Source organism: Scyliorhinus canicula, chromosome 18, assembly GCF_902713615.1.
Source record: "Scyliorhinus canicula chromosome 18, sScyCan1.1, whole genome shotgun sequence".
Taxonomy (NCBI): domain Eukaryota; kingdom Metazoa; phylum Chordata; class Chondrichthyes; order Carcharhiniformes; family Scyliorhinidae; genus Scyliorhinus; species Scyliorhinus canicula.
The window spans coordinates 114330671-114402759 of NC_052163.1; the positions used below are offsets into that span (position 1 = coordinate 114330671).

General features: G+C 46.2%; 1 protein-coding gene and 1 long non-coding RNA gene across 2 annotated transcripts; both read left to right on the top strand.

Annotated features, from left to right (window-relative positions):
• The first annotated feature begins 7110 nt into the window (after window positions 1-7110).
• Window positions 7111-59717, top strand: pgpep1 (pyroglutamyl-peptidase I). The gene is made up of 5 exons (XM_038776912.1): window positions 7111-7311; window positions 28409-28461; window positions 50718-50834; window positions 52874-53106; window positions 56684-59717. Exons 1-5 carry the CDS (start codon window positions 7275-7277, stop codon window positions 56874-56876), a joined length of 633 nt encoding a protein of 210 aa, XP_038632840.1. The 5' UTR covers window positions 7111-7274; the 3' UTR covers window positions 56877-59717.
• A 3921-nt stretch (window positions 59718-63638) lies between these two features.
• Window positions 63639-65496, top strand: LOC119953581. The gene is made up of 2 exons (XR_005458050.1): window positions 63639-64896; window positions 64931-65496. It is a non-coding gene; the product is annotated as an uncharacterized LOC119953581 (long non-coding RNA).
• The last annotated feature ends 6593 nt before the right edge of the window (window positions 65497-72089 follow it).

A 72089-nucleotide genomic window follows, 5' to 3' on the forward strand; every position in this document is an offset into this window, starting at 1 on the left:
AATAGATTTCCCAGAGTAGCCCACGAGACACAAGAAAGCCCTCAACACCATCACTGTTTTTGGCGTGAGGGCTTGTTTGGTCACTCACACCTTCTAGACTGGGTGTAGGCCATCCCAATCAACACGATACCCCAGGGTCGTGACTTCCTTGGTGCAGGAAACACACGTTCCCCTCTGGAGCTGGACACCTGTCTCAGAAAACTGGCAGAGGACTTCCTCCAGGTTACGGGCGTAACCAAGTAGACTGTCACCCACGGTACCCCTATGAGGATGTTCTCCATGACACGCTGGAAAATTGTACAATGACACTCCGAATGACAACATTGTACATTCATAGAGGCCCGTGTCGCCATTAATGGTCACATAACATCGGGAATCAGCGCCCAGCTCCAGCTGGAGATTAACATGACTCATACCAAACTTAGAAGAAGAATGTCCCCCTGTTAACTTTGCGTAAGGTCTTCTATTTGCAGCATTGGATACCTGTCCAGACGGGAGGCATTGTTTACTATCAACTGATAGTCCCCACACAGGCAGAAGACATTGTCTGGTTTCAGCGACAGGACTACAGGCGATGCCCAATCAGTTAACTGCACTGGCCTGATGATACTGAGGCTCTCCAATTGGCCTAGCTTGTCCTCTACCTTCATTAATAACGTAGAGGGAACTTGATGGGCCCTGAAGTACTTAGTTTGAGCCTCAGGGTCAAGAAGTACCTTGGCCACGGCCTCCTTTATTTTGCCCAAACCCTCTTGAAGAACCTCCGGGTACTTCCCAAGAACTCTTTATCGCTCACCAGTGCCCACCTGGAAGATCCGCTGCCAATCCAGCCGCAGTCTCTGTAGCTAATCCCAGCCCAACAGACTTGGGCTGGAGCCTCGTACTACTATCAGAGGTTCTCCCATATTTATTAACAGTCTTGCTTTGAAATGCCTGCTATCGCTCGGGGTTCTCCCATATAAGTTAACAGTCTTACTTTGGTGTTCCGCAAAGTCAATTGCTACATTCCAGTCCTGATTTTTTCAAAAGTCTGCCTCCCAATAACCAAGACCATGGTCCCCGTGTCTAGCTCTATGTTCACCTGGACAGTAATTTTGATCAGGGTAGCCTGTGGCGCGGCAATGCAATTTAATTGCATGCACAGTCTTCGTCAGGCTGTTCAAAGTGGAGGGTTCTGGCCCTGGGCTGACATCTCCCTCGGGTAGGGCGTGGGTCTGCTGGCTGCGGTTTCACCGGCCACAAGTGCTGTACCACCATGGTCTTTCCTCCACTGAGTCTGGTTGCGGTGGCCTTTGGCCAACTGGCCTGGTCCCGATGGTGTTCGGGCCAGGGTGGGGTTCCAGATGTCTCACTCCTGGGGGATGTTGTTCATCTGAATTGGGGGTGGGGAGGTGGGGGGGGGGTGGGGGGATGGGGGGGTGGGGGGGGGGGGTGGGGGGCATTCTACGCTACTTACCTCCACCCCGACATCCCCTGGAGCACCTAGATTCCCTTCTCTGCACTCTCCCACGAGAGGGAGTCTCAAACGTAGAGCTTCTGGCTCAGAGGTAGAGACGCGACCCACTTCATTACCAGACCTAGAGGGAACTTTACTCTGTATCTAAACGGTGCTGGATCTGCCCTGGGAGTGTTTGATATTAGTACCTTCCAGATCAGGAGTGGGAAACATGTGGCTCAGGAGCCACATGCGGCCTTTTGGGCGCAGCCCACAGGACATTTTGTTGACTGTTGCCCATGCACAGGGTTGCCACATTCTGCTGATTTCCATCTGTGTAGCTTTTTTTCTGAACAGTCTGACTGAAGTAATACTCACATCAAGCGAGGGACTGTGAGAGCCGTGCGTTCCCTCTGCGTCCAAAGTCTAAATATTTGTTTTGTTTTTACCATTTGAAGTTGATGATAGATCCATTAATATATAAATCATTGGGGCGGCATGTGGCGCAGTGGATAGCACTGTGACTGCGGCGCAGAGGACCTGGGTACGAATCCCGGCCTTGGGTCACTGTCCGTGTGGAGTTTGCACGCTCTCCCCATGTCTGCGTGGGTTTCACCCCCACAACCCAAGATATGCAGGTTAGGTGGATTGGCCACGCTAAATTGCTCCTTAATTGGAAAAAAATAAATAATTGGGTACTCTAAATTTATTTAAAAAAAGAAAAAGAATATATAAATCATTAAGCATTTTCTGTAACTTTGTTTCAATTATTCGGAAAGTATTAAATGTATTTGAAATTAAATGAAATGAAATTTCAATCTTTCAATCTTGATATTTAATCTTATTCATGATCTTATGGCCCGTTCAGATGGGGAGGGCTATTCATGCTGCCCACTCACTACCCTCGGTTGCCCATTGTGTTCTTTTTGCAACAATTTAGAGTACCTAATTCTTTTTTTTCAATCAAGAGGCAATTTAGCGTGGCCAATTCACCTACCCTGCACATCTTTTTGGGTTGTGGGGATGAAACCCACAGAAACATGGGGAGAATGTGCAAACTCCAAACTAATGATGACCCGGGGCCGGGATTGAACCCGGATCCTCAGCCCCATGAGGCAGCAGTGCTGACCACTGTGCCACCGTGCACCCTTGCCCATCATGTTCTATGATGTGGAGATGCCGCGTTGGACGGGGGGTGAGCACAGTGAGAAGTCTTACAACACCAGGTTAAAGTCCAACAGGTTTGTTTCAAATCACCAGCTTTCGGAGCACTGCTCCTTCCTCAGTGAATTAAGAGATAGGTTCCAGAAACATACATATAGACAACGTCAAAGATGCAAGACAATACTTTGAATACATGCATTTGCAGGTAATTAAGCCTTTACAGATCCAGAGAGAGGGGTAATCCCAGGTTAAAGAGGTGTGAATTGTCTGTCCTCACCCCAGTCCAACGCTGGCATCTCCACATCATGAGAAAGTATAGGTGCTGCTGTACCTTTCATAGAATAGAATTTACAGTGCAGAAGGAGGCCATTTGGCCCATCGAGTCTGCACCGGCTCTTGGAAAGAGCACCCTACCCAAGGTCAACACCTCCACCCTATCCCCATAACCCAGTAACCCCACCCAACACTAAGGGCAATTTTGGACACTAAGGGCAATTTATCATGGCCAATCCACCTAACCTGCACATCTTTGGACTGTGGGAGGAAACCGGAGCACGCGGAGGAAACCCACGCACACACGGGGAGGATGTGCAGACTCCGCACAGACAGTGACCCAAGCCGGAATCGAACCTGGGACCCTGGAGCTGTGAAGCAATTGAGCTATCCACCATGCTACCGTGCTTTCTTGGTCGTAGATCTGTAAAGACTTAATCTCAATGTGAATGGACACCCCGCAGAGTTTAAAACTAGACACAGGAGCAGGGGTTTCTGTTTTATCAGGTGAAGTCAAATGGCTAAAACAGATTGAATTGCAACCCTCATCTATCAAATTACAAGGTCCTGGTGGGGCAACTTCAAAAAGTCAAGCCAACACATGGCAAAGCATAAATTAAAGATGGAGACATTTAAACTTCTGTGTTTTTCAAAATCAAGAACTCTCTCTACTAAGTAGAAAGGCATGCCTAAAACTGAAATTAATGTATCAAATGGATGAAGTTGCTGTCCAGCAGTACATTTCAAGATGATTTTCCAAAATTGTTTTCAGGCTGAGGGTAGTTAATGGTCGAGTTTCATATCACAAACTGATGCTAAACCAATTTGCCACTTCACAGTTTAGAATGTCTCTGACCCACTGATGGACAAAGGCAAGGGGAAATTGAACAGGTGAAGTAGCAAGGGGTTATCTCACCCGTCACCATGCCAATAAAATGGTTACAGGAATGGTTGCGGTCCCAAAATCAAATGGCTCTCTAAGAATCTGCATGGATATAACTATCTGAACAAAGTGGCCATGGGATCTGCCTGATGGCCTCAGTAGATGAGGTCTCAGTGTCTAAACATGCCAAGAGTTCTTTATTTCTTTTTATTTAAAAATAAATAAATTTAGAGTACCCAATTATATGCATATTTTTAATTAAGGGCAATTTAGCGTTGCCAATCCACCTAACCAGCACATCTTTGGGTTGTGGGGATGAAACGCAAGCAGACATGGGGAGAATGTGCAAACTCCACACAGACAGTGATCCAGGGCCGGGATTCGAACCCGGGTCTTCAGCACTGTAGTCTCAGTGCCAACCACTGCACCATGTGCCGCCTGAGTGCTTAATTTATTAAATTGAAACAATGGATTTTGCCAGTTGCCTCTTTGAGACAAAGAATCCAGATTGCTGAGCACATTCACAATGCCATTCAGTGTTGTTTCATAGAAACATAGAAAATAGGAGCAGGAGGATGCCATTCAGCCCCTCAAGCATGGTCCGCCATTCATTATGATCATGGCTGATCATCCAACTCAATAGCCTGCTCCTGCCTTCCCCCCATATCCATTGACCGCTTTCGCCCCAAGTGCTATTGTAAGGGTCCTTCCGGTTCCTTCTTGTTTATTCCCTGTCTATTCCCTGTCTATTTTTTTCTCCTTTCTTTTATTGTTGCCATTACATTTTAATTCAATGAAAAGTAAGTGGTAATTGGTCACTGGATAGACACATGGATGAAAATGGAATAGTGTAGGTCAGATAGGCTTCAGATGGTTTCACAGGTCGGCGCAACATCGATGGCCGAAGGGCCCGTACTGCGCTGTAATGTTCTATGTTCTAAAAGGAAGCCATGGCCTGTTCCTTTAACAGCATGATTCAGAAGGGTGTGCTGTTTTACATGGTGTTTGGAGATTGGCTGGCTTCAGTGATGACTCAGTTTGATTGATGTGACTGGTGGCCAATGAATTGGCCCAAAAGGCTGTGCTCTGCCCGGTAACAGGCAGTGATTGGATCTGATCCCACTGGAATGTCTCAGAGCTTCAAGGGTTGAGTTTAGAACAAAAATTGAAACCTAATCTCACCATGAACGACCATGGGAGGGCAAAACAGCGTGAAGAAGAACGGAGAAGATTGGAACCTTACGCATAGGCCTATAGCCTTTGAGTTATCAATGCTGAGGCAGGGGAGTGAGTACAGGTCTGAGATCAACAGAAGGAAGGCACAATCATTGAAAAGATCTCCAGAACCAAAATTGTGCAGGATTGAGACAGACCATGGTATCATCAGGAGTAACTGCAGTGCCTTATTATCTTGGAGAGAAAATTACACTTACTTCTCAGATCCTGATGATGAAGAAGAAAGACTTCCTACCAGCTCTCCAGCTACCCCGGAGAATATCACTCAAACCGACATAAGGGAGAGTACAGAATATCCTTGATCTCAAAAGGAGATCATAATGAGATCAGGGAGATTGGCCAAGACACCTCAGGGACTAACCCTGTGAAGCCTGAGACTTCGGGGGGAGATGTAGGGGGGTGTAAATATGACAGGGATAAATACTTGGAAGGAGATTTAACTGGTTAACATCAGAAGCAAACATGATGTTAGTACTCATGACAGAGAAGTAAGAGAGATCTGGAAGAAGGGGTTGTTTCAACCTCGCGTACAGGTCCAAATGTGAAAATAGTTGCTGTAAGTAGAAAGCAAAGATTTTAAGAAACTATCAAATCAGGCAGCATACTTTTGATGAGCAGGAAATCCCCAACCCCCCCCCCCCAATCTGGATCCCAACCACATAACAGAGCAGGAATACGTGATATCTGCAGGTACACTTGACACATTCCGCAACTAATGGGCACCAGAGTTACTGAAGTGACTTGTCCACATGGAAACAAAGTGTTTAAACTTATATGACTTTCATAACATTTTATGTAACTTTCGTAACATATGCGGTTTTCATTGGTGGTACAGTGGCAGAATTCTCGCCTGCCACGCGGGAGGCCCTAGTTCGATTCCCAGCCAACGCAAGGCAATTTCTTTTTAGGGTGGCACAGTGATGCACTGGTCAGCACTGCTGCCCCACATTGCCGAGGACCCGGGTTCAATCCCAGCCTTGGGTCACTGTCCATGTGAGTTTGCATATTCTCCCCGTGCCTGCATGGGTCTCACCCCCACAACTCAAAGGTGCACAGGTAGATGAATTGGCCATGCTTAGAAGTTGCCTTAAAGGGCGGCACAATGGTTAGCATTGCTGCATCACAGTGCCAGGGATCCGGGTTTTCGATTCTGACCTTGGGTGACCATGTAGAGTTTGCACGTTCTCCCCGTGTCTGCGTGGGTTTCCTCCGGATGCTCCGGTTTCCTCCCACAGTCCAAAGATGTACAGGTCAGGTGGTAAATTGCCCCTAGTTTGGATTAGCATAGAATTTACAGTGCAGGAGGCCATTTGGCCCATCGAATCTGCATCTTGGAAAGAGCAGCCTACTTAAGCCCACGCTTCCACCCTACCCCCATAACCCAGTAACCCCATCTAACCTTTCGGACAATAATAATGGGGGTTGTTGGGTTACTGGTATAGGGTGGATACGTGGGCTTGAGTAGGGTGATCATTGCTCGTCACAACATCGAGGGCCGAAGGGCCTGTTCTGTGCTGTACTGTTCTAATTCTAATAATAATCTCTTATTGTCACAAGTAGACTTCAAGGAAGTTACTGTGAAAAGCCCCTTGTCACCACATTCCGGCGCCTGTTCGGGGACGCCGGTGCGGGAATTGATCCTGCGCTGCTGGCATTGTTCTGCATTGGAAGCCAGCTGTTTAGCCCACTGTGCTAAACCAGCTCCTAAGGGGGCAATTAAAAAAAAACATTTTGTTGCTAATTAGTGGCGTGAACCATCCTAAATTGTGACCAAGGCCAATCACTAAACAATGTTTTTTTTGCGGAAAGCTGTGGGATCAGCGGGGCGCTGGGCCTGGGCACATGGCCTTCTGCTTTTCCCGCGCTCATTTGGAGGGGAGGAGGAGGAGGAGGAGGGGGAGGGGGCAGGGGGAGAAGGAGAGGCCAGGGGGAGAGGGAGAGGGAGAAGGAGAGGCCAGGGGGAGGGGGAGAGGGAGAGGGAGAGGCCAGGGGGAGAGGGGGAAGCCAGGGGGAGAGGGAGAGGCCAAGGGGCGTGGCCCGGCCCGGCCGCGCGCGCAACGTCCGACGTCCTCCAGCCGGCGCGCTGACGTCAGACACGTAGGTGACGAGGGGACGCAAAGGTGGGTCCGTTTAGTTGGGCAAGAGAGTCTGGAAGAGAGAGAGAGAGAGAGAGAAAGAAAGTGAGTGAAGAAGAGAAGAGAGGAAAAGGCAGGAGGAGGAGGAGGAGGAGGAGGAGGAGAGGGAAGAGGAGAGGAGAGGAGAGGCTGCACGCAGCTGAGGGAGATGGAGAGGAACAGCAACAGGACGGTGGTGGTCACAGGTAAGCTGAGATGTTGCTGATTTGTATCCACTGCACTTTGTTACAGTAACTCGGCGCTGGCTACACTGGAGGCAGCGACACTCTTGTGAATCAGCCTGAGGGAACTCCCAGCTGCAGTGCCTTACATTGCAATAACTTTACCGAGACAGAGGAGGAGGGTGATCCCCCCCTCACTCTCCTTTGTGTACTTGCTGTTTGTTGCACTTCCAACAATCTTTGGCTTGTCTTCATGTTTCTCTGCAAACTTCAGAATGCTTCTTTTTTTTTCAAATGTTGCTGCGTGTGCAAACTTTTTTCATTCAGCACGACTTTTAAATTCTAGCACGTTGAACTCTAAACACCTGTTGATAATTAAGCAAGTTGGAGAAAATGGTGTTAAGTTACAAAATAAACATGTAGCAGTTTTTGTCAACAGTAGCAAAGTTTGAAAGTGATACATTGCTCCGATGGCTCTTACTGTTACTATAGATTCCTGCACAAGGTAGAATTGGACTAATGTGAAAGGGACCCAGATAGTTTGTTTTATATTAAAAGAAAGACTTGAGGCAAGCCAGAGAGGGGACTGTTTTTTTTTGCAGTGTTGGGCACAGTAGGGGAGCCATTATGTTAACTCTGCTGTGCTGCATGTGATACAGAGCTGCACTAGACAAAGAAAGGGACAAGGGAGTTGGTCAGACAGGAGCAGAGACTGGGCCAGACAGTAAAATTAGGCAGAGGAGACCAAGCATGAAAGGCTTGGGATTGTTGAGTGTCTGCCGGAGAAGTGACATGACTTGGGAGTGTTGTGACGACTTGCCTGACTGTGAATAGTTGAGGCCTTTCAACTAGTTGAAGAAAATGGAATGAGGCTGGAAGGAAGGTAGGAATCAGACAGACAAACAAAGTAGAGATTAATGTTTTTATTAAGTCTAAATTTCGAGATCATAAGTAGCTTCAAGAATTATAAAAAAAACATTTCTGCACAAATGGCAGGCATTTTCAAGTTCAGGACTTTGTACCTGAAGTGAAATCTTTGAGGCTGTGATGTTTGAGGAATACAGATTTCTCAGTTTCAGCTCCTGTTTTGCTTGATTTAGCAAAGTTCTGGACTATTTTGAGGAAAGGCAAGCAATGGGAGACAGTGGAAGGGGGAAATCCAAGTGATGAAAAGCGAAAGGGCAATTGTCGTTTTTATAATTTGACTTCTATTGCCTCTTTGTGGGAATAATGGCATTGATGTGGCATTATCTTTATACAGCCTGCTAACCGTAATAAAGACTAGATAGATTTGCACAGCGCCTTTCATGACCTCTGAATGACCCAAAATGCTTTGCAGCCGGTGAAGTTTTTTTTGGGAAGTGATGTCACATGTTACCATGTAGAAAATATGGCAGCCAACTTATACAGCAATATGATAATCCGATCAATTTTTATAGTTTAATCAGTTGTGTTGGTGTTCAGTGTTTGGAGTTATGCTATGAACCCATGAATTAGGTGGAGGGAAATCAGTCAGGCATGTTGCACATGATTGCTAGCCACCTGAGAGCATTTACCTGTGTGAATTACAGGGATCTGCTCAACTAATGTTCAGGAACCTCATCACTGTTTTAGGAGAAAGAGAGGGTCAGTCAGCCTCTTGGCGCTGTTCTACTACTCCGTTTGATTGCAACTGATTTGTATCTAGACTTCTATGGACCCACATAACTCTTAATATCCTTGCATCTTGCCCAAAGGATGTTTGTAGAGGGCAGCACAGTGGGTTAGCACTGCAGCCTCATGGCGCCAAGGTCCCAGGTTTGATCCCGGCTCTGGGTCACTGTCCGTGTGGAGTTGCACATCTTCCCGTGTTTGCGTGGGTTTCACCCCCACACCCCAAAGATGTGCAGGCTGGGTGGATTGGCCGCAGTTGCCCCTTAATTGGAAAAACAAATTGGGTACACTAAATTTAAAGAAAAAAGAACATTTGTAGAGGTGGATTCCAGTTTGTGCGGACAGCAGGGGAGACAAAACGCCTCCCAACTGTCCTTGGTATGTCCCTGGTTAATAACTGATGGGTGTTGTTGAGTGATGGAGCAATAGAACATAGAACAGCACAGAACAGGCCCTTCGGCCCTCGATGTTGTGCCGAGCCATGATCACCCCACTCAAACCCACGTATCCACCCTATACCCGTAACCCAACAACCCCCCCCCAACCTTACTTTTTAGGATGCTACGGGCAATTTAGCATGGCCAATCCACCTAGCCCGCTTTGGACTGTGGGAGGAAACCGGAGAACCCGGAGGAAACCCACACACACACGGGGAGGACGTGTAGACTCCGCACAGACAGTGACCCAGCCGGGAATCGAACCTGGGACCATGGAGCTGTGAAGCATTTATGCTAACCACCATGCTACCGTGCTGCTGGTTTTCACACAGCACCCCCTCCCCCTGAAATTTTGATTTGTACATTCTTTAGGTGAAAGTTTTAACACCACTTCCACTTGCAGCGCCTTCAATGCAGCAGTATGTCCTGGAGCTTTTGACAGGATTATTAGCAAGTAAAATTTGACAAGTAAGTAAAATTTGACAAGTAATGAGAGATATGGGCAGATGTCTAAAAATTTGGTCCAAGTGGCAGGTTTTAAGGGGTACCTGAAGGGAAGGGGGATGGGGGGGGGGGGGAAGGGGAGGTGAGGTACAGAAGCAAAGATTTATGGAGGGAATAGCAGAGCTTGGGGCTCGGGAACTGATGGTGCGGTGATTTAAATGGAGGATGTGCAGGAGGCCAGAGTTGGAGGGGTGCAGAGATCTCGGGCAGTGGGATGCAGAATTGGAGGGGTGGTGCAATGGAACTATTTGAAAACAAGGCTGAAAACTGTAATCCAAACACTGATGCTCTGGAGCTAATGTAGGTCAGTGGGCACAGCAGTGATGGGTGAGAGGAACTTGGTGCGAGTAATGATGTGACAGGAAGGGAAATTTACCAATTTGTGCTGCATCTGACCTGGGAGCACTCCAGGCTGAATTTGGTTGTCTGAACTGAACAGTGTTCTATTCCTCATCACCTTGAGCAAAAGAAACCCACAATATTTAATTAACAACATCTTGTTTAATATAAGTTATTAACGGACATCAGTTCATCTGATTTGTATCTAACCTGTATGTTACTTCACATAATTTAAGATAAAATCTACAATTGGTGATGAGAAGGGAAGAGTGTGAAATTAAATTGTAACTAGTGCGTGTAACCAAATCTTTTTCACATGCTTCAAATAAATACTTGATGAGTAACTTAGTTGCAAAATTCCGTTTCTAATTGATTCTGTGGATTTGATGTAGTCTGGAGTTCCAGCAGAAACCTTTTCTTTTCCTGTGTAAACTGTCTGAACTTCAAGATTCAAACTCTCCGCACATGAAGCTGGGTCATTTTGAGTGAAGCATGGAGTGATTGTTCCCCGATATCACTGTGCCCTTTGTGATCGTAGAACGGTACAGCACAGAAGGGGCCTGTTGGCCCTTCGGAAGGAATATGGGCACTTTGTTTGGAGGACACCGATCCCGCCATGCACTAGATGTCGTATCTCTCTTTTTTTCCTTACAGCTTGGGTACACTTGTTTCTTAATGTAGTATGGCCACGAGCATGATATATTTTACTCAAAAATTTGAAATGGTGGCTAGCACGGTGGTGAAATGGATAGCATTGCTGCCTCACGGCGCGGAGGTCCCAGGTTCGATCCCGGCTCTGGGCCACTGTCCGTGTGGAGTTTGCACATTCTCCCCGTGACTGCGTGGGTTTTGCTCCCACAACCCAAAACATGTGCAGGGTAGGTGGATTGGTCACGCAAAATTGCCCTTTTATTGGAAAAAATGAACTGAGTACGCTAAATTAAAAAAAAAAAATTGAAATGGTACCAGGGCTAAAAGAAAAAGCATAGAATACAAGAGCAGTGAGATAATGATGGAGCTGTATAAAACGCTCATTAGGCCATAGCTAGAGTACTATGTGCAGTTCTGATCGCCACACTATAGGAAGGATCTGATTGCACTAGAAAGGGTGCAGAGGAGACGCACCAGAATGTTTCCTGGGCTGGGGCGCTTCAGCTATGGAGAGAGGTTGGGTAAGCTAGTGTTCTCCTTCGAGTAGAGAATGGTGCGGTTGGTGAGGGGGTGGGGGAAAGAGAGACTTGATTGAGGCCTACAAAATTATAAAGGACATGTGTAGGGTAGATGGGAAGAAACTCTTCCCCTTAGTAGAGAGGAATATAGATTCACGGTAATGGGCAGGGCGTTTAGAGGAACATTGAGGAAATTGAATTTGTCCACCGAAGAGTACAGTCGAATCCTCGGCTTAATGCCTCATTGAAAGTGGTCCCTTCAGCAGAGTGCAGCAGTCCTCAGTGCTGCACTGGAAGTGTCAGCTTGGATTATGTGCTCAAATTTCTGGATTGAGACTTGACCCTGTGCCTGAAGTCTGAAGTGAGTGTTCTACCCATTGCACCACAGTGAAGGGTTCTCAAGAGGAGGAGTGATGACATAAGAACTAGGAGCAGGAGTAGGCCATCTGGCCCCTCGAGCCTGCTCCGCCATTCAATGAGATCATGGCTGATCTTTTGTGGACTCAGCTCCACTTTCCGGCCCAAACACCATAACCCTTAATCCCTTTATTCTTCAAAAAACTATCTATCTTTACCTTAAAAACGTTTAATGAAGGAGCCTCAACTGCTTCACTGGGCAAGGAATTCCATAGATTCACAACCCTTTGGGTGAAGAAGTTCTTCCTAAACTCAGTCCTAAATCTACTTTCCCTTATTTTGAGGCTATTTCCCCTATTTCTGCTTTCACCCGCCAGTGGAAACAACCTGCCCGCATCTATCCTAACTATTCCCTTCATAATTTTAAATGTTTCTATAGGATACCCCCTTATCCTTCTAAATTCCAACGAGTACAGTCCCAGTCTACTCAACCTCTCCTCATAATCCAACCCCTTCAGCTCTGGGATTAACCTAGTGAATCTCCTCTGCACACCCTCCAGCGCCAGTACGTCCTTTCTCAAGTAAGGAGACCAAACCTGAACACAATACTCCAGGTGTGGCCTCACTAACACCTTATACAATTGCAACATAACCTCCCTAGTCTTAAACGCCATCCCTCTAGCAATGAAGGAGAAAATTCCATTTGCCGCCTTAATCACCTGTTGCACCTGTAAACCAACTTTCTGTGACTCATGCACTAGCACACCCAGGTCTCTCTGCACAGCAGCATGCTTTAATATTTTATCGTTTAAATAATAATCCCGTTTGCTGTTATTCCTACCAAAATTGATAACCTCACATTTGTCAACATTGTATTCCATCTGCCAGACCCTAGCCCATTCACTTAACCTATCCAAATCCCTCTGCAGACTTCCAATACGGATCCCTGAGGGACACCACTAGCTACTGATGCCAACCAGAGAAACGCCCATTAATCCCCACTCTTTGCTTTCTATTAAGTAACCAATCCTCTTTCCATGCTACTACTTTACCCTTAATGCCATGCATCTTTATCTTATGCAGCAACCTTTTGTGTGGCACCTTGTCAAAGGCTTTCTGGAAATCCAGATATACCACATCCATCGGCTCCCCGTTATCTACTGCACTGGTAATGTCCTCAAAAAATTCCACTAAATTAGTTAGGCACAACCTGCCCTTTATGAACCCATGCTGCGTCTGCCCAATGGGACAATTTCTATCCAGATGCCTCGCTATTTCTTCCTTGATGATAGATTCCAGCATCTTCCCTGCTACCGAAGTTAAGCTCACTGGCCTATAATTTCCTGCTCTCTGCCTACCTCCTTTTTAAAAAATAAATTTAGTGTACCCAATCATTTTTCCAATTAAGGGGCAATTTAGAGTGGCCAATACTCCTAGCTTGCACATTTTTGGGTTGTGGGGGCGAAACTCACGTAGACACGGGGAGAATGTGCAAACTCCGCATGGACAGTGACCCAGAGCCGGGATCGAACCTGGGACCTCAGCGCCATGATACCTCCTTTTTTAAACAGCGGTGTCACGATTGCTAATTTCCAATCCACCGGGACCACCCCAGAGTCTAGTGAATTTTGGTAAATCATCACTAGTGCATCTGCAATTTCCCTAGCCATCTCTTTTAGCACTCTGGAATGCATTCCATCAGGGCCAGGAGACTTGTCTACCTTTAGCCCCATTAGCTTGCCCATCACTACCTCCTTAGTGATAACAATCCTCTCAAGATCCTCACCTGTTGTAGCCTCATTTCTATCAGTCACTGGCATGTTATTTGTGTCTTCCACTGTGAAGACCGACCCAAAAATCCTGTTCAGTTCCTCAGCCATTTCCTCATCTCCCATTATTAAAACTCCCTTCTCATCCTCTAAAGGACTAATATTTACCGTAGCCACTCTTTTTTTTGTTTTATATATTTGTAAAAACTTTTACTGTCTGTTTTTATATTCTGAGCAAGTTTACTCTCATAATCTATCTTACTCTTTATAACTTTTTTAGTAGCTTTCTGTTGCCCCCTAAAGATTTCCCAGTCCTCTAGTCTCCCACCAATCTTTGCCACTTTGTATGCTTTTTCCTTCAATTTGATACTCTCCCTTATTTCCTTAGATATCCATGGTCGATTTTCCCTCTTTCTACCGGCCTTCCTTTTTGTTGGTATAAACCTTTGCTGAGCACTGTGAAAAATTGCTTGGAAGGTTCTCCACTGTTCCTCAACTGTTCCACCATAAAGTCTTTGCTCCCAGTCAACCTTAGCTAGTTCTTCCTTCATCCCATTGTAATCTTCTTTGTTTAAACACAAAACACTAGTATTTTATTTTACCTTCTCACTCTTTTTTTTAAAATTTAGATTACCCAATTATTTTTTCCAATTAAGGGGCAATTTAGCATGGTCAATCCACCTACTCTGCACATTTTTGGGTTGTGGGGGCGAAACCCACGCAGACACGGGGAGAATGTGCAAACTCCACACGGACAGTGACCCAGAGCCGGGATCGAACCTGGGACCTCGGCGCCGTGAGGCGGTTCTGCTAACCACTAGGCCACCGTGCTGCCCTTACCTTCTCACTCTCAATCTTTATTTTAAATTCCACCATATTGTGATCGCTCTTTCCGAGAGGATCCCTAACTATGAGATCATGAATCAATCCTGTCTCATTACACAGGACAAGATCTACGACCGCTTGTTCCCTCGTAGGTTCCGTTACATACTGTTCTAGGAAACTATCGCGGATACATTCTATAAACTCCTCCTCAAGGTTGTCTTGACTGACCAAGTTAAACCAATCGACATGTAGATTAAAATCCCCCATGATAACTGCTGTACCATTTCTACATGCATCAGTTATTTCTTTGTTTATTGCCTGCCCCACCACAACGTTACTATTTGGTGGCCTGTAGATTACTCCTATCAGTGACTTTTTCGCCTTACTAGTCCTGATTTCCACCCAAATGGATTCAACCTCATCCTCCATAGCACCGATGTCATCCCTTGTTATTGGCCGGATGTCATCCTTAAATAACAGAGCTACACCACCTCCCTTACCATCCACTCTGTCCTTCCGAATAGTTTGATACCCTCGGATATTTAACTCCCAGTCGTGACCATCCTTTAACCATGTTTCAGTAATGGCCACTAAATCATAGTCATTCACGATGATTTGCGCCATCAACTCATTTACTTTATTCCGAATACTACGAGCATTCAGGTAAAGTACACTTATGTTGGTTTTTTTACCTCTGTTTTGAATCTTAACATCTCCAGTTTTATTCCTTTTAGTATTACTGGTCCTATTCACTGAGCTCCCCTCAGTCACTGTACCTTGTACTGTCGCCCTTTTTGAATTTTCGCTATGTCTTCTCTACCTTGCACTTTCCCCCTTACTTCCTTTTTGCTTCTGTCCCTGTTTTACTACCTTCCAACTTCCTGCATCGGTTCCCATCCCCCTGCCACATTAGTTTAAACCCGCCCCAACAGCTCTAGCAAACCACCCCCCCCCCCCATGGACATCAGTTCCAATCCTGCCTAGGTGCAGACCGTCCAGTTTGTACTGGTAACACCTCCCCCAGAACCGGTCCCAATGCCCCAGGAATTTGAATCCCTCCCTCTTGCACCAAGTCTCGAGCCACGCATTCATCCTATCTATCCTGACATTCCTACTCTGACTAGCTCGTGGCACTGGCAGCAATCCTGAGATTACTACCTTTGAGGTCCTACTTTTAAGTTTAACTCCTAACTCCCTGAATTCAGCTTGTCGGACCTCATCCCGTTTTTTACCTATATCGTTGGTGCCTATGTGCACCACGACAGCTGGCTGTTCACCCTCCCCCCCCCAAATGTCCTGCAGCCGCTCCGAGACATCCTTGACCCTTGCACCAGGGAGGCAACATACCATCCTGGAGTCTCGATTGCGTCCACAGAACCACCTGTCTATTCCCCTTACGATCAAGTCCCCTATCACTATAGCCCTACCATTTTTCTTCCTGCCCTGCTGTGCAGCAGAGCCAGCCACGGTGCCATGAACCTGGCTGCTGCTGCCTTCCCCTGGTGAGCCATTTCCCCCAACAGTATCCAAAGTGGTATATCTGTTTTGCAGGGAGATGACCGCAGGGGACACCTGCACTGCCTTCCTACTTTTGCTCTGTCTTTTGGTCACCCATTTTCTATCTCCCTCAGTAACTTTCACCTGCGGTGTGACCAACTTGATAAACGTGCTATCCACGACCTCCTCAACATCGCGGATGCTCCAAAGTGAGTCCATCCGCAGCTCCAGAGTCGTCAAGCGGTATAACAGGAGATGCAACTGAACACACTTCCTGCATGTGAAAGAGCCAGGGACAGTGGACGTGTCCCTGAGCTCCCACATCGCACACGAGGAGCATGACGACATGGCTGAAGTCAGTGGGACGTCCTTGAGGGTCTAATTACCCTGCTCCTGTTCCTGTGTTCATTCATTCTCTTTCTAAATAGTTTTTATTTCTTCTCCCGGTTCAGAATGCTTTGTTGTCCGACTACAAGACCCTTCAGTGTCAAGAGTGTGATTGGAGTGCCAATGAACTTTTTTTTAGCTGCCTGTGCAATGGGGAGGATATTATCGCAGAAAACCCAATTTTATTTCCAATCTTTCTGTAGCTTAAGAGGCACAGTTAATTTTATCTGCATCCAAACTGGCTGTGTGAGTTCTACTGTGTATCATTGAAGCAACAGTGGGCTAGTCATAGACTAGTCATGAATAGTTGTGCATTTAACTCCTAAACAGCGGAGGTAGATTATTTGTTGGACCTTAAAATTGCAAAATGAGCATATCTGACATTACTGCACAAATCTGGAGCTACTAACCTGAGATGAAGGCCAGAGAAAGCTCATGTGGGACATAAATGTTAATGTAGATCTGTTGGGTTGAATGGCCGTTTCTATGCTCTACGTTCTACTTAACTTGGACTGCTCTGTCCCTCCCCCACATTTGTGCTAAGTATTATGATCTACGTTCTACTTAACTTGGACTGCTCTGTCCCTCCCTCCATGCAGTGATGATGATCCTTTCCATTGAGGTATTATGGACAGGCTGTCCTGAGAAGGAATCATATCCTCCTGAAATGGGAGTAATATCCTTCTGAACCTAGTGTTTACACTGGACTTGCCCTCGAAAGCAAGTGAAATCAGCAACTGTTCAGCACTATCCCATTGGTAAGTGTTGACAGAATTTTATCATGATTATCTTACACGTGACACTGTTCACACCAATGAAAGAACACTGTGACCACCTACAGTTTGGCCTAGAAATCCCAGGATGGTGCTGAAGTGATTGGCTGGATTGTGCCAGGAACAAATCTCCTTAACAGTGAAGTGTTATTCCATTGGTTGAAGCACCACAGTGCTATAATACTTAGTCATGGATAACCGCAGCTCACAGACCGATATTTTGTCCTCCAGCTCAGTGTATGAGATGTTGCAATAAACCCAACAGTGTTCCCATGATTCTTAGTTTTCCTCAGATCAACATCGCCAAAGCAGACTGTCTAGTCATTTACCACTTTGTTTTTGTGGGATTGACTGCCAGACCTCCCACAACATTAATTTTCAAACCCAGGATCGAGACCTGTGGGTGGGTCGCATGTGGGTTTAGGAGGGTCGCGGGCCCATGCATCATGGCGTTCCCAATCACGGGGCCATCGGCCATGCGTTCCCGATTGCGGGGAGTAGTGCCCTGTGGTACAACTGGATTTTACTAATGTCGGCCGCAACCGGCTTTCAGAATGTCGGCAATTCCGCACCTGTGGGCAAACCCGGAACCCAGCGGGACAGAACGTCTCCTCACATCAGCGCATTGATCCAGGAGCAGATTTTTTTTTTCCGAATCGTTGAATCACTCCTGTCTGGAGTGGCGGCAGAAAGCAGGTCATGCACTCTGTATCCTACCGTCACTTGCTCTGGGAGTGAGAGAGATTACTCCATTTTGTTGCTGTCAGCAGCCCTGGTGAGAACTCCAGGACCTCTGGTGACCAACCCATGAAGAAGCTAAAAACAGGAACAAAGCAGCGTAAAGATGATTACTTGAGGTGTGGATTATTAATTGTTCCACTGCAAATCTGGATTCAAAGTTCATGTGTGTTGTGTGCAGGGAAGTACTGGCAAATGAAAGTTTAAAACCCTCCAAACTTCAAAGGCATTTGAAGACTAAGCATGGCGAGATTGAGGACAAACATCTTTAGTCCATCTTTCAGTGGGTGCAGTGAGAACTTAAATGATCAGCTGAAGTCATTATCAGAAATGTAACATTGAATAACAAAGCAAGTGAGATCGTGAGGACCAAGCAAACTCACTTGTCACATTAAAAGTAAGTGAAAATGGTGACTCGCGAAGGTCAGCTGGCATGGGCCGTGAAGGTTCGCCAGCGTGGGTCACGAAGGTCGCTTAATGTAGGTCCCAAAGCATAGCCGGGTGGTAAAAATGGGCCCCAGGCAAAATTGGAAAACACTGTCCTACAGGACAACAGTGAAAAAAAGCCCAGTTGACAGTGAAGTACTTTGGCAAATCCTGAGGTTGTGAAAGACAATTTTATTTCATAGAACAGGAGGAGGCCATTCGGCCCATCGAGTCTGCACCGACCCACTTAGGCCCTCAATTCCACTCTATCCCTGTAACCCAATAACCCCATCTAACCTTTTTTAGACACTGAGGGCAATTTATCATGGCCAATCCATCTAACCTGCACGTCTTTGGACTGTGGGAGGAAACCGGAGCGCCCGAAGGAAACCCATGCAGACACAGGGAGAATATGCAGACTCTGCACAGACAGTGACCCAGCGGGGAATCGAACCTGGGACCCTGGTGCTGTGAAGCCACAGTGCTATCCACTTGTGCTACCTTGGAATTTTTAAAAGTTGAGTTTAGATTGCCGTCTAACGTTCTCCAGTTTTCTGCTTTTCCCATTGTTGGTGCATGCTGTTCTTTCATGATATGCAGTTTGAGCAAACTTTATTAATTCCCTATCTCTGTAACTTTCTCCATTCTTACAAACACCCCTGAGATCTCGGCACTCCTCCAATTTTGGCTTCCTGCGCATACATTATTTTCATCGCTCTGCCAATGACCGACATGCCTTCAGCTGCCAAGCCCCTAAACTCCAGGATTCTGTACACCCCAAACCCCAGCCTCTCCTGTAATTCACTTCTTAAAGGCTGTCTCTTTGACCTATCTTTTGTTCACCTGTCCTAATATCTCCATGTGTGTCTGTAAAACTTGGTTTTGATTATGCTCCTACGAAATAGTTTGGGCTGTATTACTATGTTAAAAGCACTATATAATTGCGAGTTAACAAGGACAAATGTTTAATTATAATAGTCACAGCTTCTGAAATCAGTCGGCATTAATCATTCTCTACCCTTCAGTTTGTTTTGATGTCTTTCTAGAGCGTGTTTAGCTCAGTTGGCTGGATGGCTGGTTCCTGTTGAGGAGAGAGGTCAACAGCGCAGGTTCAATTCCCGTATCAGCTGAGGTGATTTGTGAAGGCCCCGCTTTCTCAACCTTGCCCCTCGCCTGAAGCGTGGTGACCCTTGGGTTAAATCCTCTGTGACTGTGGCAACATTTTATATAAAATGAGGAGCCACGTGCCTTGAACTGGCAGAGGGAGATATTAGTGGTGAAATGCGGTGCATTAGTGTTGTACTGAATGTTGTTTTCACAAAGATATTAACCTGTTCAAACAACTAGAATGAAGTCTGGTGTTCATCTGTCAGCCTGCAAATACAGACTTAAAACGTTTTGACCTATTAAAAAAGCCAATCATCATAATAATAATAATCTTTATTATTGTCGCAAGTAGGCTTACATTAATACTGCAATAAAGTCACCGTGAAAAGCCCCTAGTCACCACACTCTAGCTCCTAGGACTTGGCTCTCCACTCTGCAACTGGATCCTTGACTTTCTGACTAACAGACCACAATCAGTAAGAATGAACACCAACACCACCTCCACAATAGTCCTCAATACCGGTGCCCCGCAAGGCTGCGTACTTAGCCCCTACTCTACTCCCTGTACACACACGACTGCGTGGCAAAACTTGGTTCCAACTCCATCTACAAGTTTGCTGACGGTACGACCATAGTGGGCTGGATCTCAAATAATGACGAGTCCAAATACAGGAGGGAGATAGAGAACCTAGTGGAGTGGTGTAACGACAACAATCTCTCCCTCAATGCCAGCAAAACTAAAGAGCTGGTCATTGACTTCAGGAAGCAAAGTACTGTACACACCCCTGTCAGCATCAATGAGGTGGAGATGGTTAGCAGTTTCAAATTCCTAGGGGTGCACATCACCAAAAATCTGTCCTGGTCCACTCATGTCGACACTATCACCAAGAAAGCACAACAGTGCCTATACTTCCTCAGGAAACGAAGGAAATTTGGCATGTCCACATTAACCCTTACCAACTTTTACAGATGCACTATAGAAAGCATCCTATCGGGCTGCATCACAGCCTGGTATGGCAACTGCTCGGCCCAGGACCGCAAGGAACTTCAGAGAGTCGTGAATACCACCCAGTCCATCACACGAACCTGCCTCCCATCCATGGACTCCATCTACACCTCCCGCTGCCGGGGAAAGCGGGCAGCATAATCAAGGATCCCTCTCACCCGGCTTACTCACTTTTCCAACTTCTTCCATCGGGCAGGAGATACAGAAGTCTGAGAACACGCACGAACAGACTCAAAAACAGCTTCTTCCCCACTGTCACCAGACTCCTAAATGACCCTCTTATTGACTGACCTCATTAACACTACACCCTGTATGCTTCATCCAATGCCAATGCTTATGTAGTTATATTGTATATCTTGTGTTGCCCTATTATGTATTTTCTTGCATTTTGTTTAATTCCCTTTTCTTCCCATGTACTGAATGATCTGTTGAGCTGCTTGCAGAAAAATACTTTTCACTGTACCTTGGTACACGTGACAATAAACAAATCTAATCCAATCCAATCCTGTTTGGGTGCACTGAGAGAGCATTCAGAATGTCCGATTTACCTAACAGTCTGTCTTTCGGGACTTGTGGGAGCAAACCGGAGCGCCCAAAGGAAGCCCATGCAGACACGGAGAATGTGCAGAGTCTGCACAGACAGGTGACACCTGGGACCCTGGTTCTGTGAAGAACAGTGCTATGACATTTTAGGTTAATGACCTTTCATCTCAACGGCCATACTCAAGATACACATATTGAACATATGGTTGCCTTCATTGTCACTTAGTCAAAATCCTGTAGCTCCTTCCCTACAGCACTGTGGGAGTACCTTCACCACATAGTCTAAAGTAGTCCACAAAGGTGCCCCACCACCTCTAGTACCTAAGGCCAGTGATGCTGGAATCCCAAGGATGGCATTTTACAAAAACCTGCCCTGCCCTCGATTACAGGCCATTCGGCACATCAAATCTGCATCGTCCCTCCTCACGAGCCCACACCACCTCCCTATCCCTGTGTAAGCTAACCTATACATCTATACACTAAGGGGCAATTTAGGGAGAATGTGCAAATTTCACAGTCACCCAAGGTCGGAATTGAACCCAGGTGCTGTGAGGCAGCAGTGCTAACCACTGTGCCGCCTTGCCGCTTTCTTGAGAAACTTGGATAAACAGCTCAGGCAGAGGTTAAAAAATAAATATGGCAATCTTGAAAATGTGAAATACATGCTGGAAGTTCATTGCGAGTCTGATCGCATCTGCTAACCTGTCATTTCAGTTACTGTGCAATCCATGTCTCAAAATATGTGTAACCTGATCCTTCCTTTTGTTGTTGAGCGATGTCAGCTGTCAAGTGAAATTCCTGGCATTGAGCTGTAGTGGTTCTGATATTAGATTAGTTACCCAGAGGTCATCTATTTCCACCCCTGTATGAACACCTGTCCCTGCCTTCGCTCATCTGCTGTTGACGCCCGCAACTATTTCAATCATCCCCTTGTTGACCACAATCTCCAAACTTTAGCTCGCTCAAAGGTCCACATCTTCTATCTTAGCTCTCTCCGACCCATCCCCCACAGCACTGCCCTCTACCTCCCTCATTACCTCAATTTTAAAATTCTGATATTTGTGGTCAAACCCTTGTGTGGCCTTGCCCCTCCCCATCACTGTAACCTTGTCCGACAAACCTCTGAGATCTCTGCGTGCTTTGTCTTGCCCATTGGGCATACGTTCACCTGCCTGGGCTCTTTGAAAACCCAGAAGTATTTTAAAGCCATCTTTTACCAAATTTTCAGTCTGGTGACTGCCTGGTGACATTTGGTGATGCTGCTGTTAAATGTGTTTGGATGTTTGACTAAACTTGTGTTTATATAGTGCATTCAGTAGTGTTGTGGTTTTAAATCCCACCATGGTAAATTGAGGGTATGAATTCAATAAATCTAGTCAATTTTGTGAACAGGAAAAGTGACCAAGAAACCAGATTTATGTAAAACCCATCATTTGACGTGACCGAGCAAGGCTCTCAATTACACAACTAACTGCCGGGAGCGACACAGTGGCGCAATGGTTAGCACTGCTACCTCATGGTGCCGAGGACCCGGGTTCAATCCCAGCCTGGGATCACGATCCGTGTGGAGTTTGCACATTCTCCCTGTGTTTGCATGGGTGTCACCCCCACAACCCAAGATGTGCAGGGCAGGTGGATTGGCCATGCTAAATTGCCCCTTAATTGGGGAAAAAAAAAGAATTGGGTACTTAATTGGTGAAAAAAAAACCACAACCAGCTGCTTCTTGAAAGTGAACCATCTGCATCTTGAGGGAACTGGAGATGGGCGGCAAAGATGCTTCACGTCAGCGTAACCCTTGCATTGTTAAATACTGTGAGACTTGGGCAAATCCACAACTTTCTGATTGAGTAAAGTTTGTTGGAGCAAGCCCCTCAATCTTGTTCCACAATTCAATTAGATCATGGCTCTACCCACTTGCCGTGTTTCTGTAAACTTTGAACCCTATGCTTAATAATCTATCCATGTATGTTTTGCAATTTTCAATTGACCCCCAGCCTCAACAGCTTTGTGAGGAGGATTAATTCCTGAGAGATTCTTAAAATCAGCTGTTTGTTTCAGGGTGGTGTCCCACCAGAATCAATAGTTTCTCTCTCTCTCTCTCTCTCTCTACTCGAATAAACTGCTTTTGAACACCTCAATTCGCTCACATCTTGATCTTCCAAACTCAAGAAATTGCATGCCGAGTCTATGCAACCTGCCCTCATTTTTAACCCTTTCGCCCTGATACTCTTCAGTGAATCTAACCTGGATCCCCTCCCAGTGTCATACTTTCCCTTGGGTACGATGCCCAGAAGTGAGCGAGGCACTGTATATGGAGTCTAACCAGACCTGTAATGTAACTTCCATCTCGGGATAGTCTCTACTATCTAAGCACCTGGATCATAGTTCTGTGATGTCAGTGGAAGTTTGCAGTTGGCAGGAAGTCAATGGGTGACACAAGGTCAGATGTCTTGAGGTGATTGATCTGTTTTTCCCATGAGTCCATATTTTGGCTATGGACTTAATTCCCTGTAGTTGACGTTGAATGGTCAGATTGCAACTGTCTTCCTGCACTGAGTGGCTTAGATTTTGGGTTGGAAGATGTTATGGGTAGTTGGGTTACACAAGGTTCTGGTCTGTTGATGTATCTATCAATGGTTCTGATTGGGCAGCACGGTAGCATTGTGGATAGCACAATTGCATCACAGCTCCAGGGTCCCAGGTTCGATTCCTGGCTTGGGTCACTGTCTGTGCGGAGTCTGCACATCCTCCCCGTGTGTGCATGGGTTTCCTCTGGGTGCTCCGGTTTCCTCCCACAGTCCAAAGATGTGCAGGTTAGGTGGATTGGCCATGATAAATTGCTCTTGGTGTCCAAAATTGCCCTTAGTGTTGGGTGGGGTTACTGGGTTATGGGGATAGGGTGGAGGTGTTGACCTTGGGTAGGGTGCCCTTTCCAAGAGCCGGTGTAGTTTCGATGGACCGAATGGCCTCCTTCTGCACTTTAAATTCTATGATAAACGTTTATGATATAGAGCCAGAATGAAAAATGTCTAAATTTTCAGAACATACTAGAATGAAACAGATAGGAAATGACTTTGAGGAAGAAAAAGTTGAGAAATATTGTTTTGAACATTGTGGGGGAAAAAAGTGGCAGATTGAATTTGTTGTCTGTATTTATATTGTCTGTTAATAGTAGCAATTCTACTTTGAGAAAAGCTGAAGGATGTAAAGGAGCTGTGCCATGACCCCCTTGGAGTTGCAACACAATTGAAATTAACCAATCATTCTTAGAACAATACCTGAAGTTTTTGGCCCTTGGCTGTCCAACAATTACAGTCTCCAGGTTTGTAAATTTGAACACAATTGCTTCTTGTAACAACTGTAATGAAATATGCAGCAAATACAACTGGTTAACTACTCTAATTCCTAACCCCTCACTTTAACTTTTCCCCCACCTTCCCATATTCCTCCGAAATTATATGTCCAATGTAGATTCATTCGAATCTCTGCAGTTTCAGAAATACAGCTACTCGCAGCCTTTCCAGAGAGAGAGGTCCTTCCACTGAGTGTCACGGATTCAAACGGAACTACTTGGGTCTCTGAAAATCATTCCACTCAGGCAGCATCCAATCAACACCTGTTAGCGGTCAGAATACGGCCTTTTGGCCAACTGATTGTCCACTAGCCAATCAATTGAACAGAAGTCTGGATGTTGGATGTTAAAAAACTAGCATAATATGTTGCAAGTTCTTGAATTCCTAATTTTCTTGGCTGCTTGACTTTTTTAAGAAATTAATTTTTATTGGAATTTTTTTCAGAAAATATAAAATATAACAACAAACAATGAAATGCAACAAAATAACCCATAACAACTGTAACACCCCCCAAACCGTATCAACGCATGTATCACATCTCCCCCCCCCCCCCCCCCCCCCCCAACAAGAGAACTTAAAAATAAATTATAAATAAATAAATAAATAAATAAACAAACATAGTCACCGTCCGTTCCCCCCCCGGTTGCTGCTGCTACTTTCCCAGTACCCTATCGTTGAGCCAGAAAGTCGAGGAAAGGTTGCCACCGCCTAAAGAACCCTTGTACCGATCCTCTTGGGGCGAATTTGACCTTCTCTAGCTTTATAAACCCCGCCATTAGCTGCTTGACTTAAAGGTAGATGGCTATTAATCATCCGTGGATCAAAATAGTGACAGCAAAAGTAAAGAAAGGGGAAATAAAAGAATCAACAGGGCAGCATGGTAGCATAGTGGTTAGCACAATTGCTTCGCAGCTCCTGGGTCCCAGGTTCGATTCCCGACTTGGGTCACTGTCTGTGCAGAGTCTGCACGTTCTCCCCGTGTCTGCGTGGGTTTCCTCCGGGTGCTCCGGTTTCTTCCCACAGTCGAAAGATGTGCAGGTTAGGTGGATTGACCATGCTAAATTGCCCTTGGTGTCCAAAATTGCCTTTCGTATTGGCTGGGGTTACTGGGTTATGGGGATAGGGTGGAGGTGTTGACCTTGGGTAGGGTGCTCTTTCCAAGAGCCGGTGCAGACTCGATGGGCTGAACAGCCTCCTTCTGCACTGTAAATTCTAAAAGATTCTTGCAGAATAGAGGTGTTAATTTCAATGTTTAAAATCCACGCCTCAAGATAAAGATGTTTGAGAGTAAAAGATGAAATATTGGACTTCATAGTGATGGATTCTGCTGTCATTTGGAATGGTCAATGTTTAAAAAAAAAAACCAAAATTTACAGTCTAGGTTGACATCAGTATGTATGTCAGTATGTATGTGAAGTCATTGTTGGAGGGATAGATTGAGGCAATGGCTTTGTGCTGTGCTTGCTTGTCCTAGGGGCACTTAATTCTGTTCTCAAATGGGCAGCACGGTGGGTAGCATTGCTGTCTCACGGCGCCAAAGTCCCAAGTTCGATCCCGGTTCTGGGTCACTATCCGTGTGGAATTTGCACATTCTCCCCATGTTGGCATGGGTTTCACCCCCATAACCAAAGATGTGCAGGGTAGGTGAATTGACCACGCTAATTGCCCCTTAATTGGAAACAATGAATTGGGTATTCTAAATTTAAAAAGAGAAACAAAAATGTTGTTCTCAAATGTCAAAATTTCCTGATGACCATGACGTCTTTATGTGGGGCTGTCTGAGGTGGTTTTTCACCCCCCCCCCCCCTCCTGTATTGGCGTCCAGCTTGCAAGTTGAGATGGGCTTTCAACTTGCCCCTTATATCGAAGTTTGAGACATCCTGTGGTACAGATTCCCATGCTGCTGGCTGTTGAGCACTGCAGAAATCCTTCGTTGACCCACATGACTAAGACAATGAAGTTGATATGTGCATAATCTTGATGCAAGCATTGTAACACTTGACCTCTGTTTTTGTAACAAGTGTTAAAGACACTTGAGGGTCTCAAACTGAGAAACAGGCCCACCTGGACTTTGCTGGTGTTTATGCTCCACGTGACCTTCCTCCCATTCTTCTTCATCTCAACCCATCCTTCATCTCAACCCATCCTCCCTGTTGGTTATCCAGCTTCATTAAATACATCTATATTATTCCACTCAAACCACTCCATGTGGTAGGAAGTTCTACATTCTCCCCAATTACTCGCTGAAGAAGCTTCTCCTGAATTCTCTAATTTATTGTTGGCCATCTTATATTAATCGCAAATTCAGGTTCCCCCCCCCCCCCCCCCCCCCCCCCCCCCCAAAACAAATGGGAACATCTTCAAGTCTACCCTAATGAACCCTTTCATAACTTTAAAGTCCTCCCTCGTGTCACCCCTCAGCCTTCTCCTTTGTTGAGGCACGAGCCTCTGCTTATTACACAATGTGTGCGAGCCTTCTTCGTTTTGTTATTCTTGGGATAGAATATAAAAGTGGAGATGTAATGGTGAATCAACACAAGATCTTACAAAGACCCCTGTTAGCGAAGTCCATTCAAATTTTAAAAATAAATTTAGAGTACCCAATTTTTTTTTCCCAATTTAAGGGGCAATTTAGCGTGACTAATCCACCTAACCTGCACATCTTTTGGGTTGGGGTGAAACCGGCGCAGACATGGGGAGAATGTGCAAATTCCTCATAGAGAGTGACCCAGGGCCAGGATTCGAACCCGGGTCCTCAGCCCTGCAGCCCCAGTGCTAACCATTGTGCCACCGTGCTGCCCACTCCATTCAATTGTGGCCTCCACATTATGAGGTGATGTTCCCACAAAAAGTGAGGATCCAGTGGAGACTCGTTGGAATTCTGTCTGGTATGTGGAAATATAAGGAAGAAGAAAAACTGGGGCTGCTTTTTATACAAGGGGGGATATTATAGGACCATATGACGGACGTGTTTAAAAATTTACTGGGACAGAGTAGATAGGAACAAATTGTTTCCAGTGATTAAGGTTCTTGAGCAAGGGGACGTGGATACATGATTGAGTAAGAGATGAGGATAATTTGCAGAGAATATGTTCCTAGAGTTAACAATTGAAGTCGAGATGATGTCAACATTTAAGAATAGATTAGCTGGGTAGGGGAAGGAATAAGGTGAACATAAAGACTGGAGGCACAAAGGCTCGAGGTTAAGACATTTCTATGTAGATGGGACAGCACGGTAACACAGTGGTTTGCACTGTTGCTTCGATTTCCCACTGGGTCACTGTCTGTGCAGAGTATGCACGTTCTCCCCGTGTCTGCGTGGGTTTCCTCCCAGTGCTCCGGTTTCCTCCCACAGTCCAAAGATGCAGGTTAGCTGGATTGGCCATGCTACATTGCCCTTAGTGTCCAAAAAAGCTTCAGTGGGGTTACTGGGTTTGGGGATGGATGGCGGTGTGATGCTCTTTCCAAGGGCCCGATGGGCTGAATGTCCTCCTTCTGCACTGTCAATTCTATGATAAATGTGCATTTCTGAGCAGTGGTTTCTATGTCATTGTGTCTCAATATTTGTCTTCATATTCAATGAATCTTTTACCTAATTAAATCAATGTTTTTCCAGCAAGTTTTGTTTTTGCACTTTGCCTTACCCCGAGTACTTAAACAGATTTGCAAGCTCCTTTTAATCAGTATTAATTTAAATCAAATGTTGTTGAATTTTTATATAATTCACAACCGTAGTATTTGCTGGAGTACTTTTCAGTCAGTGAAGCACTCTTTGAATGGATTCGCTGTTGTAGGTAAACATCACAGACAATGTGCCCACAGTGAGCTCCCTCAAACAGCAATGAGCCAGATAATGTACTTCAGTGATGGTGCTGAGCTGAAAATAATGGTCCAGGATTCGAGGACTCTGCTGCTGTTCTTTGAAATAAGGGTCACGGGATCTTTCAATTCTGCCGGTCGGAGCAGATGCCACGTTCAGGAGATCTGATAGTGCAGCGCTCCCTCAGTACTGCATTGTGAATGTCGGCCTGGGTGATGTATTTGGGACCCCGGAGTGGAACGGGAAGTTCAAATTCTTTGAACCCAAAGTTAACACCCTGAAGCAGGTTAGCGCTCAAAATAATGAGCAAAGGATTTTCGGACATGTCTTGTTTGTTCCAGGTACTTGAAGAGCCTATTTCTAAAGCATCAGGTATTTGAACGAAATTTTGTAATGTTGAAATGCTTTAATTTTTAGGGTTCGGTCCCTTTGGAGAACATACTACCAATGCAAGCTGGGTGGCTGTGCAGGTAAGATGACGTTTTTGATTTTTGGTCATTATAAGTATAAAATGTCAGTGTAGTGGGTCGGTTACTGTGCTTGCCCTCGCCCCCTCGCCCCCCCCCCCCGGATTTCTGCAATCTCCTCCAGCCCCAGACCCTCTGGGATCGCTGCTCTTTAGTTTTGGTCCCTTGAGTATCCCCAATTTTAATTGCTCCATTGGTGATTCAGCTGTCTAACCCTCGAGCTCTGGAATCCTGTCTCTAAACCTTTCCTATCTTTTAACTTCATTTTTCTCTTACATCACGCTCCTGAAAACCTACCTATTTGACTAACCTTTTGGCCATCTGTCCAAAACTGCCGTATCAGTGTCCAAATTTGTAGTTTATACTTTCTTTAAAGTGCCTTGAGGCATTTAATTACATTAAAGGTACTATGTAAATGCAAGTTGTTGTTGGCGAGTAACCCAGAGGCCCAGAATAAAAATAGAGATGGATTTTCAAATCCCACCAGAGGCAGTTGGAGAATTTGAATTCTATTTATAAAATCTGGTGATAGAATACTGTTGTCAGTTTTTGAAAAAAAAAACGTGATCGTGAAGCGCTTGGATTATCAAGAAAACGGGAAAGAAAAACAAATCTCCACAAAGAATAAAAACTACAGGGGTTCACAAAGTCAGCTCATCATTACTTCTCACCCATGAGGATTTTGAGGTACTGGTGGAAAGATGGACTGGATTTATTGTGCACAATTCTGGCCGCCACACTACCAGAAGGATGTGGAGGCTTTGGAGAGGGTGCAGAGGAGGTTTACCAGGATGTTGCCTGGCCTGGAGGGTGTTAGCTATGTGGAGAGGCTGAATAGACTCGGACTGTTTTCATTAGAAAGACGGAGGTTGAGGTGTGACCTGATAAGAGGTCTAGAAGATTGAGGGACATGGATAGAGTGGATGAGCAGGCACTCTTTCCCAGGGTGGAGGGGTCATTCACCAGGGGGCATAGGTTGAAGGTCCATGGGCGAAGTTTAGAGGAGATGTGCAAGGCAGGTTTTGTATGCAGAAGGCCTGGAATGTGTTGCCAGGGGAGGTTGTGGAAGCAGATACATAAATGGCGTTCAAAAGGCATCTTGACAAACACATGGATAGGATGGGTATAGAGGGATATGGCACAAGGAAGTGCTGAGGGTTTTGGCAAAGGTTGGTATGATGACCAGTAGAGGCTTGGAGGGCCGAAGGGCCATTTTCTGTGCTGTATTCTTTGGAGAATTTATTTCTTCTCTTTGCGTAGTGGGATCTTTGACATTTAGCAGCGTCACACAGCTTTAAGTTCCCATCTTGTGAGCAATATGGGCTGACAGATAGTAGACGTATTAGACAGCGTTTACAAAGGAACAGACTATTCACCCACTGTATCTGTTCTGTTCAATTAGAACTTTTTTTAAATACAGGAACTATTGATGTTGTCCAATTACTTGCAGCAACTGGTTCAATGACTCCTGTTAGCCTTTTGACTTTTTAAATAAATGTAGAGTACCTAATTAATTTTTTCCAATTAAGGGGCAATTTAGCGTGGCCAATCCACCTACCCTGCACATCTTTGGGTTGTGGGGGCGAAACCCACGCAAACACGGGGAGAATGTGCAAACTCCACACTGACAGTGACCTAGAGCCGGGATCGAACCTGGGACCTTGGCGCCGTGAGGCAGCAGGGCTAACCCACTGCGCCACTGTGCTGCCCTTCAATTAGAACTTGACTGATCTGTATCTTAACTCCTGTCTACCCAGCCTGGTTCCATCACCTAACCATGTCTATCAAAATATGTCAGTTTCAGCTGAACTCCAGCCTCAACTGGGGTTGGGGCTGGTTTAGTACACTGGGCTAAATCGCTGGCTTTTAAAGCAGACCAAGGCAGGCCAGCAGCATGGTTCAATTCCCATACCAGCCTCCCCGAACAGGCGCCGGAATGTGGCGACTAGGGGCTTTTCACAGTAACTTCATTGAAGCCTACTCGTGACAAGTGGTTTTCATTTCATTTCAACAGCTTTTAAAGGAGACACCGTTCTCTAATTTCACTATCCTTTGTGTGTAGAATTGCTTTCCAGCGTTACCCTCTTAAAATTGGAGCCTGGCCGTTCAGAGACTGGAACCTTTGCTTTTTGGAGTCCGTCCAATACCTAGGTGTACAGAGTAATTTTTAATACCGATACAGAGGTCATGGCTGAGATCACTGGGTGAGGAAAGCCTGTCTTTTTGAGACACTATATGGCAATTAAGCTTTAATCCTGATTTACAGACCAGGTGGAGAGCAAAGCTTTTAAGATTACAGTTCATATCTTTGACAAAACCATGGTTTTTGGTCACGTCCCGGTTGTGATGTTGTTTCATATGTGAGCTTAATGTTGACTTTTAATAGTGTTCCTTTCCTCACCGACCACCCTACCCCCACCCTGCGCCCCCGACATCAACCCTAAACACACACTTGGGGGCTTTGTACTATTAGCACTGATCCAGACAGCAGGCAGTGGGAATGAGCCGACACAAAGGCAAGAGACCAGACGTCTGTTCCCAGGGCAACGGGATCTGCATTTTAATCAGAGAAGCATCAATCAGAAAGTTGCAATGTTAAACATTGGCCTGTCGATTCGGCGATGACTGCAGGCTGCAATTTTTTTGTTTCTTAACTGACTCCCGGGTTTGCACCAGTCAAACTTTTACTTGTTCTAAATTTTGTCTTGAGCTGAACTAGATCATTTTAAAATAAAGAGTTAACTATTTGAAGGATATAAATCTCAAAACGCTTCATGCCAAAAATAGTTAATCAAATTACCATTTGTTAAGGTTGCCAACCCTCCAGAATTTGCCCGGAGTCTCCAGAAATTGAAAAAGGTTAATTGCCTAGATGTGACTGTGAACAATCTGAAAGAAAAATGATGGAAGCATTATATATATTTTTTAAATATTCGAGTACCCAATTATTTTTTTTTCAATTAAGGGGCAATTTAGCATGGCCAATCCACCTACCCTGCACATCTTTGGGTTGTTGGGTGAAGCCCACACAAACCCGGGGAGAATGTGCAAACTCCACACGGACAGTGACCCAGAGCCGGGATCGAACCTGGGACCTCGGCTGCCTATGAGGCAGCAATGCTAAGCATTATATATTTTAATCCCCTCCCCCCCAACAACTTTTTCAGGTGTGGGGGTTGGTCTAAAGCCTCTTTGACCAGCTAGGGCAGTCGGACCAGGAAATCATGTGAGGCAGCCTCCAGGAATATGTCCAACCAGAATTGGCAACCCAATCAGTTTTGTTTTGTTTCTTTTTCCATTTTACATGGCAGTTTTACACTAGAGTATCGGAGCTGACCATTGGCAACCCGGGTCCCTGTTGGATAGTGGGGCTGCACGACGTCAGCCCTGGCTTAGTAGATTCCGCTCTATTTTCTGAGCCAGAAGGCCGTGAGTTCGAGCCCAGCACTAGGCACTTGTGCGTAATCCAGGTTGGCATTCCCAGTGCAGTACAGAAGGAGTACTGAGGAGCTGCCGTTTTTGGGTCACTCGTTAAACGGAGGTTGTCTGCCCGCTCAGATTAATGGATAAGATCCCAGGGTTCACTTTCAAAGAGTAAAAGATTTACCTGCAGTTTGCAAAGAAAAACATTGTTTGTATGATCTTACTGTTCAGAAATTTGTGTTTCCTAAATTACAACAGTGACTACATTCTGAAAATATTTAAATGGCTATGAAGCACTTTCAGACATACTGATGTCATAAAAGATGTTATGTAAATGCAAGGGTGTTTTTATCTTCTAGTGAGTCAAGCACTTTCAAGGCAACACATTCGCTTTGGGCACCCAAGTAACAGCTGAGGACTCCACTGATTAATTTACCTTGTAGCAGTTTGCGATTGTGTGCAAACTGGGTATGTCGAGGCAGCACGGTGGCGCAGTGGATTAGCACTGCAGCCTCACGGCGCCGAGGTCCCAGGTTCGATCCCGGCTCTGGGTCACTGTCCGTGTGGAGTTTGCACATTCTCCCCGTGTTTGCGTGGGTTTCGCCCCCACAACCCAAAAAATGTGCAAGCTAGGTGGATTGGTCACGCTAAATTGCCCCTTAATTGGAAAAAAATGAATTGGGTACTCTAAATTAAAAAAAAAAATTATTTAAAAAAAAAACTGGGTATGTCGATGCACTAAACCTGCAAGCGGCTTGTCTCTAAACTCCCTTCTGATTTGGTGCGGTTTCAAACCTTTTGCCACTGCATATCATGGTATTTTTGGATGATTTAATCCACGAGCAAAGGCATCATTAATAATGGACTTGGAGTCTATGAATGTGAAATTTCCTGTGCACTTGCTGTGTATGCTTGTGCATCGACACAATTAGCAGGCAGTTAAAACCATTTGTATATAAATAATGGAGGATGTGACTTGGAATTTTTCGAGAACTTCTCAATCCTTTTTTTTATCGCTCCTTCTCTCGTGAATCAATAGCATCCAAGAGAAGGTATTGAATCCATTCCAGTGGCATTTATCATCTGCTTTCACCTATACAACCGACTGCTGCTAATCCTGCCCCGAAGGTTTATTCTATAGGTTTCTGTTCCTGATTACTGAAAGGGTTAATGGTAACCCTGAGAGTGACATTGTGGGGGAAAGCAAGGAAATGGAGGCTCCAAGTATGCAATGAAAACCATAGTCTTTGACCTTAACATTTGTTATGGGCCAGGGTTTAGAGAACCCCAAAGTGTATCACAGAGTTCCCCTGACCCACAACTTTTAATAGATTGTGGTATGGGGACCACACGGCCCACTCTGCAGGTGTGGTACAGCAGAAATGGAAAATGTTTTTAAAAACAAAACAATGTTTATTCTATGAACTCAAGTTAACCTTCTTAAAACATACAGTGAACATCTTAGCAACCATTAATTCATATACAACCCCCAAAGACTGCAACACTAAGTAGACCTTTAAGCTTTCATTTTTAACATCCATACGACTTAAAAACAAAACCTTTATCAGAAGCACATCAGGTTGAAGTCACTACTGAAAACATTTATAATTCTGAATTCACCAAATGATCGAGAGATAGTCTTTTGATGGCAGAGAGAGCAGCAGTGCATCTTCTTGGTCTGGCTTCCGCTCCAACACCGAAACCGAAATTAGAACACACCTTACAGCAAACAGCCTAAAATGAAAGTAAAAAGCTGACAGGCAGCCCAGCTTCACCCACACTCTGACATTACTGCAGTAGTAAACACCCATTTCTTAAAGGTACTCTCACTACAGATATTTATATACACACCCATTTCTTAAAGGTACACACATGAAACAATGAAAGGGCGGGGAGTGCTAATTCTGGGCTATCCAGTTTGTTCTGCTACTTCCTTAATTGATTCAAGGGAGCTTGTCTGCCCGTTGCACAATCCTAGATGCTGAAGATCAGAGTCCAGCACCATGTGTGTTTGTGTCTGTGTCTATATGAGAGTGCATGTGCCTGATTGATCCTGTGCGCGAATGGACCCTTGGTGTTCTCAGCACAAGAAAGAGACCCTGGAGATTCAGTAAAGTGACGATTGTGAACTTTGAAATATAAACGGAAAATGTAAGTCAGGCCCATCATCCTCTGAACAGAGAACGGGTGGTAAATGTTTTTGGTGGTGGCACTTTATCAGAACAGTGATCTAACTGAACTATGATTACATCTTTACATGATTACAACTGGGATAGTAGAATTTTGATACTGCATCCAATGGAAGTGTGTAAGACATCCAATACTATTCAAATGTTCCATACCCAAGCTGTCTTTGGACAGAAGCTTGACAATAGGGCACAGTACTGGTGGGAACAGGTCTGTCACTGTATTTCACTGGGGTACAGTACTGGAGGGCACAGGCCTGTCACTATATAACACTGGGGTACAGTACTAGTGGGGATGGGTCTGTCACTGTATAACACTGGGGTACAGTACTGGTGGGGACAGGTCTGTCCCTGTATAACACTGGGGTACAGTACTGGTGGGGATGGGTCTGTCACTGTATAACATTGGGGTACAGTACTGGTGGGGACGGGTCTGTCACTGTATAACACTGGGGTACAGTACTGGTGGGGACAGGTCTGTCACTGTATAACACTGTGGTACAGTACTGGTGGGGGCGGGTCTGTCACTGTATAACACTGGGGTACAGTACTGGTGGGGACGGGTCTGTCACTGTATAACACTGGGGTACAGTACTGGTGGGGACAGGTCTGTCACTGTATAACACTGTGGTACAGTACTAGTGGGGACGGGTCAGTCACTTTATAATACTGGGATACAGTACTGGTGGCGACAGGTCTGTCACTGTATAACACTGGGGTACAGTACTGGTGGGGACGGGTCTGTCACTGTATAACACTGGGGTACAGTACTGGTGGGGGCAGGTCTGTCACTGTATAACACTGGGATACAGTACTGGTGGGGACAGGTCTGTCACTGTATAACATTGGGGTACAGTACTGGTGGGAACAGGTCTGTTACTGTATCACACGGGTACAGTACTGGTGGGGGCAGGTCTGTCACTGTATAACACTGGGGTACAGTACAGGTGGTGACAGTCTGACACTATAACACTGGGGAACAGTACTGGTGGGGATGGGTCTGTCACTGTATAACATTGGGGTACAGTACTGGTGGGGACGGGTCTGTCACTGTATCACACTGGGGTACAGTGCTGGTGGGGATGGGTCTGTTACTGTATCACACTGGGGTACAGTACTGGTGGGGGCAGGTCTGTCACTGTATAACACTGGGGTGCAGTACAGGTGGTGACAGTCTGACACTATAACACTGGGGAACAGTACTGGTGGGGACGGGTCTGTCACTGTATAACACTGGGGTACAGTACTGGTGGGGGCAGGTCTGTCACTGTATAACACTGGGGTACAGTACAGGTGGTGACAGTCTGACACTATAACACTGGGGAACAGTACTGGTGGGGACGGGTCTGTCACTGTATAACACTGGGGTACAGTACTGGTGGGGACAGGTCTGTCACTGTATAACACTGGGGTACAGTACTAGTGGTGACAGTCTGACACTGTATAACACTGGGGTACAGTACTGGTGGGGACAGGTCTGTCACTATAACACTGGGGTACAGTACTGGTGGGGACGGGTCTGTCACTGTATAACACTGGGATACAGTACTGGTGGGGACAGGTCTGTCACTGTATAACACTGGGGTACAGTACTGGTGGGGACGGGTCTGTCACTGTATAACACTGGGGTACAGTACTGGTGGGGGCGGGTCTGTCACTGTATAACACTAGGGTACAGTGGTGGGGGCAGGTCTGTCACTCTATAACACTGGGGTACAGTACTAGTGGGGACGGGTCAGTCACTTTATAATACTGGGATACAGTACTGGTGGCGACAGGTCTGTCACTGTATAACACTGGGGTACAGTACTGGTGGGGACGGGTCTGTCACTGTATAACACTGGGGTACAGTACTGGTGGGGGCAGGTCTGTCACTGTATAACACTGGGATACAGTACTGGTGGGGACAGGTCTGTCACTGTATAACATTGGGGTACAGTACTGGTGGGAACAGGTCTGTTACTGTATCACACGGGTACAGTACTGGTGGGGGCAGGTCTGTCACTGTATAACACTGGGGTACAGTACAGGTGGTGACAGTCTGACACTATAACACTGGGGAACAGTACTGGTGGGGATGGGTCTGTCACTGTATAACATTGGGGTACAGTACTGGTGGGGACGGGTCTGTCACTGTATCACACTGGGGTACAGTGCTGGTGGGGATGGGTCTGTTACTGTATCACACTGGGGTACAGTACTGGTGGGGGCAGGTCTGTCACTGTATAACACTGGGGTACAGTACAGGTGGTGACAGTCTGACACTATAACACTGGGGAACAGTACTGGTGGGGACGGGTCTGTCACTGTATAACACTGGGGTACAGTACTGGTGGGGGCAGGTCTGTCACTGTATAACACTGGGGTACAGTACAGGTGGTGACAGTCTGACACTATAACACTGGGGAACAGTACTGGTGGGGACGGGTCTGTCACTGTATAACACTGGGGTACAGTACTGGTGGGGACAGGTCTGTCACTGTATAACACTGGGGTACAGTACTGGTGGGGACAGGTCTGTCACTGTATAACACTGGGGTACAGTACTAGTGGTGACAGTCTGACACTGTATAACACTGGGGTACAGTACTGGTGGGACAGGTCTGTCACTATAACACTGGGGTACAGTACTGGTGGGGACGGGTCTGTCACTGTATAACACTGGGATACAGTACTGGTGGGGACAGGTCTGTCACTGTATAACACTGGGATACAGTACTGGTGGGGACAGGTCTGTCACTGTATAACACTGGGGTACAGTAAGGGTGGGGACGGGTCTGTCACTGTATAACACTGGGGTACAGTACTAGTGGTGACAGTCTGACACTGTATAACACTGGGGTACAGTACTGGTGGGAACAGGTCTGTCACTGTATAACACTGGGGTACAGTACTGGTGGTGACAGTCTGACACTGTATAACACTGGGGAACAGTTGCGGTTGCATCTTTCGGAGAACAATTTGTTTAGAAATATCTAAGTCTCTAAGAACATGAGAAATATCGAAGTCTCTCAGAGTAAGAGCAGGAGTCGGCTATTTGACTCTTAAAATCATTCAACAAAACTACAGTTATGGGAGCAGGGTTTTCAGAACCCCAAAATGTATCATGGAGTTCAACCAACCTCTCCCTTTAATGAATTGTTGCTTTTGAAGTACACGGCTGGTTCTCCAGGTGTGGTATTACAATTATGGACACTTGGGTTTTTTTTTTAAATAATTTTTATTGAAATTTTTCGATACAAACATTTACCCCTACTACATTTTAAATTATAACACAACAAATCCCCCCTGGAAAATCCTCCCCACGCCCTCCCCCGCGCGCACCCCCCCACCCTCCACCCCCCCCCCCCCCCCCCCCCCCGCGCTACCAGTCTAGCAACCAAACCGTTTTTCCCTTTCTGCCGATGGCCTCGGGCAGTCATTGCCCGCGACCCCCCGCTGACGTGCTCCCTTCGTTGCTATCCCCCCCCCCCCCCCTCCCTTCCCCCCCCCCTTTGACACTTGGGTTTTTAAACACAAATCAATGTTTATTCCATGAATTCAACTTAACCTTTTTAAAGAAACATTGGATCCCTTAACACCACTTACTTCAAAGATCACCCCCGAAAATAAGGCAACACTAAATAATCCCTCAATGTTCCTTCAAACCTCCAAAAGACTTAACACCTTTAAACAGAAACACATCAGGTTAAAGACATGCCTATTATGAGTTTAAATCACCCAAATGATTCAGAGATAGTCTTTCCTGGCAGAGATCACAGCAGATCCAGCTCACTGCAAACACAGACACACCCAAGCTCTTTTCCTCAAACCCCCCCCCCCCCCCCCCCGACATAGAACATAGAACAGTACAGCACAGAACAGGCCCTTCGGCCCTCAATGTTGTGCCGAACCATGATCACCCTGCTCAAACCCACGTATCCACCCTATACCCGTAACCCAACAACCCCCCCCCTTAACCTTACTTTTTTATTAGAACACTACAGGCAATTTAGCATGGCCAATCCACCTAACCCGCACATCTTTGGACTGTGGGAGGAAACCGGAGCACCCGGAGGAAACCCACGCACACAGGGGGAGGACGTGCAGACTCCACACAGACAGTGACCCAGCCGGGAATCGAACCTGGGACCCTGGAGCTGTGAAGCATTTATGCTAACCACCATGCTACCCTGCTGCCCCTAATCACTTCAGTAATATGTTCTGCCCCATTTCTTAAAGGTATATTGCTTAAACATTCATTTCTTAAAGGCACACTCACATGACAGCAGCCAATCATCCACCTCAAATCTATTATCTGATCCTATCTGCCCATCCCATAATTCCCTCAGTACCAAAAAACTATTGATCGGTCTTGCATATGACCAATGTCTGAGCATCCAGTGCTCTCTGGTGAAGAGATTTGCAAAGTTTTCCAATCCTTTGAATGAAGAAATTTCTCCTCCACTCCATCCGAAATGATTGTCAAATAGCCTACTCCTGCTCCTACCCTTATTCTGAGACTCTGATCCGGAGTGTTTCACACACATGCTTGTTTTTCATTTTTAGTACCAATTCATCAAATATACTTGTTATGTATCTGGGATTACATTCCTGCTGGCCCAACAACACGTGATGCATAATGACGTCAGCAGAGTATTTACGCTGGCTTTGGACAGATCACCACCTTGATTGTGTGAGCAACATCTTTTAATAACTCGCTCATCGTGTTTTACAAGAATCCAGAGTGTGGGCACCTTCATACCGTTACTTTTTGTGGCAACTAAGAAATATAATGCAACCAAAAACATTAAAATAGTGTGGTGTTTCAGTTGGCCAATTCTGTATCATGTACTGTAGGTAACGTAGACCTTGGGTAGAGAGGGGCCAGTATCTTGGGGGGTGAGAGCATTCACCTGACTTGTGATTCAAATAGATGTTCAAGTTCCCAATGCCTTGGATCAACATGCCTCCCTTGACCAAATCACCATTTTAAAATAGGTTACTCTGCTGGGTCACCAATTTTGACACAACACTGGTCTCTAAACGGCAAAACAATTGCTGTATTTGCATATGGAACGCCCACCACAGCATCCGAATATCTCTTGGGATGTTTTTGGTGTGCTAAATTGTTTTACGAATACAAGCCTTTTCATCGATCCAGAGAGTCATACAGCACAGTAGGAGGCCATTCGGCCCATCGTGTCTGGGGCGGCTGTATGAAAGAGCTATCCAATTAGCACCACTCCTCCTGTGCTCCACAGCCCCGTTATGTGTCCACTGGATATTTCGATCTCTCCAATTACTATCGACTCTGCTTCAGCCGCCTTTTCATGCAGCCCATTCCAGATCATAACTTGCTGTGTTTCTTTCTTAACATTGGAAAGCAATCTCCTCCCCTGTGTTTCTTCTGAAGATTACCCAAACTCTGGTGGTCACTGACCCACCTGCCGCTGGACATAGTTACTTCTCGTTGATTCAGTCAAAATCCCAAAGTTGGAGTGCCATTTGATTGAAATTTAATATTTCTGTTCTGCATTCCCTCCTCAAACCTTTCAATAGTTTTCTCAGGCCTGTGGGCTCCTGTCAGGCATCTCTTTGAAAGATTTGCTCCATTTTTGATTAGCTGATCAGGGTTCCAGGAGGGGAGTTTAAAAAGCACTTTCCCAGTCACGTGATGCTTTTATCACGTCTTAAATGTTCCAAAGTACTTCATCGCGTACCACGACAAGTTTCAATATAGGTCAATGTCGAACGATACACCGTGGGTCGGAAAATTACGAGGTCCCTTAGACGTTAAATGTTGAAATGGGATGGCGGAGTGGGGGCATCTATGTATATCTGTACCCCAATCACTCAAAGTGATGCTGGTTATATGGCAATTTAAAATAAATAAATAAATTTGGAGTACCAAATTCATTTTTTCCAATTAAGGGGCAATTTAGCGTGGCCAGTCCACCTACCCTGCACGTCTTTGGTTTGTGGGGGCGAAACCCACGCAAACATGGGATAATGTGCAAACTCCACACGGACAGTGACCCAGGGCCAGGATCGAACCTGGGATCTCGATGCCGTGAGGCAGCAGTGCTACCCACTGTGCCACCGTGCTGCCCTATGTGGCAATTCAAAGGTGAAACAATCTGAGCACTCAGATTGGTTTCTTAGATTAGACCTGAAAAGCTAAGAAGTTACCTTAAACTTCTTATAGACTCTTGGTTGGACCGCATATTGAAAGTTGTGCCCTAGTCCTGGTCACATGTGCTGTGGAATATGGAGGCACTAGGCAAGTTTCAAAAAAGCTTTATTAGGGTGATACCGGAACTGCACGTTTGTAATTACCAGGATAAAACCCAAGATACAGGGGCTCTATTCTTCAGGAAAGAGAAGGCTGAGGAGTGGCTTTGATAGGGTAGACACAACGTGAAAGGGCAGTGGGAAGCCGATTTAACAAAAATACTGTGCTGTAAAAAGAGAGCTGGTATTTTTTCCACACCTTTCACTGCCTGAGGATCTCCCACGGCACTTTACAGTCAATTAGATTTTTTTTAACTGTATTCACAGTTGTAAAATAGGAAATATCAAACCTATTTCCTGTCTGATAAGGCAATGTAAACATTTGCATTTTTCGATTATATTTTACAAGTGAAATTACCTGCCAACTAAAATGAAACTGAAACAGGTACGTAATGCCAAACGGGTAATTGTTGATTACCCAGAGAGCGATGCGAATGTGGGACTCTGTCGGTGGAAATGATTGATGAATACTAATGATTTATTTAAAGGGAGCTGGATAAACATGAGGGAGAAAGGAATCCAAGGGTATGCTGATGGGGATAGATGGATGGTTAGGGCAAGGCTCGTACGGAACATAAACACCAGTCCAGATGGGTTAGGCCAAATTGCCTGTTTCTCAGTCATTGGTTTACAGCACAGACCTTACAGCCCTTCAGCGCACCGTGTCTACGCCGGCCATCTGTGCTGTAAAGCTGTTTCGAGTTGGGGAGACGCACTAGCGGCTCTAAATACGAGGGAGTCACTTGAATCCAATAGGGAATTGAAGAGAAACTTCTTTACCCAGAGTGGGGTGAGAAAGTGGCACTTGCTTGTGCAGCGAGTGGCTAAGGCGCATAGAATTGATGCGTTTAAGGAGAATCTGGCGAAACATGATGGAGAAAAGAATAGAAGGAAATGATGGATGGGTGAAATAGGTTGCAGCAATGTCGTGAGGAATATAAACACCGACATAAACCAGTTGGCCGAATGGCTCGTATCTCAACTGACGTATGTTGTACTATTAATTACATTTGAAGGGAAATGTTTGGTCATTTGTGACTTTTCCCATTGGAATCCCAATTGCCTCATTAAGATGAACCACTATTTAATTATTTTTGGAGTGGGGCGCGGGCAGTGTTATTTGAGGAATTGATTTGGCCAGGCTACGGGATGAATGTCCCTGATCCAATATGTCTAAACATTGAACACAAAAGCTGATAGAGCTTCAGTTTTACCATCTGGGTATAGCAGTGCAGCCATTATTTTGCAGGACTTGTAAAGGTGCTGCTGGTCGCCAGCCAAGCAGGATTCTTTGGCGAGCGATTAGGGAGGTAAAGACAAGATGTCGGCCCTCCTCCCCATGAAGAGTTCTGGCTAGTCTGATACCCCAAAGACTGCCACTTTCGGGCTTTGCTCCACTCTCCCCTCTACAACCTTGGACATTGCCTCAAAGAAGGCAGTCCAGAACCTGACTAATCTGTGGCATGCCCGGAACATGTGTGTGTGGTTGGCCAGTCCGCACTGGCACCGTTCACATTTGTCCTCTACCTCCGAGAAGAACCTGCTCATTCTGGTTCTAGTTGGGTGTGCTCTGTGTACCACTTTCAGTGGAGTTTGCCCTGCTCAGCGCTTAACTCCAGATTCCCCACCCTAGTTCTTCCTCTCATTTTTCTTGTCTTGTCCAGCAGGAAATGTGCCTCTTCTAACAGTCGTCCATACATGTCCCTGCAGCTCCCCCACCCACCCAAGTTGCCTGAGTCCACCAGTTCCTCTATCATTGCGTGTCTTGGCTCCCATGGGTATGTTGACGACTCCTTGCAGAGGAGTGTTTTGATTTGGAAATCTAGTAGTTCATTCCCGTTGGACGGTTACAGCTTTTTTGTCAATTCCTCTCGCGTCATCCGTGTGGCACATTCTCCCCATGTCTGTGCGTTTCGCCGCCACAGCTCAAAGATGTGCAGGTTAGGTGGATTGGCCACGCTCAATGGGGTTAAGGGGTTGGTGCGGGGGAGTTGGCCTAGGTAGAATGTGTTTTTGGAGGGACGGTGTAGACTCGGTGGGCTGAATGGCCGCCTCCTGCACTGTAAAGAATCTTTGGACTTTATCCACAATCCTGAGAAAATGACCTGGACAGCACTGGTTCAAGTCACTGGCAATGTGTGAGTGTTAACAAAATAAATAAAAACTGAATATGAAAAGTGCACATGATTGTTGCAAAAACCCAACCAGTTCACTCTTTGGGAAGAAATCATGTTGCCGTCACTCAGTCTGATCTCCGACCTCAGTTCGACACCATTGTGGTTGAGTCATATCAAACCACTCAGTTATATCAAGCCCCAGGCAACTGGGGGTGGGGGGCAATAAAATTTGCAGCCTGGCCATCATGAAACAAATTTGATTTTTTTTAATATAGAAAGTGCCAACACAACTGTCTACTTGTCCCTCAATCAGCATGGATCCATGCCTTGCATTTTTCTTGTGCAATATTTTCCATGATTATTTCACAAATTAACTAACGTGCTGCAAAAAAAAAACAAACAACTTGATTTGCCGTCATCGCAACCACTTGGCTCAGAATTCAGGCTCTAAGCCACTCATCCTGCAATTGGATAAACTGGGGTCAAATTATACTTAATCAAATTGGCACAGAAAGAAGCCAGCATGGTGGCGCAGTGGTTAGCAATGCTGCCTCACGGTGCCGAGGTCCCAGTTTCGATCCCGGCTCTGGGTCACTGTCCGTGTGGAGTTTGCACATTCTCCCCGTGTTTGCATGGGTTTCGCCCCCACAACCCAAAGATGTGCAGGGTAGGTGGATTGGCCACTCTAAATTGCCCCTTAATTGGAAAAAATGAATTGGGTTCTCAAAAAAAAAAAAATTGTCACAGAAAACATCTATTACACTCTCTGACAAAGGAAGAATTTAAATTCAATACAGTGCCTTCCATGACTGTGTTTGTAACCAGTGAGGTTTTTTTTGGGGGGGGAAATGTAATCACTGTTGGAAAATAGGCAACGCCATTTGTCCATAGCAAGCTCCCACAAACTGCACAGGGATAATCACCAGTCATGCTGGTTAAGGAATTAATATTAGCCAAGGACATGGGGAGAGTTCCTTTTTGTTTTTCTTCGGAATATTCCTCCGGGATTTTGTACACTCCTTTGAGAGACCAAATGGGATTTTGGTTCAACATCTCGTCTGAAAAACGGCACCTCCATTAGGCCTAATTGATGCTGCTTAGTGAATTTATTTTATATTCTTTATCCTATAAAATCTGTTTCCCCGCCCCAGACCCTGCAGAACGTTCCTCAATACTGCCTGCTGATGTACAGACCGTTTTCAAGCTGTCAGGCATGTTTATCGGTCGATTAATGAACAGAAGACAGTGCATTGCAGACAGCTCCTCCCTTCTGCTCCCAGGAGCAAAGCCATCTCGAGTTTGCCTGATGCCTCCCCACTCCACAGTTACTCAGCTTGTGGGTGGACAAACCGAAGGGGTGGATGAAAAGCATGGATGCTGTGCCCCTTCACAGCTGCTCGACCTGACCTTCTGTTTTATAATGGAGTTGGAAAATGCCCAAAGCTATTGCACACTAAGCTCCTAGCTCAGTATAAAGAATCCAGAACTCCCGTTACAAAGATAAGTATCAAGGAGCCAGCTCACTCTCTGCATATCTAGTTCATTCCTCCACAGAAATTGTGATCAGTAAAAGTGACTGTCAGATAGTCAGGACAAACCCAACGACTTCACTATGTCTTGGGGAACCTGTGAACCTCGCTAATCAATCAACCACTCAACTGTTTCAAATTCCAGGCATTGGAGATGGTCAATAAAACTAGCAGCCAGGCTAGCAATTCCTTGCATCCCAAGAACAGATTTAAAAAGAAACATCTCGTGTCTATGACCTTCCTCAGGCTTTCAACCTTCCCAGATTTCTGTTCCCCCAGTTCCCGCCTCTTGTGCACCCTCAATCTCGCTCCTCCATTGGGAACCGTGCCTCTACCTGCTGAGGCTTCAAGCTCTGGAATTTCCTGACTTAAATCTCTCAATCTCCTAATATCCCGATATCTCCTCCTGAGGTTCAGTGTCAAATTTTGATGGATAATGCACCTATAAAGCATGATGGGACGTTTTTAGTGTATTTTGGTACTATAGAAATTCCAGACTTTTTATTCCATTTAGTATCCTTTTAACGTTTTTGTGGTCCACTCTACCCTTGCAAGGATGAAACCTGATTTATCCTCCAATTCACTGAGGCTGTTCCCTTGCTGGGCTCGGTAAAAAGTTTGGTGTTCTCCGTGGTTTGAGCAGAACTGAATGCCGCACACGAGGTGCAGTCCCCTCCGAGACTTCTAAATAGATTTTGTGTGATTCCTCCTCCTCCTCTTCTCTCTCTCACTCTCTCCCCCCACCCCGGAACTGAACTTGCCTATTTGTGCTTGAAGCCATAACAGTTGTTTCTATGTTTTGCTGCATTATTTTGTCGACATTTGTTTCCTTAGTTACTTGCTTCACATCTGACCCCCAAAAAAAGGAACCTTTTTGGCCTTCAGTTACTAAAAATACAACCTTATTTATTTTCCCATATTGGGGCTGTTGTATTCAGGGACTTTCTATTCCACAGAATCCTGTCCCAACATCATATTGTCCTGCAGGGTGTGATGGGAGCGGTTTGGATTGTTTCCTATTTAAATCTCTGCATCCTATTCCATTGTACCTGCTCAACCTAATGACGTTTTAATTTGCGATTCCGTCCTTTAACATTTCTTTTTTCAAAGGCCGAGGGTGTATTACTGTGCTGTACTTGTGCTTGTACTTTCTATTGCTTTTATTAATGACCTGTTCTACAAACTTGTAAAATAACTGGTAGACAGAGACCAGGTCACATCGGAAATTCCCCATCTGCCTGTGAGGGTGGCTGTGAACACGCTCATCATTGCCCGGGAGAAGGAGATGGAAAAAGATCCCTGGTACTTGTTATAACAGAAAAAGGCAAAACTCAAGTCCATCATGGCCAGATTAACTGCTGTTTGCTGAGAAACTACAAAGGCTTTCATTGTCCTGAAATGTGAGCCATTGCATTATTTCACTGTTTGGACCTTTTATGGAGGCTAATTTTTATTTATTTTTGAAAAATATTTTTAGTCAAGAATTTTATTCTATAAGAAACAAAATATTCAAACCAACTTTCCAGTATTTCAAAAATACAAAAAATATTGCTGACGTCACACCACCCATCAAACCCAGTTTCATACCAAGACTATCTCCCCCCCCCCCCCCCCCCCCGCCCTGAAAACCACAAAGAAGACCCTACTGGACTGACCAAATCCACCCCCCCTCATCAGCTGACGGTAGCGAGCTGCTTAAAAAGCTGCCACCTTGAGTAAAAACCAGCCACTGACCTTCTCGTGGCATATTGTTTGATATCCAGGTGCAGAAAGTCTACCAGGTCCCCCACCCAAGCCGAAGCATTAGGTGGTGCCCAGGGACCTCCACCCAAGCAAGACTCTCCTTCGGACTATTAGAGAGGCAAAGGCCAAGACATCTGCCGCCTTCCCCTCCTGCAGTCTCGGCAAGTCCGACACTCCAGAAATGGCCATCGCCGGGCACAGCTCCACCATAATCCCTGACATTGTTTCACAATAGAAGACCAAAAATCAGCAACCTGGGGCAGGGCCAAAAAGTGTGCATGTGGTTCACCGCCGGCCCCCCTAGAACACCGCTCACACCTATCTTCAACCCCTGAGAAGAACCAACTCCTATCCACCATGGTCAAGTGCACCCTATGAGGGGTGGCACAGTGGTTAGCACTGCAGCTTGCAGTGCCGAGGTCCCAGATTTGATCCGGGCCCTGGGTCACTGTCCGTGTGGAGTTTGCACATTCGCCCCGTGTTTATGTGAATTTTGCCCCCACAACCCAGAAATGTGCAGGGTAGGTGGATGGCCACGCTAAATTGTCCCTTAATTGGAAAAAATGTATTGGGTACTCTAGTGCACCCTAGCGCACGTGGAGGTGAAGTTGACCCTATGAAGAGCCTCAACCCCCCCCCTCCCCCCCCACCCACCACCAAAGGCCAACCCCAGCTCGTCCTCCCACTTCCTCTTTACTTTTTCCAGCGTTGCCTGCTCTGTCACCTTTCCTCTTCTAACTTGTGCAAAGATAGGACTCTATCCATAAGCAAAGGCGCTGACATCAAGGGAAACAAAGGAAGCTCCTTGCGTTAAAAACTCTTGCACCTGCAAATATCAAAATACATTCCCTCTTGGGAGTTGGAACTTCTCCACAATCTCATCCACACCAGAAAACTCCAGAAACATAAGCACTGAACCTCTCCAACCCCTGCTTCTCTCATGCCCTGAGCGTTGACTCCAGACCAGACGGCACATTCCCATGGTGCCTGCTAATCAGCGCCCATAGCGACATAGAGCCTAATTGAAAATGCTGCCTGAATTGACCCCAAAGTCTGGGCTCAACGGGAATCTTACTGGAGAGAACGGGAGAGGAGCAGTACCAAGAGCCCTCAAACATTCTCTATACAAGAAACCTCCTCCTCCCGCCCCCTTATACAGTCCGAATCCTTAAACCACCCCCGCTCCTTTATCAGTGTTTGCCGCCCGTTAATACATCAGATTAGGTAGTGCCAGCCCGCCCGACTGTCTATCCCTTTGCAAAATGCCCTACAAACCCGAGGGGTCTTACATGTCCAAACAAAAGTAGATATTAACTTATTGACCCTATTAACTTATTGACCCTATCAATAAAAGTCTTGGAAAGAAAGACTGGGAGACACTGGAACAGAAATAAAAACCTGAGTAGAATATTCATCTTCACTGTCTGTACTCTTCCTGCCAATGTCAAAGGAAGGGCATCCCAGCTCTTCAAATCAGCCTTCAACCCATCCACCAGACTGACCAATTTAAGTTTAGGGAGCAAGGCCCAATCATGGGACACCCAAATTGCCAGATGCCAGAAACTAGTCCTGGCCGGACGAAACGGTGCCAGATGCCAGAAACTAGTCCTGGCCGGACGAAACGGTAGCCTCCCCAAATCGGCTTGCCTCCCCGGGGAGGGCGGGTCACCAGAAAAAATTCACTCTTGCCCAGGTTTAACTTGTACCCTGAAAAGGAACCAAACTTCCTCAGCACCTCTGTAATCTCCCCCACGTTGGACAGAGGTTCCGTAATGTATAATTACATTGTCTGCACATGGAGAAACACTATGCTCCCTCCATCCCTGCTCTTATCCCCCTCCACTTAGTAGACGATCTCAGTGCAATGGCCAGTCTCAATTGCAAAGGCAAACAGCAATGGAGATAGTGGACACTCCTGCCTCATACCCCTGTTCAGTTGAAAGTACTCCGAGCTCAGGGAATTGGTATGGACACTCAAGGTGGGGGCCCTGATATAAAAACCTAACCCAATTCATAAATTTTGCCAAAAAAACAAATTCCCCCTTAATCTCAAAGGTGCCTCCACTCAACCCGGTCAAATGCTTTTAGCGCGTCCATTGAGATAATTGCGTCCATTGAGATAATCGCTCTGGCTTGGCCACTGAGCAGGGTGTCAGCACCACATTCAAGAGTCTCCTAATGCCGGCTCACAGCTGTGGCCCTTAACCAATCCCGTCTGTTGCTCTAAAATCACTGCCAGCAGGCATGGCTCTAAATGAGTTGCTAACAGCTTTGCATCAGCATTTAACAGAGAAATGGGTTGGTACGACCCACACTTGGTGGGATTTTTGTCCTTTTTCAAGATGAAAGAGATCAATGCCTGCGTCAGCGTGGCTGGCAACACTCCCCAGGACAGAGAATCATTGAACATATCCAGCAGACCTGTGAACTACTTATAAAATTCAATAGGTAATCCATCCTGACCTGGTGCTTGGCCCCTCTGGATTAACCAGTTCATGACCTCCTCCTCGTGTCCAATTGGTGCCTCCAGATCCTGCCTCCTTTCCCGTTCCACCTCCGGGAAGGTCAACCCCCCCCCCCCGGAATAGAAGCCAACACCTTCTTAATGAATTCCGTGTCATCCCAACTCCGCGCTTACATATGACCCCAACCCACCGGCGTGCCCACTAATATCCCACTAACTATTACATATCTCCTTCCTCAGTCCACCTTAATGTTAACCACAGAAAAAGACACCCTTTTGTTAATCAGTACCGTGGTCCCCTGTATCTTAATATCAAAACTTAGTTAAACTCTTGCCCCACCCATCCTTTCCTCAGTCTGGTTTGTTCCCCAGGCCCCCCACCCCCACCCAGCTGAACTGCTAGCGGGGTAACCCTCGTGTAAAAATAAAACTCTTTCACACAATGGATCAACAAATAGCCAAATTTAATAGCAAACATTATAGGATGAAAACAGCACCATACCCAAATCCCCTCGCCAAACAGGAAACAACCCCCAAATTCACCCAGATACAACCCTCACCAACAAGCCACAGAACACCACCTCCCCCACTTTACAACCATCCCACACGACAGTACGGATATAGAAGTACTTGAGAATGAGAGAGCAAGACTAAATTCCTCAAACACTTCAGGTTTCCCCCCCCCCCCCCCCCCCCCTAATCTGTTTCTTAACAAAGTCATTACTATTTTGATGCACGCTTCTGTTGGCGCATCAAAATGATAAGTCTCTGAAGTTAACCCGGAGATGTGCGGGTACACCATCCCAAAATGCGCGCTGCTCTTGTGAAGTGTTGCTTTAGCCTTATTAAACCCCCACGTTCTTGCCAACTCTGTCCCGACGTCCTGACATATTCTGATAGGCCGGCCCTCCCCACTACACTCCCGACTGTCCTTCACCCATCTCGGCACCCATTCCATATCCAGATACTATGGGAATCGGTCTATAATCGCTCGTGGTGGCTCCCCCCGATCTGGGCTTCTGTCTCGGCGACCAATGGGCCCAGTCCAACACAGGAGGGGTCGAGAAGACCACCTCCCCCAACAACTTTCCAAACACTGTAGAAACCTAATCAGTGGCGCTTGTGCTTTCCAGTCCCTCCGGCAGCCTCTGTTGTCTGGAGCGATTCTCCGGTCATCCTTGGCCTTTATAGCTTTTTGCACCTCCTCCAGCAATGCCATCTCTGCCTCCAAAGAGACGATCCGATGGCCGTTATCAGTGATCACCTCCCTATTCGTCGCCCCCTGTACCTCCCAGCCGCTGATCCAACCCGACCAAAGTTGCATGAATAGGTGCCACAAACCCCTCCGCCGCCTTTATCGGATCCTCAGCAACTGCTTGGCACTGTTTCCTAAATACTCCTGACAAGTCCACCATGTTCTCGGTCGTCCACTGAGGGGGCAACGATGCCACTGAGACTTCTGTCATTTTCTCTCCTTCTGAATCGGGCGAAGATTCCTTGCCCGGTCTGTGCCTTGTGCTGTACCCACCTGACCTCGGGCACCAGAGGGGATCTATTTCTGTCGAACTGTACCGATTTTCTTCCCAAAAATCATCTGATAATCCGGAAAGGATCCAAAGTACCAAATCCCCAGGCGGGAGCCACGTAGTGTGCAACTGCTCACCTCCTAGTCGCCACCAGAAGTCTGTCTAAGGCTGATTTTAAGTGGCCGAGAGCACACAGACTGTTCTGCCTAAGAACTGCCTGTCCTTTGCTGTATGTGTTTGAAGCGTTGGGGTATTTTTTTTTGTTGGCCTAGAGGTACGTGTGATAGCTATCCTTTAAATTTCCACACAGCAAGCCCCCAGCCCATCATTCTGCGCTAGGTACAGAATCTGGCCACTCATTCCTTTGTAATTTTATTAATCTGCAGATTTATTTCTTAATATATCCATCTTCTGTTTAATTAACCTTTGCATAAATTCTACCATAGAACAATTTGCTACAAATATGGACAACATTTTGCATGTCTGAAAAATCGTTGGCAAATCAGCAGTGAAATTGGAGGTTAAGAGACACATTCTGGGAGAGTAATGCGTTGAACTGCATTCTGCTGAGTTTGAGCCTGAGAAAGACTATTTGAAAGAAAATACACAAAGTTGGATACCAGACCAAGGGAGGGAAACTATGATAATCAGGGATGAGCAAGAGGCCAGATTGATCTCGGAAGGTTGTAGGGCTGCAGGAGGCTACAGAGATGGGGAGGGGGGAGATTGTGGATGAATTTGAAAACTCGGATGACAGCAGCAGGAACATATCTTTGCAAACCTCCAGGTCCACAATTTAAACTTGAGGAAAACCAGTGAAGGGAAAACACAACTTGTCTAGACTTTACGGGGTGGCTGCAGACTATTGCGCTATTGCTTTCTAGACGCTCTGCTCATCAATGCTCAGGGTGCCTTTATCACTGAGATTTCAAAGCCAGTGGTTTCTATTAATCCTATGTTCTTCTGCCACAATCACTTACCTGCTGACTGTATTTCAGGAGTTGCAGAAGCTCGGGCTAGGCGATGAAGTGGATCTGTATGTGTACGAGATTCCAGTAGAATACCAGAAGGTCCTGGATTTGATTCCTTCTCTCTGGAAACGGCATAAGCCCCAGGTCAGGTACATTAATAATCACCTTCCAATCATTTGATCAGCAGGCCTGTAGCAACCACACAAGCCCTGGCCAGAATGGGGGTGATTGAGCCATTTTTCTGTCAATTACACTTCATGATTGAACTACTGAAGGTGACTGGATTGAGTGCAGGTGCCTAAATTGTGTTCTGTTGCTAACCTCCTTTCACTGCATTTGACTGGAGAAATCACCCTCCTTTTATTAGGAGACTTTGCTGCAGTTTGTATTGCGAGTTCCATTGTCATTAAAATAGACTCTTTGCTGTGATTCCCACCAAAAACCTTGCCCCAACTTAAAATCATTAGCAGGTACAACAATAGCAATACTTATTATTGAATTATCCTGACTTTCCATGTCAAATTTGTCTTTGCAGTTTTGTCTGGTTTTGGGGCTGTGAATCCCACCATTCTAGTTGGCCTATGGAGGCTCAATGTCTGCATCTGATTGGTCCCTGGTATCACCTGATTGGAAATTTAGAAACTTGTTACAGTGTGATTGGCTACCATTAATTTTTTCTCCCTCGTGTTCGCTCTGCTGGCCAACTTTTTTTCACTGATCTACGTATGTTTCAATAAGAACATTGAAATCATTAATTCAGCTATTTTATATAAATATGTAAACTAATTTTCAACCGCTCCCCATCATGTTGCACAGATCTGATTGGTCTTTAATCAGAACCAATTTTTCACCGTCTCTCGTTCTGTAGCTGGTTCCAAGTGAGTGCCATCCGATCGAACCTCTGTTTCAGACTCGAATCCCAGGAATTAATCCCCATAGTCTCTGTGTAGTCAGGTTCCCGTTGTAATAATGATGATAATGATAATCTTTATTATTGTCAGAAGTAGGCTTACATTAACGCTGCAAAGAAGTTACTGTGAAAAGCCCCTAGTTGCCACATTCCGACGCCTGCTCGGGTACACAGAAGGAGAATTCAGAATGTCCAAATCACCTAACAAACACATCTTTTGGGATTGTAGGAAGAAACCGGAGCACCCGGAGGAAATCCACGCAGACACAGGGAGAAAGTGCAGACTCCGCACAGATAGTGACCCAAGCGGGAATCAAACCAGGGACCCTGGTGCTGGGAGGCAACAGTGCTAACCACTGCTACCTTGCCGCTCATTACCTTCTGCCTAGACCTTGCACTGTACTTGTTCAAAGGCAACAAAGTCACAGTGGCCTCAACCAGGGGCTGATTTAGCTCACAAGGCTAAATCGCTGGCTTTGAAAGCAGACCAAAGCAGGCCAGCAGCACGGTTCAATTCCCGTACCAGCCTCCCCGGACAGGCGCCGGAATGTGGCGACTAGGGGCTTTTCACAGTAACTTCATTGAAGTCTACTCGTGACAGTAAGCGATTTTCATTTTCATTCATTCATTTCATTCCCTTTCTAAGGATCAATAAGAATTCCTGGAGTGTATCCCTGCTTTCAGGATTTCATCACGAGCAAGGAGCAAAGGGGAGTGTGAGCCATACAGGAAAGTAGAGATATGCAAGAGGTGGGTAAAAACACCTCGATGCCGGGCAGTACAGTGGCGCAGTGGTTAGCACTGCAGCCTCACGGTGCCAAGGTCCCAGGTTCGATCCTGGCTCTGGGTCACTGTCATGGTGGAGTTTGCACATTCTCCCCGTGGCTGCGTGGGTTTCGCCCCCGCAACCCAAAAATGTGCAGGGTAGGTGGATTGGCCACGATAAATTGGTCCTTAATTGGGGAAAAATTAATTGGATACTCTACATTTATTTTTTTAAAAACACCTCAACGTTGTTCCATCAAACATGCTCAGAGTATGTACAATAGAGCTTGATGTACAGTGTTAAGTTCCCTCTGCCCTGCCCTGGTAGGTAGGGAGGGTCGTTGTGGGGATACGAGTGTAGGGGAGAGTTTTGATAGGGTGGATGAAAGGTGGGGAAAGCATAGGGAGGTAGTTATTTCAACTGTTTTATGGGCCAAGATAAATGGACCAGATGATCCTTTCATGCACATCAGCTTCTTATCAATGTTCATAATATTTTTCATTGTAGTTGTTTATCCATGTTGGAGTCTCTGGAATGGCCACCACCGTGACACTGGAGAAATATGGGCACAACCAGGGTTACAAAGGGCTGGATAATCGATGCCACTGCCCCGACAATCACTGCTGCGTCCAGGGAGGACCCGACTGCCTCGAGTCCATCATCGACATGGACATTGTGTGTAACAAAATCACTGACCCGCAACTGGATGTGGTTATTTCCGTCTCCAAGGACGCAGGAAGGTAAGGGAACCACAGGATGGCAATGGTCAGGGACTTTCTGAAGGAGGCCTTTTTAGCAACATGTCCCACAGAAATAACCAAGGAGGAGATGGACGAAGTAGAAATTGGGCATAGAAAGAAAAATAGAGAACTAATCGAGCACAACATTGAACGGCAGAGGTGGATAGAAGGGTTTATGAAAATGGGCGAATGGACTGAAGTCATCTTTTGGCTCCTGTGCTTTAGTAATGGGAGGTGATCAGACCCGTTTAAAGATTTGAGCTTTAAGGAGGCTTTTGACCTTTGGGAGAGTAATGCAGGGTGGTGGGATATGGTTTGAATTTAGGGAGTGAGCTTGGGTGCAGGGAGATGAGGCCTAGTTTTAACCGAAAATCCATTAATTTAGTTGAAATTGGACCCATGATGCCTGAAGGTGGTCCGTGATGATAAAGCAGTGAACCAGAATTTAAAGCGTTAATATTGAGAGATTTGGGGGTGCCTGATGGGACGTTTATCAAAATTAGGTGTAACAGGTCCCTGGAGGATTTGGATAGAGATAGAAAATGAAGTTGAGTGATACCTGGAAACCTTGGTTACCTCGATGCTTATTGTGTGCAATGAAGTTGAGATGACGATCAACCCATGATCTAATTCAGGGGCAGGATAGGACCGCAGGCTGAATGGCTCCTATGTTCCTAAACAATGTAGAAGCAATGAAAGCCAACATAAAGTTGAACTGCATTAACCAAAAGAGTAGAATAAAAATCGAAGGAAGTCATGGTGGCACAAAATGCTCTTCGACTGCACCTTGAGCACTGATTTTAATTCTTGGCTCTGTGACAGAGGTGGTTTAAGAAATGGGAGGAGTCGGTGTAAAGCTTGTTCCCTGGTGCTAGAGTTTGGAGTTATGACCTGGAGATTAATTTTGGATTTCAGCCATACAAGGATCGCCTGAGCACTGATTGTTCCAATTGATATAATCGGAGAAGGGTAATACAGAAAACTACGGGCAGCACGGTGGCATAGTGGTTAGCACTGCTGCCTCACGGCGCCAAGGGCCCAGGTTCGATCCCGGCTCTGTGTCACTGTCCGTGTGGAGTTTGCACATTCTCCCCGTGTTTGCGTGGGTTTCGCCCCCACAATCCAAAGATGTGCAGGGTAGATGGATTAGCCACGGTAAATTGCCCCTTAACTGGAAAAAATTAATTGGGTACTCTATATATAAAAAAAACAATATAGAAAATTACTTCATATCAAATTGCAAGCAGCGCCAAGAGGGTTCACTCCAGCTAAATGCAGATTTCATCTTTTTCTTCAATATGCTGCCAAGTATCCAACATGTGAGGCAACAATCCTCTAATCATTTATGAATCAGTTGGATGCTGGCTTGGGGAGAGGGATTTGAATCCCAAGAATTTGTCTTTTTTAGCTGCAATCATGCGATATAGGGATTAGCTGCAATCATGCGATGTGCAAACTCCACCACGCCATTGCATTCTTTTAATAGTTAGTGGAGCTTTACAGCAGTATTAGCAAGAGGGGCGTACCCCTTCGAACAAAGCCCAAGGAAATCGGGTTTTTAAAAATATCTTAAGACCCCGAATAGTGGTTCTCAAAATCATGAAGGATTTGGATGGAATTTTTTAATTCTTTCATGGGATGTGGGTGTCGTTGGCAAGGCAACCACTTGTTGCCCATCCATCCCTAACTGTTCTTGATTTGAGGGGCTTGCACCACTTCAGAGGGCAGTTAAGAGTCAACCACATTAGGGTGGCACAGTGGTTAGCATTGCTGCCTACGGCGCTGAGGACCCGGGTTCGATACCGGCTCTGGGTCATTGTCCGTGTGGAGTTTGAATATTCTCCCCATGTCTGCGGGGGTTTCGCCCCCACAACCCAAAGATGCGCAGGGTGGGTGGATTGGCCACGCTAAATTGTCCCTTAATTGGAAACAAAAATAATTGGGTACACTAAATTTATTCTAAAAAAAAGTCACCCACATTGCTGTATTCCGGAGTCACATGTAGGCCAGACCAGGTAAGTATGGCTGATTTCCTTCCCTAAAAGATGTGGACAGTGGGAGGAAACCGGAGCACCCGGAGGAAACCCACGCAGACATGGGGAGAAAGTGCAAACTCCACACAGGCAGTCACCCAAGGCTGGGATGAAAGCGGGTCCCTGGTATTGGGAGGCAGCAGTGCTAACCACTGTGCTAATGTGCCGCCCTCTGCCACTGTGCCATGTCTAGCGAGTTGTGATTTGGAATACACAGCCTGAAAGGGGGTACACAGCCTCCAGGGGTGGTAGAAACAGATTTATTCACGTTCAAAAAGAGAATTTAATAAATGCTTGAAAAGGAAAAATTTGCAGGGAAATGGGGTTAATCAGCTAGCTTGACCAAAAAGCCAGCGTGGGCACAATGAGCCAATAGCCTTCTGCTCTCTCAATAATTAGAACCGTAAGAGGCGTCAGTAGAGGAGCTGAAAACGAAGTGGGAGGGGGAACTGGGGGAACAGATCGAAGACGGGACATGGGATGATGCCATGGAGAGGGTAAATTCTTCCTCCTCATGTGCGCGGCTTAGCCTCATCCAATTCAAGGTGCTGCATAGGGCCCACATGACTGGGACGAGGATGAGTAGGTTCTTTGGGGGTGAAGATAGGTGTGCCAGGTGCTCGGGGAGTCCAGCGAACCATGCCCATATGTTCTGGGCATGCCCGGCATTGGAGGAGTTCTGGAAGGGGGTGGCGAGGACGGTGTCCAGGGTGGTGGGATCCAGGGTCAAGCCAGGATGGGGGCTCGCGATCTTTAGGGTTGGGGTAGAGCCGGGAGTGCAGGAGGCGAAAGAGGCCGGTGTGCTGGCCTTTGCGTCCCTAGTAGTCCGGCGAAGGATTTTGCTACAGTGGAAGGACGCGAGGCCCCCAAGCGTGGAGACCTGGATCAATGACATGGCGGGCTTCATTAAGCTTGAGAAGGTTAAATTCGCCCTGAGAGGATCGGTGCAAGGGTTCTTTAAACGGTGGCAACCTTTCCTCGACTTTCTGGCTCAACGATAGGGTACTGGGACAGTAGCAGCAGCAACCCGGGGGGGTGGGGTGGGGGGACGTTGATTATGTTGGCTTATTTTATTTAAATTTGATTTATCTAATTTTAATTTATGGTTAAGTTCTCTTGTTTGGGGGGGGGTGTTGGGGGAATGTGATACATGTGATGTTACGGTATGGGGGGAATTGTGGGTGTTATGGGGCTGTTAGTTGCATATTACTGCTTTTTGCTATACTTGTTATATTTTCTGTAAAAAATTCCAATAAAAATTATTTTAAAAAAAATAATTAGAACCGTAGAAACCACAGCACAGAAGAGGGCCAATTGGCCCATCCTGTCCATGAGAACTCAAGGACACTTTGGTGCCCTTTCTAATTCCATCTTCCTTACAGACCCATAGCCCTGCAACTTTCAGCACTTAAGATGCAGATCCAGGTACTTTTAAAAAAGAGTTTCTGGTCTCTGCTTCCTCCACCAACTCGAGCAGATTATTAATTTAATTTAATCAGATTCTGTGATAAACTTTGTCTCGCTCTCTCTCTCTCTCCACCCAGATACCTCTGTGATTTTACGTACTATACCTCACTTCACCTGAGCCATGGAAAATCCGCCTTCATTCACGTTCCTCCTCTGGGGAAGCCGTACACGGCCGAGCAGCTCGGGCGGGCTCTCCAAACCATTATCGGAGCAATGCTGGGTGTGCTGGAACGTCCCAATGCCAAGATGAACTGCCGGATGGGGCACTGAGCTGTCTGGATTTTGGGAGTGAGGGCGAGAAGATCTGGCAGCAAAAATGATTTTCTTCTTTCTTAACTGTTGTGGGATGGAACCCCGATTATAGCTGCCATTGTAAAATTCACCTGTTCCGGTGTGGGAGGGGCAATTGAGTGGGGCCGGAACCTGTATCTTGGTAACATTTTCTTGGGTGGGGTGGGGAAACGCGTGCACCATATTTGTAGCTCGGATCCCCACGATGCTGAGACTGTGCGAACTCCAGAACACCACCCCCTGGACTGGTATAACGAGTTCACATACACACTGTGATACATTTAATTCTGTGTTCAACTTTTTATACTATGTTTTCAAATGAGGCATTTCTGGTTAAGCTGTTTTAATCTGAGCCTGGTCTCACGACTATATTTTTGAATTTTTTCAGGTTCTTTGGTAAATCTGTCACTTTCTTTTTATTCTCCCTGTCTTGTTCCCTCTGTTCCTGTGGCGTGCATCTCTGTCACTTGCACACATTATCTTTAGTTTGCGTGCTTTTTTTTCTCACCAGTGCTGTCGCACATGTTCTCTTCTTAAAATCTCACTTTTTCTTTTTATTTTCTCCTTTTGCGTGCTCTTTCTCTCTTTTAAAAAAAAAAAAAGTTCTGTTTCAGAGAGATGATGCTTAGGCATGTCTGGAGTAAAAAAGGACAGATGGTCATGGAAACTGAACTTTGATCACTCTGCTGAACTTCACCCCGGAGGCTAAAAAGCCCCCCCCCCCCCCCCCCCCCCCCGAGGCTGGATGCACTTAGGCACTTAGATATTATCATTGCTCAAAGGAGAACACGTGCTCACAGCATACGTATGCAATGTTTGCTTTGTACTTCAGTCAGTTTTGACTAGATTTTGTATCTCTTTAATAAGGTTTGGGCTAAACTAATCATAGCTTAGATGGTTTTAAAGTAGGTTAAAAGAATACAAAAAGTATTCGTTAATAGATTTTTAAAAACTGTTTTGAGACCGTTGTTATTTTGATAGCCATGGATTTCGAGCCCGAGGTTGGCAGCAAGCTCATAAAACCCCAGCCCTCTTCCCTCCCTAATAGTTATGCTCCCCTTCATCTGGGTCTCCCCCAATGACCATGTTAATGATGGGTTCTTGTTGGGTTTCAGCACTGTTCTCACCCCGTTTGGCGTCCGACTGTATCAGGGAACCGGTCTATCCCTTGAATGATTCCAAGGGAAACTTGGCAATTGGCCATCTGCAACTTGATTGACAGTGGGATCTCCTTGTGAGGGGGGCATAGCATTTCAGGCACCATTTCCCAGCGGGCAGTCCTCTGGGGAGCTACTCCTAATATTGAAGACCTCTGTTAGATTTAGAGCACATGTTCTGCTCTGACGTGTTTTAAGGGGAGACTAGTGTGACTGAAACTGAATAAGCTACTTATTCTTATGGCCTCCTTCCATCCTTGGGTTCCTTCTGAACTTCGCTCTTGTACCAGAGGAGGATCCTGGTCCCTTTGCGCCTGTCCCCACCATGTGTGCATCCCGCACCATAATTAAGAGCTGGAATTCGATGGGAGCTTGGTACTCCCAAGTCAGCTTGTTCCACTGACCCTGCTCAAATAATTTAATATTGGCTCCCTACTGGAGATTTCTCCATTGCCGCATACATTCCTGAACTGGTTTGTGGCGTGAGGATGCATTTTGATGTGATGAAACAAAATAATGAATTATGTTGGTTTTTATCAAAAAAATGTTAAAGGGTGATATAATTGTGGAATAAATTATGGGGGAAGAACAAAGTGAGGAGTTGGGACCAGTTCTCTTCTCTTTCCCCCCCCCCCTCCCCAAAAAGAGCTAGCACGGGAACAATGGGCCGACCAGCCTCCTCCTCATATCATTCACTAATTCTATAAAGTCAATATAAGTGGAGGCAGGAGACAGGTGGATGAGCTTCTGGTGAAAGATATGATGCAAAGGTGGATTTTAGATGATTACGGTGAGGAGATGGATCGTTGGGTTAGTCTCTGAAACCCTGGTGGATTAGCTGATGAATTTTTTCCTGCTCCATTATACTTTCTTGGAACCTCTGATAGATGAGCCTTGATGACGAGAGATGGGATTTTGAGCCATGGCATAACCTTGGTCTCTGAAGCTAATGTGCAGTAAAGTTACCCCATAGCCCGTAGAATTAACAAGAAAGTTGTTCTTGAGTAGGTTTTGATTGTAGTTGAGTGATTTGCAAGGTAAGTTTGACGTACTGAATTTGTAATACTAGACAATGTAAATACTGTACTGTAGGAATATATATATATTAAAGGGACTGCATTTAAACTTAGAAACCAGCAACTTGGATTTTTGTAGCACCTTTTTAACATAGTCAAAAGTCCCAGGATGCTTTGTGGAAGTTTTAGCAGACAAAATATATCATTGAGCTGCACAGAGAAACTAGTAGGTTTTAAGGGGCATCTTCAAAGAAAGGGAGGTGGAGTAGTTTGGGGAGGGTGGTTGGGGGGGGGGGGGGGGGGGTGAAATTCCAGAGTTTACAGGCCAAATGGCTACTGATGGCCAGGCAAAGGAAACTGGGAACACAGAGGAGGCCAAAATTGGAAGAGTGCTGAGATTTCGGAGAGTTGTCTAGCTGAGGAGCTTAGTTAAATGGAAGAGGGTCGAAGAACGAGAACAAAGGGTCGAATGGTCACTTCCTTGGAAGCACCAGGTGACATTTCCTGATTTGAAAAAAAAAGTCAGATTTAAAATGCAAAGCTTCTTAAGAATTAGCTCAGTCTGTTTTTTAAGCTTGATTTAATAATTTTTCTATTTATAACGACTTGCAAGTTCCATTCTCTCTGCCCCCCCCCCCCCCCCCCCCCCCCCCCCCGGTCACCCTTATGCTGTAGTGAGATGTATTCATATGAACGTTTCTTGCAAACTCAGAAGCAGAAAAGGAAGGAATGGGATATTATATAAAGGGTGATGGAGTGTGTTTCTTCTGTAACTGGAGAAGAAAAAAATATTAACTTTTTGTAATTCGTTTGTTTTGGACCTTAAGTAACTGCACTGCATTCATGGATTTCTCAATTCATGGATTTGTCAATTTCTTAACTTTAATTTTCATTGGAATGTACTTATTTGACTTGTGGGGTGCACTTGTCATAGTGACATAGATGACTGTCTACTTCATGTAGTATTCTGCAACCTGGGCCCTGTCCTATTTTAGAATCATAGGAATTTTGAAATGCAAGGTCTATCTAGTTCACTGCCCAGGGAGTCACGTGATAAACAATAATGGAGTGATTAACTCTAATCATAGCCATCAATCTACCAATTGGAGGTAGTGTCTCAAAACCGGCAACCTCTGGACCAACGCTGTCCATTTCAGACCTTGCCCCAGACGTTGGGTTGGGCGGTTCGGGTCAAGCTGGGTCGGGTGGAGTCGAGGGTCGCTCGGAGCATGGGAATAGACCAGTGCACCAGTGCACAAGTGGCGAAGAGGAATGGCGAGTCAAGTGCAGCACTGCACCCAATGCAGCACCTATTGATGCATGTGGCGTTCTTTAAACATTGGTTTTCAGACAACTCTAAAGCTTTTGGACAGCTGGATTTGATGTACTGTCATCTCTACCTAGAATTCACTGCCTGAGGAGATAGTGGAAGTAGATTCAGTAGTAACTTTCAAAAGAGTTGGATCTACCCATATGAAGGGAATGTTCGCAATGCTATGGGAAGGTAGTAGGGGGTAGTGGAACTAATTGGTAACTCTCGAGCTGGCACAAGAACAAAGGGTTGAATGGCCACGTCCTGTGCTTGTTGATTTTGATTCTAATTTGTCTGCAATAGACAGACATCACATGAGAAATCCCCCTCCCCCACCATGACCAAAAGTCACTTGCTTTTCCCACTATATTCATGTTATGTGTCAAAATCCTCCCGAAATCTTATTTCCTGAAAGGAATCGAACTTGTGCTTGAAGGAATCAATAGCAACTGCTTCCATTATCTCCCTTGTGATTTATTTTATTGATTGACCTCTCGTTCACTGAAATATTGTTTCCAGTTTGCATAAACTGTGTTGCTGTTAAAGTCAGATCTGCAATGGCACAAGAGAGATGGTGGAAATGTGTCAGAGATTTAACTTCAACCTCTAGCTCCTCTATGGCACCTCCACTCTAGGCTCTTGTGAGAAAAGTTGTAAGAACTTTAATTAATATAGCACTTTTCATGATCTCAGGACACACCTCAGAGTGCTTTGTAGCTAATAAAGTATTTTTGAGGCGTAGACAACAGGCCAGTTTGCACGAAAGTGATAAATATCGGGGAGGACGCTAGGGAGATTACTCATGCTGTTCATCAAATTCTATCCTGGAATCCTTTTGCATTCACCTGAGAGGGCAGACTGTTTGCCATCTCTTCAGAAACATGGCACCTCCCTTAGTGTCATGCACCTCAGTATTTAAGTGAAGTATCGGGCATGATTACGTGCTGAAGGCTTTGGACTGAAACTTGAACCAATGCTCTCCTGAATAAGAGGGGCAGAGTGCTACCCGCTGATGCCTGAGTGGATTCATTGTGTATCAGCTGGACTCAGTGCCAGGAGATTTAGGTTTGAGTTCTACTTCCAGCTCTTGAGCACATAATCTGTATTATCATTGTAGTGCAGAACCTCCACACTGTTGGGAGTGGGGTCCGTGGCTGAGGTGTGCTGCCAAGGCCCTATCTTCCTGCTCCAGTGACTTTAGGAGATGAAGATCCGGTGGCACTATTCCGGGAGGAGCAGGAGTTCAACCGGCGTCCTGACCAATTATTTCTCGGGAAATGCCATCAGACAGACATTGGTTTACTCATTGCCACTTTGTGGGATCTTGCCTTGAACACGTGCCTGCTTAACATTTGGTTATACCTCAAAAGCCATTTCTGAACATGGAAGTGCTTGAAAATCTGTTGCATAAATCCCAGTTGGATTTCATGTGAAATTTGGGCAACTTTCTGCAGTGAAACCTGTTCACGCCACGCTGCTGGATTCAGACCATGCATTAATTTAGACTAGATTCAAAATTACTTTAACTTTGAGGTACCCCAGTACCTTCTCTGGTGAAACACCTTAAAACAGAATGGAGAGCATCGTAGTTTGACTTAGACGGCTACCCCGGAAAGTTGTTTCCGTCACTCGCACGGAGTAGTGGAGAAAGCAACATTTATTTTTAAATATTGTGAAACCGGCTTGAAGGATCAAGACTCCAATGTGCCGGACAGTGCTGAGGCTTGTGAGGTCAATCAAGTGGCTGACGTCAAGCATGGATTTTATGGGATGTTTGAGGTGGGTGAGGTATGCCACAGCGATGAGGTGCGAGGGAAGAACATGAGGGCAGCAGGGGGGGAAACGAGACATTGGTCGCAACGTGATATGGAGGCAAGAGTGCACAGAACAGATGAGGTGTTTGGAGCTACAGACTAGACGAAGGCCCATTGATGAGCTACCTGTAGTGGCATTGATAAAATAGACAAGTGGGAAGAGAGAATGAGTTTGTAGGTTCCGTTAGAATTGAGGCAGAGATCGATCATCAGGTGAGGAAAGGTTGTCCTGCCCTTGATGCCATAGTCTCTAGATATCGGAGGGGCATTGAAGTCTTGAGGGGTGACTTGGCTATTATAGAGGTGTGGGCACTGCTGTGAGAAACAAGTGAATCCATCTATTGGATGAAGCCTAGGAGTGATGGTAAGCTTTCTACTTGTGTTGGTGTTCAGCCAGGATAAAGCTTGTTTTGTGAATGTCTCGTGCGTAGCAGAGGACGAAGCATGTTTGGTGAAGGTATGGAGCAGGTAGAACTGACCTTGAGTAAATTGGTTTTAGTGTTTGGTTGACGTTTTCTTTCAAACAAACCAAACTGATCTGAACAGATGAATGAGTCTTTGCGAATATTGAATGTGCTTGTTGAGATAAACTTGCACCTCTCCTGTGCACCGATCCTGCATAGGGAGTAGTAGAAACAGTCACTAGCCTCAGCAATATTGCCGTTAAACTTGATATCCAATCACCTGCCTTCAGTACCACATTTCTGCCTGTAAAATCATGAGGTGATTAAGCGCTGCAGTGGGTTTACCATTGTCCTTTCCCTGCAGGACCGGGTGTCAAATCCAATTCAAAAACAGTAGTCATTTTGATACATGTAAGGACCTGTATCTATGACAGTCTTAGCCTGCTATCTTTGGTTCTTGGAGGGGATGAATTTTGTCATAGTTTGACCGTAATATGGCAATCCCTGGTCATAATGGTGCAGGAGGTAGAACTGTCACGTGGGGGCAGGGCAATTGATCAGCCGATGGTAAGTTTACTCCAGAGGGCCAGAATGTCTGTGGGGTGACAATCTTGGTCAGATGGCCACTCTGGACCTGGTGAGAAATGTGCAGCACAGCAGCTTGGGACAGCTTTCTAGTGCACTATAGCAGCTTTGGGGGGAATAAAGCCACGTCTCCCTTTTATAGAAGGTCGCAATCTCTTTGAGAAGCCAGGGAGATGGTAAGTGGGTCTTGGTGGCAGGCACAGTACCATAGTTATCCAGATTTTAATCTTTCTAACTTTTCCTGGGAAACAGTGTAGAGGGAGCTTTACTCTGTATCTAACCCCGTGCTGTACCTGCCCTGGGAGTGTTTGACGGGGACAGTGTAGAGGGAGCTTCACTCTGTATCTAACCCTGTGCTGTACCTGTCCTGGGAGTGTTTGATGGGACAGTGCAGAGGGAGCTTTACTCTGTATCTAACCCCGTATCTAACCCAGTGCTGTACCTGTCCTAGGAGTGTTTGATGGGGACAGTGCAGAGGGAGCTTTACTCTGTATCTAACCCCGTGCTGTACCTGTCCTGGGAGTGTTTGATGGGGACACTGTAGAGAGAGCTTCAACTCTATCTAACCCCGTGCTGGATGTCCAAATTGGCAATGTGATTTCCGCCAATACCGTCGCTCATTTTAGAGCTTCCTTGGGTGATTGTTGGCCGCGAATAACGGTAATATTACCAGGGGCTGGTTTAGCTCACTCAGCTAAGTCGTTGGCTTTTAAAGCAGGCCAACAGCATGGTTCTATTCCTGTACCAGCCTCCCCGGACAGGCGACGGAATGTGGTGACTAGGGGCTTTTCACAGTAACTTCATTGAAGCCTACTCGTGACAATAAGCGATTTTCATTTTTTCATTTCATAATATCATCTAAACCAATCCAGACGGTGATGTTATCTGCTTGAACCAGTTTCCAGGACTGAGTGTGGCAGAACCTGCGTTAGCAGCACTTTGGCATTTGATTGTGAATGTCTGACTTTGCTGAGATTAGTCAGAAATCACTCGCATGTATTTTTGATAATGTGAACTCTGGCAGTTTAATTTTGTGCTACGATCTGGTTGTGCAATGGATTCCTCTATAGTGAACAGGTAGAAATGGTAACCGGACCGAATTGCAATGTAAATTTGTGATGGTTTTCAAGCACTTATCAATAAATTACCACGTGAGGAATGTGGTGGTGTCCCGGACCGAAATCCTTCGGCTGCTTCAGAGATGGGACACTCTTGAAATACTGTGAACAACAGGAGGACGAGGAAAGTTGAGGGGGGTTTAAAACTTACTGTTGAAGGTTTTGTTGGGAGAAACTTTCCTGTGATTGGGGGGGGGGGGGGGGGGGGGGGAGAATCAGTGATGAGGGACCACAAACTTAAAATTGTCATGCAGAGCGAGACGACAGGAATGGAGCAATTTCTGGACAAAGGGGAATACCGCACTATGCCACAGGGAATGATTGAGGCGGGTGGAAAAAAATAAACAATGATTGAAACTGAGAAAGAGACGGTGCAAGAGCAGATCTTTCAGAATTTAGTTTTGGACTGTTCTAAGCAACCAGCGCAATTGCAATGAGCCGAATGGACTGTAAGCTAATGTGCTACATGGAGCAACGTCCAGTGTGCATTTGTGAGGATCTCCACTGATGATGCTAGCAAAATAGTAAAAGCATTCCATTCAAACGCGTGGAGATTTTTGTGAATTTGACACATTAGCAGTCATGCCTCCAGTGTCAGGTTTGTGTGTTTCTGTCCTGCTGCAGGAGCTCTTGGTTCGAGCTGGTGCTCTTAATGCAGTGCCGATGGTAGAGGTCCCACTTTTCAGATCCGATTCCATAGCACAGCGTGAAGCTGGGAGTCTGCTGTGTGCAGAATAGCTGCCGTAACTGTGTTTCCAAGAAGCTTTCTCCGAGAAATAAGGTGCTTTTTCTTTTCCGGAATAGCGAGCAGGATAAACTAAGCTTTTTAGAAAGCAGCAATGAGGAAGTCCGCGTGTGTAAAATGCAACAGCACCGTTAGTCTGTACTTTCTAACAGATCCCGAGAGGATCAGGAAACAGTTCAGTCTGTCTCACTATAATCCAATTCTCCAACTTGGGACTTCCGTGATTCCTAATAAAAAGTGTACTTCTTCTGAAAATGTAGGAAACTGTCTTCTTTTACCCTGAGAAATTATTTAGGTTTTGTCTCCTGAAATAAATTGGGGGTGGGAGAAGGAGAGGAAGTAGTTTTTGAGGAAAACACTTATTAAAAAAAAAATACTAATGTGTTAGTTTGAGAGATAAATGTGAAGATTCTGTTCAGAAAATAAAGATCAATTTTTGAATATAACACGTCAAGCATCTCTTAAGTCTTTTATTTGTAAGTCTTTGCGGTAAGATTGACTGCCCTTGACATCAAGGCAGCATTTGATCGAGTGTGGTGTAAAGGAGCCCTAGCAAAACAATGGGAATTGGGGAAAACTGTCCACTGGTTGGCGTCATACCTGGCACAAAGGAAGGGGGGGGGGGGGGGGGGTGCTGGAGGTCAGTCATCTCAGTCCTGGGACATCACTGCAGGAGTTCCTCAGGGTCATGTCCTGGGCCCAATTGCTGCTTCATTAATGACCTTACAATATAAGGTCAGGAGTGGGGATGTTCGCTGGTGATTGCACAATGTTTAGCATTTGTGACTCAGAATGGTCTCTTTCTGCACTGTAAATTCTATAATTCTGTTCTATGACACTGAAGACGTCCAGGTGCAAATGCAGCACGTCCTGGACAGTATCCAGGCTTGGGCTGGCAAGTGGCAGGTAACGTACGCCCCACGCACGTGTCGGGCAATGACCATCTCCAATAAGAGAGAATCAAACCATCACCCCTTTTTTAAAAAAATAATTTTTATTAAGATTTTCAAAAACATATCCAAAACAGAAAATAACAACAAGAAAACAATATTAACAACAGCAAAGAGAAAAACACACTAACACCCAAAACCAACCCCCCCCCCTCCCCCCAGTAACTACAAAAAGGAGAGATAGATAAACACCCAGCATATCCAATAAACACATATACACATTTCTCCCTTCCCCCGAAACAATCCCCCCCGGGGTTGCTGCTGCTGTCGGCCTATTATCCTACTGTTCTGCCAGGAAGTCCAGGAAAGGCTGCCACCGCCTAAAGAACCCCTGACTGATCCCCTCAGGGCAAATTTCACCTTCTCCAATTTGATGAACCCCACCATATCATTGATCCAGGCCTCCACGCTTGGGGGCCTCGTAGCCTTCCATTGAAGCAAGATCCTCTGCCGGGCTATTAGGGATGCAAAGGCCAGAACACCGGCCTCTTTCGCCTCCTGCACTCACGGCTCCACTGCAACCCCAAAAATTGCGAGTCCCCAGCCTGGCTTGACCCTGGATCCTACCACCCTCGACACCGTCCTTGCTACCCCCTTCCAAAACTCCCCCAGCGCTGGGCATGCCCAGAACATATGGGTGTGGTTCGCTGGGCTCCCCGAGCACCTAGCACACCTGTCTTTGCCCCCAAAAAACCTACTCATCCTCGTCCCAGTCATGTGGGCCCTATGCAGCACCTTGAACTGTATGAGGCTAAGCCTCACACAGGAAGAGGAGGAATTCACTCTCTCCAGGGCATCCGCCCACGTCCCCTCCTCAATCTCCTCACCCAGCTCCTCCTCCCATTTACCCTTCAGCTCCTCCACCGAGGCCTCATCCACCACCTCCTGCATGATGTGGTACACGTCCTAAACCTTCACCCCTCCAACCCACACCCCCGAGAGCACCCTGTCTCGTACCCCACGTGGGGGCAGCAGAGGGAACCCCTCCACCTGCCGCCTGGCAAACGCCCTAACCTGCATGTACCTAAACATGTTCCCCGGGGGAGCCCAAACTTCCCCTCTAACTCACCCAGGCTCGCGAACCTCCCATCCACAAACAGGTCCCTCAACCTCCTAATACCTACCCTGTGCCAGCCCAGAAACCCACCATCGATGCTCCCTGGAACAAACCGGTGGTTACCCCGTATCGGGGACTCCATCAAGCCCCCCACCTCCCCCCCCGATACCATCTCCATTGCCCCAAAAGCTTGAGGGTAGCTGCCGCCACCGGGCCCGTGGTATATCTCGTTGGAGGGAGTGGCAATGGCGCCGTTACCAGCGCCTCCAGGCTCGTGTCCATGCAGGACGCCATCTCCATCCTCTTCCATGCTGCCCCTGCCCCGTTCATTACCCACTTATGCACCATTGCTGCGTTGGCAGCCCAGTAGTACCCACAGAGGTTGGGCAACGCCAACCCCCCATCCCTGCCCCGCTCCAAAAACACCCTTCTCACCCTCTGAGTCCCATGCGCCCAAACAAATCCTGTAATACTCCTATTGACCCTCCTAAAAAAGGCCTTCGGGATAAGGATGGGGAGGCACTGGAGCAGGAACAAAAACCTTGGGAGCACCGTCATCTTGACGGACTGCACCATGCCCGCCACCGCCAGCGGCAACATGTCCCATCTTTTGAACTCCTCCACCAGCCTAGTGAGGTTAAGTTTGTGAAGGGCCCCCCAGCTCCTAGCCACCTGGACTCCCAGGTACCGAAAGCTCCTCCCCGCCCTTTTCAGCGGGAGCCTACCAATCCCCTCCTCTTGATCCCCCGGGTGCATGACGAACAGCTCACTCTTACCCAGGTTGAGCTTGTACCCAGAAAAGCCCCCAAATTCCCTAAGGGTCTGCATCACCTCTGGCATTCCCCCCCACTGGGTCCGCCACATAAACAAACCATCACCCCTTGACAGTCAGTGGCATTACCATCCCAGAATCCCCCACTATCAACATCCTGGTGGTTGCCATTGACCAGAAACTGAACTGGACTAGCCATATAAATACTGTGGCTACAAGAGAAGGTAAGAGGCTAGGAATCCTACAATGAGTAACTCCTCTCCTGACTCCCCAAAGCCTGTCCACCTCCAAGGCACAAGTCAGGAGAATGATGGCTTCCTCCCCACTTGCCTGGATGAGTGCAGCTTCAGCAACATTCAAGAAGCTCAACACCATCCAGGACAATGCAGCCCACTTGATTGGCACCACTGCCACAAACATTCGCTCCCTCCACCACCACACAGCAGCAGCCGTATGTACCAGCTAAAAGATGCACTGCAGGAACTCACCATGGCTCCTTAGGAAGCACCTTCCAAACCCATGACCGCTGCCATCAAGAAGGACAAGAGTAGGAGATAATGGGAGCATTATCACTCAGAAGTTACCCTCCCAAGTCACCTGACTTGGAACTATATCAGTGTTCTTTCATTGTCGATGGGTCAAATCCCGCCCATGGGCTTTGCATCCTTATTCACATTGGCACAATTGACAAAACCATAACTCAAATAATCTTTATACTGCTTTGTTCCCAAGTTAAATTTCTTCCTTGTAGGCTGTTAACCAGACACCCTGGAGCTCCAGTTCACCTAACAGCACGTCCTTTCAGGACCTGTGGGAGGAAACTGGAGCACCCGGAGGAAACCCACACAGACACTGGGAGAACAGACAGTGACCCAAGCCGGGAATCGAACCCGAGTCCCTGGCGCTGTGAAGAAACTGTGCTACCGTGCCGCTCATATGCTGCCGATCTTCTGCTTTATGTTACGGACCCAGTCCCCACAATCTGTGAAATATTAGAGCTACTGAGGAGCTTTGGCTAATTTATGGGTAACAAGTTGAATCTGGAAAAGAGCGAGTACTTTCCGGTAAATCCCCGGGGGAGGGGAGCCAACTTGGGGGTGTTGCATTTTCATTTGGCCATCTCTGGCTTTAGGTATCTGATGGTCTGGGTTGCCCAGGATTGATGCCAGCTTCATAAACTGAACTACCCAAGTCTACTGGGCAGTTGGCAGAAATGGGACAACCTTCCCCAGGCCCTGGTGAGTCCAGTATTTTAAAACCAATATACTTCCATGGTTTTTGCTCCCTAAATATTTTTTTATGAGGGCCAATAGGTTGATCTCATCCTTTATATGGGTGGGCATGTCCCCGAGGATCCACAAGCAGCACTTCAAAGGGATAGATGAGCCGTTTGGACCTCACGTTCGGGGTGTGGGAGGGAAGGAGCTTGAGAGATTCAGGGATTTGTTTGTGAAGGGACGGTTTGCCAGCTTGGAAGAATTGTGGGCGAAGTTTGGTGCTGTGGGGTCGACCTGGTTCAAGTGCTTCCAGACAAGGAACATTGTGGAAAGGCCTTCACAACATTTCCCATGGCACTTCCGACGACTCTGATGGAAAGGATCTGAGGAGGGAACATGTCTGGTATTTATGGGCGAATTCTGTCTGAGGATTTGGACTCGGCGGATGGCCAAGTGGGAGAGGAAGTTGGGGCTTTCAATGGATGTTGAGGTGTGGACTGAAGCCCCTTCGTAGGGGTGACCTCCGCATTGTCTTGTGTGTGGCTTGGGCTGACCCAGCTTAAGGTGGTGCACAAGGCCAACCTGATCAAAGCTAAGGTGAGGACGGGTGCAAGCGATGTTCCGGGAGACTGGCACATGTTCTGGTTTGTCCCAAACTGGTAAGCCTATGGGCCTCCTTCTTTAGCACCACGTCAGCGATTCTGAATATGGATCTGGAGTCTTGACCTTTGGCCATTTTTGGGGTCCCGGACTCCACAGGGCTGCAGACTGGTGTGAAGGCAGATGTCCTTGCCTTTGCCTCGCTGATTGCCCAGAGGTGAGTTCTGCTGGGGTGGAAGTCTCACACTCCACCCAGCGCTCGGTGGGTGACCTAACTGAATTGTTGTACCTGGAGAAAGTCAAGTACACCATTAGGGGGTCTGTGAGGGATCCTACCAGCGATGGCAGCCATTCATTACCTACTTTAAGGAATTAGTCACCGTCAGTTGCTACGGGAGGAGGTCTTTGAATGTTGTTTTTGTTTCTCTCTTTTCTTTGTGGATGAGGTGTGTCTGGCAGGTTGGGTTATTGTTATGTTGGTTTTCAGTAGCATCTGCCGTGGGCAACATGGGTTTGGTTATAAATATTATTGTAAAATGGAAAATGTTTTCTAAAAAAGTAAAAAGACAATAGCGGCCGTTAGGCGCATCTCCCACGATCGGGACCACAGCTGGAACGACGTGACCGATGGCACCACGACCCTCCTGACACCTGCCTGCGACCCACCCGCGGGTCGTGAGCGGCACTTTGAAAAAACCTGTTGTAAACGGTACACACAGCTGCCACTGTATGGTGCTGATGGAAAAATTGTTGCTCCAGCTTTCAAGGACTGTTCAGAAAAGCCAATGTTTGGTAGGGAAGCTGTTCAGCCAGCAGCCACCAGGTGGTGCTAGAGCCATTACAAGAAACATTGACTTGTCTTCCCCAGATATTCCGATTTGTGTCCAGCATTTTCTTGGCCGTTTTACAGCACACACAAGTGTCATAGTCAAGAACAATTTGTATTTATTTAGCATTTTTAACATAGGGAAACAATTCAACCGCCTCACAGTGATAGATGGAAAACTGGTTGGCAGACAGGAAACAGAGTCGGGATAAATGGGTCTTTCCAAACGGCAGGCAGTGACTAGTGGAGTAGGAATCGGTGCTGGGACCCCAGCTATTCATTATATATATTCATGATTTAGAGAGGGGTACTAAATGTAACATGTCCAAATTTGCAGATGACACGAAGCTGGGTGGGAGGGCGAGCTGTGAGGAGGATGCAGAGTTTCCTCAATGTGATTTGGACAAGTTGAGTGAGTACGCAAATGAATGGCAGATAATTTGGAGAAATGTGAGGTTATCCACTTTGGTCGCAAAAACGAGAAGGCAGACTATTAGCTGAATGGCCATAAATTAGCAGGAGAATGTGCAACGATATCTGGGTATCCTCGTACACCAGTCACTGAAGGTGAGCATACAGCAGGTGGCAATGAAGGCAAATGGTATGTTGGCTTTCCTAGCGAGAGGATTCGAGTACAGGAGCAGGGATGTCTTGCTGCAATTATACAGGGTCTTGGTGAGGCCACACTTGGAATATTGTGCGCAGTGTGGTCTCCTTATTTGAGGAAGGATGTTCTTGCTCTAGAGGGAGTGTAGAGAAGGTTTGCCAGACTGATTCCCTGGGTGACAGGACGGATTTATTAGGGGAGATTGAGTCAGTTAGGAATTTGCTGGAGTTCAGAGGAATCTCATAGAAACCTATAAAATGCTAACAGAACTAGACAGGGTAAATGCAGGAGGGTGTTCCTGATGGTGGGGGTGTTCAGAACCAGGGGTCACAGTATGAGGAAAGAGGGTAAACAATTTAGGACGGAGATTAGGAGAAGTTTCTTCACCCAGAGAATGGTGAGGCGATGGAATTCGCTACCGCAGAAAGCAGTTGAGGCCAAAACGTTTTATGTTTTCAAGAAGCAGTTAGATATAGCGCTTGGGTCGGAGGGGATCAAAGGATTTAGGGGGGGAAGGTGGGAACAGGCTATTGAGTTGGATGATCAGTCATGATCATAATGAATGGCCTCCTTCATTCAACTCTTTTCTATGCCAAACATTTGACACCAAAATACACACAGACTCGAAACGTTAACTCTGATTCTCTCTCCACTGATGCTGCCGGACCTGCTGAGTTTATCCAGCATTTTCTGTTCTTATGTAAGATATTAGGTTGGGCCCAAAACCTGATTGGGGAGAGTGTCTAAAAGAGGGGTGAGAAGTGTTTAGGAAGGGAATTACAGAATTTGGGATCCAAATAGCTGAAGACGCAGCTGCTAATGGTGGAACGATTGTGGAACATTTACTAATACCTCCTGCATCCCCTCCAATTTCCCACTGACCATAATGTACCGACCCCCCACTTCCAAAACTGTTCTAGCCGCCTCAAACACCACCCACTTATTGATCAGGATCGCAAACCCTCTAGTCTTTGAATCTAGTCCCGAGTGAAAGACTTGACTGACCCAGCCT

What these genes read in the sequence shown, in the direction of transcription:
- pgpep1 (XM_038776912.1), top strand. Translation starts at nt 7,275, where the DNA reads ATGGAGAGGAACAGCAACAGGACGGTGGTGGTCACAG. An exon ending in CAGGACGGTGGTGGTCACAG is followed by an intron (nt 7,312 to 28,408) that starts GTAAGCTGAGAT and finishes TTTAATTTTTAG; the next exon opens with GGTTCGGTCCCTTTGGAGAA. An exon ending in GGAAACGGCATAAGCCCCAG is followed by an intron (nt 50,835 to 52,873) that starts GTCAGGTACATT and finishes TTTTCATTGTAG; the next exon opens with TTGTTTATCCATGTTGGAGT.